The sequence below is a fragment of the Panicum virgatum genome, chromosome 6K (assembly GCF_016808335.1).
Source record: "Panicum virgatum strain AP13 chromosome 6K, P.virgatum_v5, whole genome shotgun sequence".
Lineage (NCBI taxonomy): Eukaryota > Viridiplantae > Streptophyta > Magnoliopsida > Poales > Poaceae > Panicum > Panicum virgatum.
Window position 1 is genome coordinate 4,987,646 of NC_053141.1, and position 69,440 is coordinate 5,057,085.

At 48.7% G+C, this 69,440-nt stretch overlaps 4 protein-coding genes and 1 long non-coding RNA gene across 31 annotated transcripts; 4 read left to right on the top strand and 1 right to left on the bottom strand.

Annotated features, from left to right (window-relative positions):
• Positions 1-462: 462 nt before the first annotated feature.
• LOC120711382 lies at positions 463-5,350 on the top strand. Its single transcript, XM_039996874.1, has 3 exons — positions 463-542; positions 623-1,096; positions 5,167-5,350. The coding sequence occupies exons 1-3, from the start codon at positions 496-498 to the stop codon at positions 5,174-5,176; spliced, it is 531 nt and encodes a 176-aa protein (XP_039852808.1). The 5' UTR covers positions 463-495; the 3' UTR covers positions 5,177-5,350.
• LOC120711379 lies at positions 1,119-4,123 on the top strand. 3 transcript variants are annotated; one of them, XM_039996870.1, is made up of 6 exons: positions 1,121-1,398; positions 2,440-2,551; positions 2,622-2,991; positions 3,058-3,254; positions 3,327-4,035; positions 4,091-4,123. In XM_039996870.1, the coding sequence occupies exons 1-5, from the start codon at positions 1,241-1,243 to the stop codon at positions 4,002-4,004; spliced, it is 1,515 nt and encodes a 504-aa protein (XP_039852804.1). In that variant the 5' UTR covers positions 1,121-1,240; the 3' UTR covers positions 4,005-4,035; positions 4,091-4,123. The 3 variants fall into 3 exon arrangements, with proteins under 3 accessions (XP_039852806.1, XP_039852804.1, XP_039852803.1); XM_039996872.1 differs by having other exon boundaries at positions 1,119-1,398; positions 2,676-2,991; positions 3,327-4,108; XM_039996869.1 differs by having other exon boundaries at positions 3,327-4,108.
• A 3,077-nt stretch (positions 5,351-8,427) lies between the features above and the next one.
• LOC120711380 lies at positions 8,428-12,333 on the bottom strand. Of its 21 annotated transcripts, none has more exons than XR_005690268.1 (9): positions 11,597-12,333; positions 10,963-11,561; positions 10,736-10,846; positions 10,535-10,591; positions 10,362-10,428; positions 9,571-9,922; positions 9,140-9,181; positions 8,817-8,960; positions 8,428-8,732 (listed from the first exon to the last, which is right to left on the bottom strand). XR_005690268.1 is itself a non-coding variant. In XM_039996873.1 (2 exons), exons 1-2 carry the CDS (start codon positions 11,943-11,945, stop codon positions 10,750-10,752), a joined length of 1,080 nt encoding a protein of 359 aa, XP_039852807.1. In that variant the 5' UTR covers positions 11,946-12,331; the 3' UTR covers positions 10,731-10,749. The 21 variants fall into 21 exon arrangements, 1 of the variants encoding a protein (XP_039852807.1); XR_005690259.1 differs by having other exon boundaries at positions 9,571-9,648; positions 9,752-9,847; positions 10,963-12,332; XR_005690256.1 differs by having other exon boundaries at positions 9,571-9,648; positions 9,747-9,847; positions 10,963-12,332.
• A 118-nt stretch (positions 12,334-12,451) lies between these two features.
• LOC120711383 lies at positions 12,452-16,037 on the top strand. 4 transcript variants are annotated; one of them, XR_005690272.1, is made up of 6 exons: positions 12,494-12,760; positions 13,196-13,275; positions 13,765-13,889; positions 14,536-14,708; positions 14,923-15,112; positions 15,683-16,037. It is a non-coding gene; the product is annotated as an uncharacterized LOC120711383 (long non-coding RNA). The 4 variants fall into 4 exon arrangements; XR_005690271.1 differs by having other exon boundaries at positions 12,452-12,760; positions 13,196-13,889; positions 15,698-16,037; XR_005690269.1 differs by having other exon boundaries at positions 12,488-12,760; positions 13,196-13,889.
• Positions 16,038-18,590: 2,553 nt separating this feature from the next.
• LOC120711385 (TPR repeat-containing thioredoxin TTL1-like) lies at positions 18,591-40,570 on the top strand. Of its 2 annotated transcripts, XM_039996877.1 has the most exons (9): positions 18,591-19,123; positions 19,309-19,504; positions 19,590-19,774; positions 37,313-37,646; positions 38,237-38,299; positions 38,849-38,931; positions 39,048-39,319; positions 39,401-39,527; positions 39,930-40,570. In XM_039996877.1, the coding sequence occupies exons 1-9, from the start codon at positions 18,969-18,971 to the stop codon at positions 40,291-40,293; spliced, it is 1,779 nt and encodes a 592-aa protein (XP_039852811.1). In that variant the 5' UTR covers positions 18,591-18,968; the 3' UTR covers positions 40,294-40,570. The 2 variants fall into 2 exon arrangements, with proteins under 2 accessions (XP_039852811.1, XP_039852810.1); XM_039996876.1 differs by having other exon boundaries at positions 18,593-19,123; positions 39,048-39,527.
• The last annotated feature ends 28,870 nt before the right edge of the window (positions 40,571-69,440 follow it).

Consider the following 69,440-nt stretch of genomic DNA (forward strand, 5'->3'; position numbering starts at 1 on the left):
CAGTTCTATATAGTTAATAGTAGCCTGGCTACTGAATATCCGAGCCCACCCCGCCCTAAACCCTGACCCGACTCGACAGCGCCGCCCGGTTTTTTTCCCACGCCGCGCCCGGTTTTTCTCCCACCGGCGCCCCCCACGTTCCATCGGTTTTCTCCATCTCGCAGATCCGGCGCGGCTCGCGATTCCCTGCGCCCGCGCGATTCCATTCGCTGCCCGCCCGCGCCGCGCCGGCGAGCTGTAGCTCCTGCTCCCGCGCGCCCCGCCTCGCGTAGCAGGCCCTCGTGATTCACTGCGCCGCCTGGCGAGCTCCGGCCCCCGCGACTCCGTGCGCCGCCGGCGTCCACGCCGCGCCGGCGAGCTGCAGCTTTCGGCGATGCGGTGGTGCGGAGGGCGGTTTCGGCGAGCTTTCGAGGTATCCGCGCCGGCCGCCCACCTCCCCAATCAACACCCCCCCCCCCCCCCCCCCCCCCCCCAAAAAAAACCCGCGACGAGAGGATGATTAGATGCACCCTTCAATCCCTCGACGAGAGGATGACCAGAAGGTGAGTTTCATCCTTATATGCCATTTCCCCCATTTGATTCCTCGACGACTGATTTTGCCATGTTCAATTTTGATCTTCAGGATTTTTTCCACGCGCGATACCGGAGGGAGTAGGGAGGGTGTCGCACCCACCGCCGGCGGAGGGAGCAGGAAGGGGGCGGCGGAGGGAGCAGGAAGAGAGACCCGCGGCGGTCGGGCGGAGGGAAGCAGCGGCTCGTATTCAAGCGTGCGAAGCGTCGGGGCCTCGCAGATCAGGCTAGTGGGAGGCGGAGCGTCGGGGCAGGCAGCTGGGAGGCGGCCTGGTCCTGGCCGCCAGAGCGGCGAGCGCGCGGCCGGGGCGGACTCGGCGGCCGAGAGGTGCGGCAGGGGGCGGAGGGAGGCATGGCGCAGGCCGGCCGAGACGAGCGGCGGTGGGCGGAGGGAGGCAGGGCGGCCGGCGTGCCCTGAGCTGCGCAGGTACGCAGGCAAAAGAGTAGAGGACGCGCCGGCGCAGTACCAAAAGAAAGGAGAAGAAAAAGGAAGTTTCGTGGAAGCCGCCTGGTGTGAAAGAAGAGTTAGACTAACTCCAACGCGTGGTCCAACCCGCAGTCTAAACTGATAAATGGACTACGTCGTGTACTGTAGTGTTAAAAACTATTCTCCAACGCGCGGTCCAAATAGGCCCTCCAATTTGCATCGGAGGAGAGAGGCAATCCAGAAATGGATTCCCCTCGCGGCCTCTCCAAACCCGCAGACGCCAACTGTTGTACGGGAAGGGAGCGCAAAATTGTTCGAGCGGGTACACGGCGCTACGGATTGGTTCCGCGGCGGTCGACGACGAGCACGACCAAGGCGACGACAAGCGCCACCGAAGGAAGGTTCAGTTCTCTCCCCTGTTCGCCGGTCCCCTAGTACGCAAAATTGTTCGATTTCGCTAGGTTTTGCTGTGGGGAATGGTCGCCAGCTTGTAGATCCGTCATGGCTGAGTGGTTCATGTGTGATTTTGGGGGGGGATGAGGAGGAGGATTTGTCTGCCACGGGCACCATGATTGCAATAGCAGCGGTGGATAGGGGCGGTGGAATGGTGCTGATTTGTGGCCGTATTTCGGTAGATCCGCGCAGTTGGTTGAGTGGTGGCGCTCGTAGGCGGCGGAGTGCATACTAGCGCGAAGGGATTTGGCGGATCCGCAAGCCGTCGGCAGCACCAGTGGCCATGCGCGCTTGGGTAGCAGATCCGACTATGGGCGGAGCGAGCAGGAGGCGTTCATACCCCGAGCAGCCATTGCAGCTGCCCCATCCACAGCTGTTGGCCACTGGTGCTCGGAGAACTTGTTGGCGCCCAGGCGGACGTCCTCCTCCTTCCCCTCCATGCCTGCCTGTCTGCTTCTCGCTGCAACCGGAGCCTAAAGCTAGCTAGCTGTGAAGCAAAGCTGAGATGGTCTGGTGCTCTGTGAGGTCTGCGCTGCGGCGGGAGTGAAGAGTCTTATAGCGGGCGGCAATGGTGGCGAGGAGGCGGTTCTGGAAGGAGTGGGAGCATCGGGTGAGGTGTGGTGACGAGGACGGCGGCGGTGGGGATGGTGACAGGGAGGAGGAGGAGCGGGATGGTTGTTGGTTTGCGGCATGGCTGCTGGCCTGGTGTTATCTGCAAATAGTTGAGGCTCAATTAACATTTCTGGAAATCAGAAACGCTGGGCTTGGAGATAATTCAGAAACACTGCTCAGCAGTTGCGCAGTACTAGTCGAGTCAATGGAGATCCCAATCATAACTTCGGTTGCACTCTAAAGTACTAACTGCTGTGATGATCTACTATTCTATTATTAACTACCATGGAATTGGTTGCCGCAATGATGTACTATTCTATTAATTACCATGCTGTTTGCTCCTTTTTTATTTTTTTCTTCCTTCATGCCCATGTCAGAATGGATGGGAGCAGCAACAATTTCGCTGGCAACTTGCAGGGATCACCGGGACAGATGGATAACAACCATCTTATGTTCAACATGCACTCTCCTATGAATGCTTCTGATCAGGTACTTTGTAGACCAGTTGTGTATTGTATAGAGTTGTAGTGTTCCTAATGCATTTGTTCCTATACTGCAGGCCATGCAAATGACACCACCGCTCTCAATGATCCCTGCTACTTCCCACTTCCAGGTGCCCATGCCACAAATGACTGGCGCATACCAGCAAGCAATGTTCGGGGGACAATTCCATGGCCATTTTCCTGCGAGCCCGCAGTTTGTGTCTCAAGGTTACTCAGGGGGCAATGATCAAGGACAGCAGCAGCCATCGCAGGAAGCCATCCCTGGAAATGCCAATGAAGATGAAGTGGAGGAGGTTCCGGCTAGCCAGGTACCTCAACCTCAAGGGAAGAAGAAAGGTGCATGTCATCGAGGCCCGGGATATGAGGTCGAAGAGGATCGTGTGCTAGTTTCCGGGTGGTTGAATATCTCCAAAGATGCAGCTACGGGTAAGATCCAAGCTACTGTTATAATCAATGCATATGTGCTATATCATGAACTTATTTTATATACAGGGACAAATCAAGACAAAGTTGCCTTTTACAAAAGACTTCGGCAATACTACATTGACAATTGTGCCACACAAAACCAACGGTCCCTCAACTCGATTCAGCAAAGATGGTCAACAATCCAGACAAGGGTTAGCCGGTTTTGCTCCATTCTCAGGCTAATTGAGCGCTCGAACCAGAGTGGCAAGAGTTACCAGGACATGGTATTTTTAAAACCTGCCTTTACAACAATTCTGCTGATTACCGACTATGAGTAAGACAAATTTTTTCTGCAGGTGAATGAAGCTATTAAGGAATTCCAGAAGACAGAACCATGGCACTATGGCCACTGCTGGGAAATGCTGAAAGATGAACCGAAGTGGAATGAGAAGGTTCTTGAGATTCTGCAGCAGAACAAGGGAAAGAGCAAACAAGACGCTTCGCCTACGGATACGCCTACTGAATCGGCTGAAGAGGTGTCATCTCTGCCTGCCAGGCCCGAGGGAAGGGACTCGGTCAAGAAGCGTCGAGCTACAAGGTTCGGTGACACTTCCTCCTCTAGTGTCGCTGTGGACATGTTGAAAAAAATGAATGATCGGGGACAGGAGATGGATGAGATAGATGCCAAGCACAAGGCGGAGCTCATGAGTTTGGAGCGCGCAAAGTTTGAGCTGCAGCAAAAACAGTGGCAAGCTAAGTTGGACATGATGTTTGAGTGCAGTAGGTTGGACAGGGAGGTTACTCGGGAGCAGATCAAGGTCCAGAGAGAAGGCATTGAAGCTCAAGTTAAGGTTCAGATGCAGGCTCTAGAGGTTGAGAGGATGAAGAACGACACCCAGATTATGTTCACCGATGCAACCAAGCTGGCGTCAGGACTCCGTGAGTGGGTGCTCAAGCGCCAGATGGAAATTATGATCAGGGACGGGGTGCACTCTAATGCCGGTGACTCTGGTAACAATGATTCTAGGGGCTGAACGGGGACAATGTCATGTATGTTTGAATTATGTATCTTGTAGGTTCTGTGATGAAACATTTCCTACCTTTCTTCTAAAAAAATTAGCATTCGTGTGCACTCTAATTGTGCTTCTATTTTGGTGCATGCAATCGATGCTTCCGATCATGCCTGGGAACCCACGAGCTTCGTTCTCAGCCAAGATACGGGACAACTCGGACTGTGTTGGTGCTCTCAAGTATTCCGACTCGTAAAGCTGAATGATTGTGGTAGCAAATTCCCGCACACATTCAAGGACAGTACTCTCAGCCATGGCGTATCCATCATCCAAAGCATCGCCAATGGTTCCATATGCTAGCATTCGCATTGCAACAACGCACTTGTGACAACCGTGGAACCCCATCTTGCCAACTGCATCCGGCTTGAACATGAAGTACCTTTTCGCAGCGCAAACTTCTCTGCAAATTTTGTCCCACAATGAAGGTTCCATACGAAATCTTCGCCGAAATGTAGCTGCGTCGAACAATGGGTTCTCGTCAAAGTATCGTCGTTTCAATTCATTCCAGGCACCTTCTCTGTCTCTGTGGATGACTCGATGCCCAGGAACAGAACCTCCCCACCGCCTCTGCTCGTGGCCGAGGATGCCCATAGCCGCGTTGGTTGCTACGAGACGGATTTTTCTTCTCCTGCTCGAGGTAAACAACCGGTCGTACAACAACTGGCCCTCCATCTTCGCACTGCAAAACAGAGGCAAGAACTTGGATTACGGAATGGACGGCATCGCCGAGATAGGTACCAAGCTTGCCGCGCGCGGAAGGGGCTGTACCTGTCAATGGAATGCTGTCGCTCTGCTCTCCAACTTGAGACGAAGGTGGCGCGCCGATGATAGCCGCGAGCTGCAAGGGGGCGTCGAAGAGGACCGCGGGGAGGCCAGGTTCGACGGTCCACCAGCGGCGCCGCCCCTTTCCGCGTCGCCCGCTCCTGCCCCTGCGCCCGAGCGGACAAAAAGGCGGGAGGCGCAAAGAGGATTCGGAGGGAAACTGAAATTTTCAGCTCCTGGCGCCAAACACTTGCGGTGGGCCATCTGCTCCCGGTTGGACTAGCTCTGTTGGAGATTCTCGGATTGCAACAGCCCACTCCAGTTTTCATGGGCCATCCATTTGGTCCTTTGGACTGCGCATATAGAAGATGTGAACTGAGGACGTTGGAGTCAAATGTTGCGGGTACTGCAGGAGGAGGCGTGCTCGTTTTTCCACGCTCAAACAGAGGGCTGTCGTTGCCGGACGATCGACATCGGACGGCGGACTGAAATCTGGACGACGTGGACCTTCTAGCTGGCAGCGAAGCCTACGCGCTCACATATAGAAACTAGTGGATTGCGCGCGCGTTGCGCGCGCATAATTCCTTTGTAATCTTACTGGTAATTATTATGATAGTAGTAGATGTTTTGAAGTGTAGGGAAATTAAAAATAGTATGTAAATTTTATAAGATCTGATAGGAAAATGGATAAAGGAAGGTCAGAGTTAAAGTTTTATAAAAAAAATTTCCAGGTGTAACCTAATAAGACCGTAACGGGTCAGTTCGTGCAAAACAACCCAGATAGCATATGTAGCCTAAGTATTAAAGAGGACTCACACTCAAGTAGAAAATGTAACCCAAATGTTAAGGAGTACAGAGATATGACACTGTAAGCAGTTTGGGAAGCGCAAGAAGTATTTGAAATCGTCAAAGAGTTAAATTCTTGCCATCATTTTTGTCAGACCCGGGGCAGTCCCAAGCCAAATATGACCTCTGTTTTTGTTTTAGAAAGCACAGTAACTGTATGAATAAATTTGTAGTAGAGCTATAATTGTCAAAAGATAGGCAAAACAACTAAATGATCCATACATAGAGGATTACAATAGTTCGATGATACTTTATCTTAAACAGCCAGTTCAGTCATTTTGTTAAGCTAGCAAAATGCTAAACATTTACAAAGGATACCAAGGCAGATCTACATGCAGCTCAGGTGTAAAGGTTGTTGTCTGCATGGAATTTTAATTCAACACAAACCTGCTGAATTATCACATGGAGAAGGTGCAAACACACTCAACAAAATTTGGTGGACAAATTCCAGATCCCAATTAACAATACTAACTAAAATTACTCACATTCATTAAATAAAAGTGGAATAATGTCAAGGTATTATAGGGACAATAAAGGAACTGAATTGCTTGCTCCTGTTGTTCACAATCAACTTCATGTGTAAGGACATACAATGTTGCCTGTTCCAAATTTGAGAAGAAAAACAACCCAAAAAGAATAACAGCAGGTTCTCATTAAGCTTAACACCGCAATGAGGGCATCAGAAGGCAGCAATTGTAACATAAAAAAAATAGGGGGCTCAAAACACCAAGGCGATTAAGGGCTGAGGGTGTGTTTAGTTCATTTTGCAAAATTGTGTAAAGATGTAAAGAGGGCATTTGAAGTACTAAATGAAGTCTATTTGCAAAACTTTTTGCATAGATGGGTTGTAAATCGCGAGACGAATCTAATGATATTAATTAATCCATGTTTAATCAATAATTAGCGGATGGTTACTGCTGCATCACTGTTGCAAATCATGGATTAAGTAGGCTCATTAGAATCGTCTCGCGATTTACAGCCCATCCATGCAAAAAGTTTTGTAAATAGACTTCATTTAGTACTTCAAATTAGCAAGATTCCGTTTCACTTTAATGCGTTTACGACTTTTTTGCAAAAACCTGTAAAGATCTAAACAGGGCCTGAAAAGCGAAACGTAATGTGGTGTGCGCATTTCAGGTAGGATTTGTTTCCCCTACTGCTACAGCTTAAAATTGCATGTCCATGGAGATAGCTCACATGGTTTAGGGACACATGTTGCCGTAACAGTAAGAACCAAAAAGCAACAATGAGCTTAATTCATATTATTACTGTTGCGGAAAGCAACTGAACTTGGCCATCCAAATGTGTCTGGGTACATGAATTTTTAGAATTTTTAGTCAGTATAAGTAAACGGAGAGAGGAGCTAACCAGACTTACAGTAGCTAATAAGAGACAGCCAACGCCAAAGATTGCTAGTTAGACTTATGAATTAGCCACCTATAAAGATAAGAAAACTAATCTACCACATTATCTGAGCAATTCTTGGCAGACTATGAGGTTATTTCAATCCTAAATAAATAGCTATCCCATTATAGTACAGCTAGCTCTCAAAAGAAACGGAATTATTCTGTCAACTTAATGTTTTGTGGTCTTGTTGAGCCAGGCATGCAACAGTTGTATTTTTGGATGTGGTCCTAGTTTCAGTAGAATGCAAACAATATAATCTGAGGAATATGAAATTTGGAAGAAGCTGGATGGGAGGATGCAAGTATATTTTTCAGTTCATTATCAGGCCCGGCCCTGAGTTTTCGGAGGCCCGGGGCGGGACATAAACTAGGGACCCTTAAATAATAATATAAAAATAAATAGTACGAATTTTTTTATAGACGTCTTCTCTATTAATATTTCTCCACAAGTACTTATAGTTAAAACCAAGTCATCCGAATTTCTTGAAGTGCTCATATTAGCCCTAAAAAATTTATCGAGGTCTTGTCTTTGTCACTCAGTAAACACATCCGTGCTTGTTTCCTCTTGTTCCTTTTCTTACTATACCGGATGGATAGTTTCTAGATGACATGATAGTGCTTTATGCTGAAATTAAAGATAAAAAAGTTTCTCGTGAATATCAATAATTTGGGACAAAAAAAGGAATATATACACTAATGTCTCTATGAGTATGTATCTAATAACTCCTGAAGTCCTGATTTGCTAATCACCGCACAAGAGTTTTGCTTGATTGGGTTGTTGGCTGAACCCTATCCCTCTCTCTACTCACTGATTGGTGATTGCTGCGTCATGTGGTAAATTCAAGAAAAAAAATGAGAAAGATTGATAAGTAAGTGCCAGTTGATCGGTGATGCAAGCAGCATGCGACCGTGATTCATGGGAGTGAGACAGTGATGGAATAAAAAAAACTAACTTGATCAATGGATGAACTTATGTCTTGCCTCTTGCATGCATGCGTGATGCATCCTGGCCTCCCATCGCCCGTCGGCCGGCCGTAGTCTTGCGTGTTGTGCCGTCGAACTGATGCCGATGTGCGGTGCTATGGCTGTCATCGCGGAAGGTCACTAACGGCGGCGGGCGCGCTCGATGGCGGACTCCGGCGGCGTGTGAGCGGGGGAATAGAAAAAAAGATTGGAATTCTAGAAACCACGGTCTGCGAACCCTGTGAAACGCCAACACCTATACGTACTCATACGTGTATGTAACTGCCTAAATACCATAATACCTATACTCTACGTGTACCTGAGGGTGGGGCCCCTTGGAATCTGGGGCCCGGGGCGGCCGCCCCTCTCGCCCCCCCCCCCCCCTCAGGGCCGGGGCTGTTCATTATATATGTACATATTTTTTTCCTCGCCATAGGATACATGCTTACTGGAAGACTCTGATGAGCAGCAAATGAGACCACCACAGTCCATAAGAAAATAATTTTAAAGCAACATAGAAGGCCATGATAATAATACATGCGAAATGACTTCTTGGCGCACAAACGCTTCAACCAGCCGTTCACGGGGGCAAATGTGAAAGGGAGAAGCCGAAGTAAGAATCTGCGACGCGCACGACGCAAACGAGGCAGGCGGCGAGGGACCCCCACTGCACCAACAGCACCCATTCCAACCCCTGCAGCAGTCGCCAATCCAGCTGACAGAGCAACAGAAGCAAGCTCAGCATTTTCTAGTACCCAAAGGATTGGTAGCTTCCTGTTTGAGTTTCTTGTGTTCATACCAGCCTTGATGGGAAAAGAAGACGGGGCGGTCAAAATCGGAGGCAGACAGGTACAGTTTCAGAGTTGTACGTGAAGGATGAGCAGGTCACCGTGAAGTCACCCCCAAATACAGTAGAATGGCATTCTTTTCCTATGCTTTGCTTCTGTATATGTTCACATGCATTAGCAACAAGGAAGTTTCAGTTATGCATATTATTCTGATTGTGCTGGGCAAACATGAATTAGCAAACTTTAAACATTGGTAATCTTCTGGAACGACTTACAACTAATCCTACTGCAGATTAGTTATGCATACAGAAATAAAGGGAGTTTCAGTGTGCACCTTTCATCTCTCCCTTTGGGTTCACAATCACTGCAGCATTCTCTGAAATATCACATAAACAGATCATCCGAACATGAACAATGACTTATCAGCATGATCTTATAAAAACTAAATGGTGCAAACAGCAGCATGTAAATATAAAATGTTGATGAACCTGAGGTCCAAGAGTCCAGTTCACTCAGATAATGACAAGGAAAGCAAAAAAAAAACATACAACTCAATGGTTATCTGGCTTGGCTGTTTTATGTTTGGAACCTTTTTAATTATAACTGGAATATAAAGGAGGTATGACAACAGTTTGTATTCCTAGTTTGAAAGTCGTCCCAAGACTTGTGGTATGCAAACCGAAATGCTAACGCACAAATGGACTATAGTAAAACCAGAAAAAAAAGGATGCCGCCATGATAGATCGATTGACTATTGTCACTGACCAGCAGCTCCCAGGGTGAGCAAATAAATGTAACACCAGCTGCAGGGGTGCTTTCACCTTCTTCTCCGAGGTACTTGACCTACATGAGCAACATATAAGAAAAAAGTCAAAATAACCTTAGGATGTTAAATACAGCAGCAGCAAAATTTCCACTGGAAGGGGGATGGGGGCACAAACTCAACCCAGCATAATACTGGCACCCATCCAGCATTATAGAAGCGATCTGATACTGAAACAAAAATCAAATCCCCATATGCAGCTAGGCAGAGATCTTCTATCTGCATGCCGCGGGAAATTCGGGTTGAAATAAAATCATGCCGCAGGATCTTCTATCTGATAAAGGTATTCATGCTCTAAAAAGGGGGAAACAGAATCAGTTTAAGTAGTTACAATAATGTGTATCAGTAGTTTAAGGGGAAATTTGATGTTGCTAGGGAGGTCAAGACTGAAGACTATGAACCCACAAGCAGTATTGCCATGGAAAATAGCTTTGTAATTCTGAAGTCTGAGGCTCAGAAAAAAAGCTTTAACCTAGTAGGGTATTCAGAATTTAAATAACAATGAGGAAAAGGGAAATACAAACCACAATAAGTTTAGCTGAAGAAGGGACTTTCTAATTTTAATTTAGGACCATAATTAATATCTCCCTGGGCATGAAAAAGGACTAAGAAAGGAGATGTAGGTAAGCAAGTCAAAATCAGAGTTGATAGTTATAATCAAATGTGTAATTAGCATGATATGCGCTAAATCATTTTATTGCAAAGCTGAAGAATGTGAATGATTTTGCGTCACCTTCCCATGACCATGTTGACGATGAGCTTCAGAAGCAGCACCATCGCCTACATCTCCGAGATAAAATCTTGATTGGTTTCGGAGAAACGAAAAAAGAAATGAGCACACTTATGTCGGCCAAACATGTGATAACTGATAAGGGAAATGCTTCTTCTCGGATAGGAGATACTAACCTTCCCCATGTTGCAATGTTTCTCTTTCATATTGCAATGTTCACCCAACTTATTATCCTGACAAAGAAAAATAGACCCAAAAAAATAGAGAGTAAAGGGAAGAAATAAAGAAGACATGTCACACCTTACAGAGATTTAGCCAACTAAACGAAATAATCATCTAACTGTCTGTGGGCAGAAAAGGACGAGGCTAACGCATACCACAGGGAAACAGATTAGGCTAATCGCCTGCTGCTTGGAGAAGTCAGTTCTGTAGATTCATTCTTAGCCACAGGGATTGCAACCTTAGTAGGGAGGAGGAAAGGTTCAGATCTGAAAAAACAAAACAACTAACACGGTGTTATCTTCCTCCGCATTTATAGTGAAATGATTTGAGTCCAAAGCATCCTAGCTGATCTACTGGTAGCTGCAATTGAAAGGTTTGTTACCTCGCTGGGGGTTTGATGCAGCAGGATCGATTCCTCAGCAACTGCATGCAAGTTGCTGCTTCCAACGAAATGCAGGGGTGGGGGCGGTATGGGAGGGCAGAGGAGATCGGTACTGGTGGCAGCTCCCAAATTTCCAAGCGCGGACGAATCGGCAGTACCTGCGGCCGCCGCTCGCCGGCCACCGCGGCGCCATGCCGCTGCCCCAAAACCTGCACGGACTGACCGAGGGAGCAGAGACGCGGAGCGTTTTGGATTCGGAGAGACTCCGAGAGACAGTCCGAGACGGAGAGACGTCGAGACGCGCGGCGGACGACGAAACGCGAGACCCGATCCACCATTTGGAGCCGCCCCTGCCTAAATAGGAGAGCTCGAAGCGCTCCTGGCCATGGATGCCGGCGGCACTGGCCGCCCGGCTGGCCGGCGTTCTGGGGTGCGGGGTACTGCAGGTAGTGGGTACTGCAGGTGCGGGGTACCACCGCCGCTGGACGCCGCCACGAGCTCTGCCATGGTGACCGCGTGCGGATCCGGCCGGCGGAGCTCGAGGCGGCCCGCCATGGCACGCTGCGGAGGCCGTCGCGGTCCGCCATGGCGCGCGGCGGAGGTCGACGCAGCCCACCTCTGCCGCCGACGCCGGCATCTGGAGGAGGGAGAGGGACGAGGGGGTGCGCCGGGAAGAAAGACAGCCTCGCGCGGCTGAGGTCGAGGAGGTCCGGCCCGGCCGAAGTCGCGCGGTGGACCTCGAGGAGACCCGCCATGGCGTGCGGCAGGTGAGGGGGCAGAGGAGGAGAACGGCCGCCGCTAGCCCCGCGCGCAGCAGCCATGGCTCGGATCCGGCCGCTGCCACCGCCATGGCGCCGCGCGGGCACCCGCCATTGCTGCCATGGATCCGCAAGCCATGGAGGGCAGATCCGCAAGCAATGGAGGGCGCCGTCGACGTGCCCTCTCGAACCGACCATGGACGCCGTCTCCGCCGCGCCGGCCATGCAAGCCGCCGCAGGATGGAGGAGGGAGGCTATGGACCCGCGTCGCCGAGGGAGGAGGGAAAGGGAGGAGGGCCGCGCCGGCCATGGACGCCATCTGTGCTGCGCTCGAGGTCCGCTCCGGCCGGATCCGGAGGCCGCCGCCGGAGCTCGAGGAGACCGGGGAGACGCCTCCACAGTCCACAGTCGCCCGCCGGGCCGGGGACGGCCGCTGTGCCCCGCCCTGTTCGCCAACCGCAGCTCCGCTCGGAGGCGAGCGTCCACGGCGGTGGCGCGCGCGGCATGCGTGCACGGCGTCGGCGAGCGGCAGTGGCGGGCCGGAGGTAGCAGATGAGGAGGCAGCAGATGAGTAGGGACGCGGAGGAGGACCGTCTGAAGGCACGCGGCTGGGTAAGAGGACGAGCCGCCGGGCACTCATATATAGAAACGCGGTTGACGGCGCTATAGTTTCAACTGTGCAGAACAATTTTTACCGTCCGATAGGCATCCAATGAGCAGTTAAATTTTCGATGACGTGGACTGGCCGAGCGCCCACGGAGCCGCGGGGGACTAATATATAGAAATACGGCGACGACGGCGACGGCGACGCTGCGGGCTACGAGCGGCGCTACGGTTCGGCGGTCCCTCCCTCTCCCCCGAATCCCCGCGCCTAGCCCGCGCCCTTCGTTGCGGCTGCGATTCGGAGCAGCGCCGGGCCGAGCAGGGGCTGGCAGTGCTGCAGCTGCGATTCGGAGCGGAGGCGTCCTGCGGTGGCATCCAGCGGCGTCCAACGGCGGCTGTCGTGGTCGATTGAAGAGCGTCCCCCCGCGTCTCCTCCGGTGAGCAGTCATCCATCCATTTGCGATTGATGTTCTAGGGCTTCTAGGGTTTTGATTTTGGAGCATTCCATCCATTCATTGATTCAGTCCATCCGTTTTGCGATTGATATTATAGGGTTTCGATTGAGCAGTCCATCCACCATCTTCAGTAATCCCTGTTCACTTGGTGCAAAGTTCCTGGGTTCCTAATCGAGATCATATTTATATTTTGTTTGTATTTTAGATGATTTAATCATGGGGATTAACCAATGCTTTATTCAGTCTGTACACCGATTCACTATCAGTAATGAACTCACGATCTAATCTGAAACCATATTTTGTTACCGTAATGCTACTTAATGATATACTATAATTAGGATTGTTCAGTAGGTTTTTCAGTAATCCATGTTTGGTTAAGCGAGCATTATTAGTTGAATGGCTTTTCTTTTGTTTCAGTATGCAGATCTTGATGATTATTTTTTCCTGTTGTGGCCGTGAAGCAGCAGCGACGCTGAGGAATTGCGGTGACATGACACGTGCACACACATCCTCTCTCCCATACTGATTTTTCCGCAAAATTCTCCTCCTATGTTTTTTCCCGTGTTGTACAACATGCAGATCATAGATTGTGGAAGTTATATTTTTGTGTGCACATATGGGGTCTCTCTAAGTTTACGGATTCCATGTAGTTTTACAAGCAGGTGCCGGCGTGGTGGTGCTAAATCCAAAAATACTGGACACACGGTTTACTAACCTCTTAGTTCAGTAATTGTTTTGGGAATTCTATGAAATTTCTATAGGGTGGATCATATTAGCCCGCTTACATGCTTTTCAGTAATCTGCCATGTTGTCTTTGTTGTTTTGGTCCAGTAATTTTGAACTACTGGAATGTGGCAGGAGGGTACCATCAGATTTTATTTTTAGTAGTCCACCCATTGCGTTCAGTAATTTTAATCCCTTTTTAGTAATCCATGTTTTGTTGGGTAGAGCATTATTAGTTATAGATTTTTCTTTTTTTGGTGTAGTTTGATCTACTGGAATGATGCAGGAAGGTTTCATCGGATTTGATTCAGCAGTCCATCCATTGAGTCTATCAATAGCCCAGCAAAATTACTGACAAGTTTGAGTAGTAAATTTATTTTGTACACAGGTAACACAGCCACAACGACAGTAGCACTCATCTGCATACATAGTTTCAGTGCTTTCATTTCCACGATTTAGAAACTGTGCTGCTTTTTGTTTCTTGTCCTGGAACCACAGTATTTCAATTAGTTCAGTAAATCACATGGTACATTGACACTAATTAAGCAAGTGCATGCACATCGCCATTGAGTTTAGTAGTCAATCCTCTCTATGCTTAGTATACCTTGGGTTCAATAGTCCATTCACACTATTAACTTTTTCAGTACTCCATTCGACCAGTAGTGCATCTCATGAGAAATATAAAAAAAATGATAGAAACATTCTCTTCAGTAAGCGTTTCTTATCAGCATTTTGATTGGTTCACCTCGGTGTAATTCCTGTACCAGTACCTTTTCAGTAAATCCTGAACCGGTACTATTTCAGTAATTCCATGCCCGGTGTGCTTCGGTATTTACTAATCAGGCTGGCCATAATCTTCTCAACAATAACATTGTTTACTTTAGTTGGATGTTCCCAGGTAGTGTACGAGCACTTTTCATGTATTGATCGTTTTTTTTGCTTATCCACATATCCACATTGGGCAATTTTGAGAGCATCAACTTGTATTTTAGTAATGAACGAGTCGAACTAATGCTTTGTGTTTCTCTGTACAGAGGGGTTTCAAACTTATGCCGAGGGCGAACCTTAGTGTTGTTATTCTTGAAGGCTTCAAAGTTATATCAATCAGGGACAGCGAAGGCCGTCAGTTTCGGATGGATCTCACGCAAACCCCACCTTTCAGATGATGCGCAGGATGGAGCGGGCACAGAAGAATGATAATCCACCAGTAAGTTTCTTTCTTATAGTAATTTAGTATTACTGAATGCTCGATGCATTATGCTAAGTAGTTAGTTCAATAATTTTTTTGAGTTTTGTTTGGCAGAGCACTAGTAGTTCAATATCTTTTTTTGTTCAGTGTGGAAATTGTTCTCCGTTTTGGTAGTAGCACCCAGATGTCTTTTTTTTTTGTAAAGTAACCTATTTTTCCTTCAACTTTTCAGATGTTGTGTTGGTGTCTTGTACCCCGGGGAAGGAGGGTGATTGTGTTGGTAATTTTTGGTGTCAATATCCCATCCCGATTTTGGTGTTCATGGATGCGCAGTTTTTGATTGGTGCAGTTGTTCTAGGGTTTCTTCGATCTAAATCGCGCTCGTGCTAGTTGTGAAGGAACGACGACGATGAGAAATCGAGGTTAGACTCTCACATCCCCTACCCCCGCGCACCCTGCCCCCTCCTTGCTACTAATGCTCCAGAAATTACTGGACAGTGGCCTCAGATGCGTTTTACAGACGTCTTGGTTCGGTAATTGGTTTGAGTTGTGTTGTAATTACTAAGGTTGCGCGTATATTCCTGGCTCACACACACTTTTTTCATGAATTGCTAGTTAATTTTATTGGGCAGAAAAAAGATAGTGTTATATGGATGCATGAAAAGCTGAGGAATATTACCTTACATATATTATTGTATCTATGTAAAACTGCAATTATCGATCTCATTATTTTCAGTATTCCGGATCCATTGCGGTTAGTAGTAGTGGATCTCATCGTGTTCATTTTTCCAAGATTATAGTGTCTGGCAGTCCTATTCAATGTTCTCCTTGTTGTCGATCTGTTGGGTTCAGTAGTACATTCATTGTGTTAAGTATTCTGATTCCGTTGTGCTCAGTAATCGATCCCTTTTTTTGTCGGCATTTTGATGGGTTCACCTTAGCGGGGACATACTGCTGCTTTTTTGCTAATTCTTTTGCCTCTCATGCACAAGATGCTGCAAGTACAGAGCTTCAGGAGATGGCTCCAGCAAGTCCATAATAAAGACACAAGCTTCAACTCATGGATATGCCTCTACCTCTAACAAGTCAATGACAAACCATAAGAAGGATGTGATGATGCAGAATGGCACGTATAAATTAGGATCTATTTTTTTCGTGTAGCATAGGATGTGTGCCTGGGTGGAGAATGGCAATTGAAACAAATATGTATACATTATAAATTCTTTTTGAAACTCTGTGATTTCGGCAATTCAGTAATTCTGAACTACGTATGACCTGCGTCTGGATAAATGTGTGGATCATTTTTTATATCCCAAACCCCAATGTATACCTTGCCTGTATCAGTAATTCTTTTGCAAGCTCAGTAATCTAGTTCCTTAACTACGGACACAAGCTGATCTCCCTGTTAAAAACTTTTTTGCTAGCTTAGTGTTCGCTTGTGGTTGTTGCAGTAGCGCTGCGGCGGCGGCCGCTGCTGCAGCTGCTCAGGACGTGCCACTGTTTTTTTGGTCCCGTAGGTGGAGCTTTTAGCTGCTTTGCAGCTCTGGAGCTTTTAGCTACTTTGCAGCTAAAGAGCTGCAAACGCTGCAGCCAATAACTATGTATTTAATAAATAGTGAATCCAAGCTCCCATGCATTCAGTAATTTGACTTATTATTAGCATTTAACAGTACTTGTTAGTGGTGATCAGTATTTTTTTCTTTCTATAAGGTTCCATGTCAGTAATCTCACAACAAAAGTGACTGCCTTTTGTGAACAAGTAAACTTTCCTTCTTTCTTTTTAGCAATCCGAAGCAATAAAGAAAAAAAATCAGTGCACTTCATTAACAAAATAACTTTGGGGAAGAACAGTGGAATCGAAGCTCTATGCATCTAGTAGTTCAACATCCGTTGAGACACCCACACAACATGATTTTATCGCCAAATGAAAGAAAATCCCCTTTTCTGTGTTTTTCTATTTTTTTTCCTCCCAACCTCATCTTCTTCTACGATGCAGTGCAAGTTCTCCAAGCTGCTCTTCCTGCTGCCTACAGCCTAGCTCCTTCCTTGTGTGCTGCCCCAAGCAGATGCTCCACAGATGGCCTTGCTCATGGGCTCACCCGTCGTGCTGCCCTCGAAGGTGGGATCCGTCGCGCGGCGGAGCTTGAACTCGAGCTTGCCCATGGTGTCCCATAGGCCGTGGCTGTGGCCATTCATACTTAGAGCAAAATGTAATGCAAAAAAAAAGAAGGAAAAAAGATAGTGTATCAGCCAAAAACCAGCCCGCCTAAAAAAGAATACATTGGTGCATATCTCAAACCAGAATTTCTCTTCAGTATTTTTGCATATCCCAGATCAGAATTTCTCTTCAGTATTTTTTAGGATTCTCAACATCAAATAATTTAGTGCCAAAGCTCCTTCAGTATTTCTAGCAGAAATTATCAGTTGACTACAAGGCTCAGTAATTCAGGAATCCACTACTTTTTTTCATGTGTGATTCAGCACAAGCATATCTATAATGATTTTAAGTTCATTACCGTAAAAGTGCAGAAACCTTTTTTGTGTGCATAAACAGAACTTGTTTTTTTCATTGCTTTTTCAGGTGATTATAGGATTCAGAGATCAATGGTTTTTCAATAGTATTTTTCCTTTGCTGTACAATGTTTCAATCAAATATGTTACTTTTTTTCATGTGTGATTCAACACAAGCATATCTATAATGATTTTAAGTTCATTACCGTAAAAGTACAGAAACCTTTTTTGTGTGCATAAACAGAACTTGTTTTTTTTTCATTGCTTTTTCAGGTGATTATAGGATTCAGAGATCAATGTTTTTTCAATAGTATTTTTCCTATGCTGTACAATGTTTCAAACAAATATGTCTATCGCAGCACCGCTAGCAGCAGTGAGAGGGCAGGGGTGGAAGAGAGGGAAAATATAGAAGACCGTGCAGGGCTGAGCAACATCTTCAGCTACTTCATCTGCTGATGTTGTTCAGTTGTCATTTTGAGCTCCTTATGCATTCAGCTAATGGCTATACTAAAATTAAGCTTCTTATAATCATGCAAAAGCATATGTGTACAAGGAAAAAACTAATCCACCTCACTGCGCTGGTACTGTCCTTATATTAGGAATCAGAGAAAACAATTGCGAGCTGTAGGATAGAATGAATGCAAAGGCATTCATGTTTAGTACTCCCTCCGTTCCAAATTATAAGACATTCCAATAATTTTGGAAAGTCAAAGTTTTTTATATTTGACTAAATTTATATAATAGAATAATGATATTTATTATATAAACTAAGTACCAACAGATTCTTTATTAATTATATTTTCATAGTACATCAATTTGATATCATAAATCTTTATATTTCTCGATATAATCTTGATTAAACTTGAGATTGCCTTGACTCTTCAAAATTCTTGTGATGTCCTATAATTTGGAACGGAGAGAGTAGCAATTGGGGGTTGACCATGGGACGCAAAAATCGTAAAAAGAAAGTAGGATAGCATTTCTCTGTAGCAGCTTAACTAGCATGTGCCCAATAAAGGCATGATCGGACTGCTTCGGGTAGCTGGATAGAATGATACATCATCCAGAAAAGCATATTGGGACTGCTTTCAAAAAGCTTTTCCAGCTAGTGCATTTTCTAATAATTCGTTCATTTGATGCAAAAGCTTCAACATGAAAACATCCAAAGTTATCCAAACACCGGGCATAGGGACAACGACCGTGTTCCGTGGGCGAGAAATTTGAGAATTGAATTTAAAATGCAACATATTTTTTAATATAAAAAAGGAAAACGTATTTTGGTCGGGTCAGCTCAAGTCAAGCGCTCGAGCTTCGGCCCTCTTGCCCCTCTTAATGAAATACGTACGGTCGCGAAAAAAAGCTTCTGCCTTTGCCACTGTTGGCCGTAGGAGCAAAGTCAAGCACTCAAGTCAAGTCTCCTTTACTTCTTGGCTTCCGGTTGGTCGATCGGGGTCATCACAACTTTCTTTCCCCCTTCCCTTGAGCTCAACATTTTTCTTTAGCTTGGTGCCAGACTATCAGTAGCACAGAGTAACCAGAGAAGGGAAGAGTGTCAGTAATTAGGGGAGCGGCAAACTGGCGATCGTCCATGAGAAACATCCCGAGGCGCTTCTTCAAGAAGACCATGCCGACGGCCTCCCAATCTCCAGCTCTGACACCTCGCCGGCCACCAAGGCGGACGCGGAGGAGGTCAAGAGGGCCGGCAACGAAGAGTACAAGAAGGGCCGCTTCGAGGAGGCGCTCAGGCTCTACGACCGCGCGCTGGTCATGTGGCCGGACAACGCCGCTTGTCGGGGCAACCGCGCCGCCGCGCTCACTGGCCTCCGCCACTTCGGTGAGGCCGTCAAGGACTGCGAGGTGGCGCTCCGGATCGATCCGTCGTACGGCCGCGCGCACCAGCGCCTCACGTCCTTGCATATCAGGTCCCCCCCCTTTCTTCCTTTTTTTTTTAGGGCCGTGACGGTGTCTTTTGCAGCACGGACGCTGATTTACTCCGACGATCATGTTAAATTCATCATTGGTTCATTTGTTCTCACGGGTTCGCTTACCGGATTAACTGAAGCTCTTCATTCATACAAATTATTCATCTGATCTTACTGAACTGCAGGCTAGGACACATCGAGGATGCTCTGAAGCACCTCTCCCTCGCGTCGCCTCAGCCCGATCCCCTAGAGTTGGATAAACTGCAAACAGTGCAGAAGCACTTGGGGAAGTGTCTGGATGCACGGAAAGCTAGGGACTGGAAGACCGTACTAAGGGAAGCTGACGCTGCTATTGCTTCTGGAGCTGACTCCTCTGCTCTGGTTAGATTTCATCCTTCAATCTTCACCAAACTTGATATTGATTAACCATCTTTTTTTTATTAAACATTCTTCTTCACATTTGTAGCTCTTGGCCACTAAAGCAGAAGCCCTTCTTCCGCTCAATCTGCTCGATGAAGCTGATTCGGCTATCTCAAGTGCCTCCAAGTTGGACTATCCATTTTCGGGCTCCTCAGACACCAAGTACTGTGGGTTACTTGCCAATGCATACATCTTGTATGTACATGCCCAAGTTGACGTGGCATTGGGACGGTAATTTGCGCTCCCTCGCTGTAGCAAACTCTAGTCAGGAAAAAAAAACCTCCACAACCCTACTCAAGGTAATCAATTTTACATATGTAGCAGGTACATGAAGGTTACCTGCTGTAGCTTGATATTTATACTAGACGCTCGCAAGCATACCTGAGCCTGCGAGGCAGGAGTCCTGTCGAAGTGAGAGGAGAGAGGCGACTCCCGTCGCCAGAGCACCGCCGCCGCCGGATCTCCTTGCTCTGGCCTCCTCCGCCCCTTCCAACCACAGATCTGTGCTCCCCTCGGCTCACCCTCTCCATCCATCCCCCACATGGCCTCCCTAGCGGCGCGTGTAGGGAGATCGGGGAGGATGACCTAGCCGCCCACACCACCACCCGCCGCCGCTACCGCCGGTGACCACTCCGGTCCTGGTGGCCACAGCCCCTGCCGGCGGCCACAGTTCCACCCCTCCCCCGGCCGTCCCCGGTCCGCCCTCGCCTCCGAGCCGCCGTACGCCGTCGTCCGCCCTCCCCTGCGCGTTGCCACCTTCCCCATGCCTGTCTTGGTGCTCGACGACAACAACGACGACGACCTCCTCGACGACATGGCTCGGCCTTCTGACCCCGACCCCCCACCCGCCGCCTGCGGCTCGCCGGAACACCTCTGCTTCGATTCGCCGCCGCCATCCACTCCGGCACCGGCGGCCACCACATCCTCAACTGCTCTGGCGCCGGGTGCCTTCTCCCCCACCACACCCTCGATGGCTCGCCCACGCTGACGGCCACCGTGGCCCTAGCGACCTCCTCCTCGCCAACGGGCACTCCTCTCCCCTTCCCCGGGCACAGTGCTCTCTCCCTGGACGCGGCTCCGTTTTTCCCTAGCGGCCACTCCGACGGCCGGGGGAAGCAGCTCCGATGGAGAGACGACACCCCACCCCTCTCCGACGACGACGGCTCCCCGTCCTACCACGATATCCTACTGCAGCAACCGAGGGCGACCACCCCTGCCTCAACACCGGCGGCGGTGTAGGTCGACCCGCCGGCTCCAATGCCCACTCTCCGCTCCATCGTGGTGCTGCCTCCACATGGCGAGGGTGGGCACCGCAAGCGTCCTCATCGGCGGGGCCGCCGGCTACTGTCGGTGTCCTGACCCGGCGGTTCGGACCCAACTAGTGATGATGCCGCGTGTTTCCTCGTCCCAGATGTTGATGCAAGAAGCAACACAGTAACACACGAGTTTATCCTGGTTCTGGCCGCGGTGCCGTACGTCCAGCAAGGGGGTGTGCGAGGGCACTGTATTATCTTGCACCGGAGGTGCCTGTAGTAGGGGGTACAGGCGAGGCGAGAGAGGGAGGGAAGCTCCCAAGTCTCTGCTAGAGGAGAAGTTGATTGAGGCGAGTGCCAATATCGGGTGCTCAGTGGTGCTGAGTGTTGCGTTCTATCGGGTGGGTCTGATTGCGCGACCCCCTTAAAGGAAGCCCGCCTCCTCCTTTTATAGACACAAGGAGGGATGTTGTACATGCGCAGGGGATCGTGGAAGTCGCCATATTTCCCCCGAATCGCGGGGGTACAGTGGTCGAGCACTGTGGGAATTACACTGTGGGGCATGGCGTCGGGCGTGGCAGTCGTCCTGGGTATCATCCTTGGTCTTGCGGAGATTGCGCCGGCGTCCTGCCAGCCCCAGCAGTCGGCGTGGTCGTCACTGTAGGGTGTACCGTCTTCCAGATGTGGCGTGGCGGCGTTCCGTGGGCCCTACAGGCCAGGGTCTTGCATATATATGTGCGCCAGCGGTAGTGGGGCACGTGGCGGTCCCGGACCCCCCCTGGGCGGAGTTCTAGCACGTGCACTAAGGGGTCCGGGAGTCACGTGGAGGTCCCGGACCCCTCAAGGGGGAGGTCCGGGCCTCCGGCTGCTAGTGCTGAGCGTCCCTCCTCGGGGAGCACGTGGCGACGCCGGACCCCTTTCCTAGCAGGGGACGGGTTCGGGGTCGTTGGTGTGGTGAGGTGGAGTCCGTACAACAGGAGTTGGCAGAATAGTAACGGGAACTATGCCGATCACGTCTCGTACCGCGTCGCAGGTTCCCACAGTGTTGCCACAGCGTCCGCGATGGTGGAGCAGTGACCGGAGTTGGCGGACGGGACTCCGGTCACAACTACTGTGGCGAATGGCGGCCTGACGCCGTCTGTCCTGGGCGCTGTGGGGGAATGGTTGGCCTTTAATGCTTCTGTACGACGGGCGGGTGAGCGGAAGGGTTGTTTGTCATTTTCATCGAGGGGTGGCCTCGAGCGAGATGGAGATGATTCGCCCTGCTCGAGGGTAGGTTCGCTACCCTCGAGCGAGGCGGAGATGATTTGCCTCCTCGAGGGTAGGCTTGCTACCCTCAAGCGAGGCAGAGACGCAGGGTGCGGTCGAGGGTCTCGATGGGAGCCCTCGAGCGAGACGGAGATCACCCCGCGAGTCCAAGGGGGGTGCGGATGGGCCGCATGCTGGGCTTCTTTGATTCCTTTCCCTTCTTCCAGATTGGAAGGAGACCATAGGCCTTCGTGGTCTCAGTCGCCTAATATGTGTTTGCGTTTTTAGGGTGATTTTAGTACCCCGATTAGGGTGCCCCTAATCGTGGTCCCCGACAGTAGCCCCCGAGGCTTTGGTCGAGTCAAGGGATTCGGCCAAAGGGTATTTCGGCGATTTTACCCCTTGACGTGATCGATCGGTGCTGCGCCCCCGCTAGGCGCACCTGGGTGCCGGCCCAGCAGAGGTGACAACTCGTCGGTCAGGGTAGTGCGCCTGCAGAGAGAGTACTCCGAGGCGCGCACCCCTTTTTGTATTGCTCCGGGGACAAGACGCGTCAGCATGCTGAGCGGGCCAGGGCCACGATGGCGCCTGCTGCTCTGTAGCCGGTGCTTTTGCCACGCTGTCCCGCGCTCAGGGTCTCGGCCCTGCTTTCCCTGGTCGCCTTGCGACGCACCGTTCGAGGGCAGTCAACCAGCGCCGATGCTGCGCCGCTCAGCGTCCAAGGGCTCAGCTTTACTTTGTCCCGTCATGTCTCAGCACGATAGCCGAGGGTATCTTTCGCTCGTGGGGGGCCGCGTCGTCACGGGCGGTCCAAGCCTTCGCCCTTCGACAGGCTTGAAGATTGGCACCCGACGCAGCTATAAATAGGGGTCGTGGGACTCCCTTTCCTCTCCAACTTCCCTGCTTTTACTTCTAGTATCGTCTAAGTCTCATAATGTTTTCCTTTGCATTTCACGACCGGCCCCCAGACGGGGTGGCCTGATTTTTTTAGGCTTTGATGTTAGAAGAATGCTTGCGAGCGGCGGGGGAAAGCCGGAGAGGGCGTGCGCACCATCCCTTAGCTTCAGTGGGATCGGCAGAAGAGCATTGGGCCCGTGGGGTCCTACTTCGGTGGAGGAGATGCTACAAGAAAGCTTGCGAGGAGGGCATCCCGCTAGACCCGTGCGGTCTGGGGGCTGTTCCTCGCAATCCCTAGCAGCCTGGCCGTCGCGTCGGCCAAGGGCTCGGCGCTTTTCATCGTCGCTCACTCCTCCCCAAGATAGGGAAAATTGCCATGCAAGTGGCAATGCGTTTGTACTTTTCGACGGCTTTAAGCCGGTAACCCTTTGTAATCTTTGTTCGCAAAGATCAATGAAGTCTCATTCTCCTTCGCAAAGAGGACGACCGAAAGTGTATGGGTGGGTGTCACCCCTGCAGGAGATTTTGGTCCTCGAATGTGTGAAGTTTCCTCCGTGGGGGCGCATCAGCGCACCCGCGGGTGTAGCCCTCGAGGCCTTGGAGGAGTGTTTGCACTCGTCAAAGGGCTATAAACTTCGCCTCGCTTGGTTGCTTCACTGGGATGGCCGTCCATCGTCTTTTTCAGCCGGCATCGGCACTCCTTTCAGCCGGTCTCGGCATTTTTCGTGCTAGCACAGCGACCCAGTGTCCAGCTTAACCGTCTGACAGGCGTGTGTCAAGAGTGGGAGTTTTGGTTAAACACACGAAACTTCATAATCGACGGTCGTCGATCCATTCGAGGGTGCGGCCTGAGCCGCGGTGTGCGAGGAGCCCCCGAGCCCCGCCCTACGTAAAGGCGTTCGGGGAACCCTCGACTTTGGTTACGGCCCTCGTCGCCCTTCCGCAGGGAGGAGGGGTGAAGCGCACCATGCTACACATGCCGGGGCCGCGAGCTATGGCTGCTTCGGTGAGCTGTTATCGGGCAGTTCAAGCGGACGTCCATGCCCCGTTCGATAAGGGTCGGCTCGTGGTCCGTGGACACGTCACATAAAGCACTCGCAAAGGTTCGCTAGGCGGGGCTCGGACCCATTCAATAGGGTCCGAGGGCTCGATGCTCTCCCTCGATGGGATCACCCTGCTAGGCACCCTCGACTGGCCTTGAACACTGCGTAGGACGTCTCGAACTCCGCGTTCGAGGGTAGCTTGTACGGCACATCCATGCAGTCCCTGACTCTGGCGATCTGGGGCGCCTGTCGAACCCTCGACAGGCCAGGCTTCGAACCCCTGATCAGTAAGGCCTCGGAATAAGGTTCCCTTGAGGGTGAAGAGCCCCCGAAAGGAATATTCCGTCACGGTCCGCGAGTGGCGCGGAGTCGCTGGTCGTGTGCGCGGGTCTTCCGCTGGTCGTGGGCGACGTGGCCCGGTTCGTCCGGTGCAGTACGGGCGCGCCTTTTCAGGCGGCTACCTCGGGTAGACGAAGCGGTGTGGGCGGCGGCTGACGGATGGAACAACACAACAGTCGCGCCGCACCCCGAGCCGGGGTACCTTTCGGTGGTGAGTCTCGATTTCGAACCGTTGTCGATTTGTGTTATTCCTTTCCCCGCTCCCTGACTCTGATTTGATTGCGTTTTGCAGGGGGTGAGCCGCAGGTGCCACCCCTCGAGGCCTCCGATCCCGGAGGAACGCGAAGTCAACCGCCTGCACGCAGAGGCGGTGAAGAAGCAGAAAGAAGCAGCGGAGGCGGCTGCTGATAGGAAGAGAAAAAGGAAAGAGAAGCACGACAAGGCGTGCAAAATCGCACGCGCGGAGGGGAAGCCACGGCCCGCTACACCCGAGTCCACGGATGAGGAGGAGGACACCTCGGATGCCGAGGCCAACCTTCCGGGTGATGACGAGGCGGCAACAGGCGCGGATTCCCCGCCGATCTATCAAGAGGCTGGCGACGAGGACGCACCAGTGACGCTGCGTGAAGCGAGGCCCACGCCGCGGTTCTTGGTGGACCCGCCCCTCGTGGGGGCAGAGCGGAGGTCGCCCACGCCAGCGGCGGGACGAAGGTCGCCAACGCCGGCGGCGGGTGGAAGATCATCTACGCCCGCGACAGAGCGGAGGTCGCCCCTGCCGGCGACGGGTGAGGGAATCCCCGCGCCCGCGATGTCGTCGGGCGGCGACGGGTCCGCACAAACGGCCTCGAGGCTTCAGGCTGGTCCGAGGACAGCACCCTCGGATCAGTCGTCGAGGGGCGTGAGTGTGCCGCGGGCCCGAAGGAGTGGCACGGGCGAACGCGGTATGAGCGCCCGGTCCGGGTAAGTGTTTTTGGTTTTATTCTTTGCGTTCATTTAATCGATCCCCCAATCCTGCTAACCTCAGCCTTTCTTCCCCAATTTCCAGCTCCGGGGCCGTTGCCAAGGATGCAGCCCCGTTTGCGCCGGCCAAAGCCCTCAAGACCGGGGCGCGCGCCACGCCACACTCGGCGCCGCAGCCCCCGCCCGTCGTAGATATTGTGGCGGAGGCCGCGAAGCTGCGGGAGGCCATGGCTCGAGGGGCCCTAGCGGCCCAACAGGCTCGAGTGCCGGGGAATGGGGTCGATGCCGTGGGGGAGGCCGGCCGGGGCGGCGCAGATGGCGCCGCCCGGCCGGACGTCGAAGTCGAGGCTGGTCGGAGCGACGCGGATAGCGCCGCCCGGCCGGTCGCAGAGGAAGGAGCTGGTGGGGATGCGCAGGAGCGCCCCGCCAGCCAAACGGAGACGGAGTCCCTCATCCCCGAGCCCCCGAGGGCTGGGGTCGAGGGCGTCGCGGAGGAGTCGGCGCCGAGGGCGCCGGTGGCAGAGGAAACCCGCGTCTCGGTGCCTGCAGAGGCCCAGGACGAGGGTGTCGTTGCGGCGACAACGGCGCAGGCGGCGCCGGAAAGCGTGGTGCCGGCGGTGCAGCTGCCGGATAGCAGCGAGGAATTCGGGGATTCGAGGGACATCGACCCCGCTGCTGCGGCAAGCGCCGCCGACAAGATCGCCGAGTTTACGTCGGCCTGCGAGGAGGTGCTCGACGAGGGGACATCCGAGGGGCCCCATCACGGGGCAATCATACAGTCCGGGGTCCCCCCGGAGTTTCTCCACTACGAGCTGGAGGAGGAGGCCGTCTGGCAGGCGCAGATCGAGGCAGGCTCTCAGATCCTGAACCACCTCGACCGCGCCCTGGAGCTCCATAGGACGACAGATTACCAGATCAGCCAGGTAAGCAGCTCCCTCCCGGGAATCGTTCGTATTTGGCCTTGATTTCATTTGTTTTACCCATGCCTTTTTTCTTGCAGCGGCTGAGGGACATCTCGCGCAAAAAGAGCGCCGAGATGACCCGGCTGCACTCTCAGGTGCGCTGGCTGGGGCAGCACAATGCTAGCTTGGTGTTCCAGAACATCAACGCCAACACCAAGATGACGGATCTGGGGGTGCGTCAGCAGGCGCTGGAGAAGGAGCTGGCGCGGACCACCGGCCTGCGTGACGTCCAGAGGGCCGCAGCGGAGCAGAAGGCTCAGGAAGCCGAGGCGCAAACCGCCGAGCTGCAGCGCACTAGGACGGCGCTCGAGCAGAAGGAAGCCGAGCTCCAGCGCAAGGAGTCCGAACTCCAGCGCGAGAAGACAACCGTCGCCACGCTCACCGGGACCCTCGAGGAGAAGGGCAAAGCCCTCGAGAGAAAGGAGGTGGCCCTTCGGAATGCGGAGGCCGCCCTCAAGGAGAAGGAGAACTCCTTGTCTTTACTTGAGGAGGCCGCCCGAGTCCAGCAGGAGGAGGCGCAGAAGAACATTGCAGGTGGGTGCTCGAAATTTCGCTGTTGTTGGATTCTAGTTTTTCGCAGCTTATCTTGGTTCCTTTGATCAGAGCCGAGGCAGAGAGTGGCAGACGAGATTGCGGCGAAGGAGGCGGTCAACACCACGCTCATGGCGGCGCAGGCGGAGTACGCTGACCTGGAGCGGACCGCTGTGAGCATGTGCCAGGAGCTCGAGGGAGAGGGCGCCGTGTCTGGTAGCTCGGTGATCAGCCGCCTGCGAGCGCTAGGTGGCCGGATCGCCGAGCACGCCAAGAGCACCTTCCGCCTCGGTGTCCTGTGAGCCCTCGCCGTGGCCTCGACGCACTATATCATGGACCTCCAGAGGGTGTCGTCGGGGTACGTCGTTCCCAACGACGCTGATGCAGACGCCGCGTCGGCCATCATGGACGACGCCGACGCAGCCGCCGAGGAGTTCACCACAGTCCTGGCCGAGAAGCTCGAAGCTGACATCCCCCGATAGCCGAATTCGACGATGTTGCAGACCCGCAAAGGGGGGATGATAACCTGTAGGGAGACTGGGCCTCGGAGCCCATGTAATGAATTAGTACTTGTCATGATTGTACTTGTAAATTAAGAAATTCGTTATCGTTAAATCGACAGTGTGGCCCATCGAGGCCTTGTGCATTCGAGCCCTCGTTTTCTTTACTCTACTTCCGTGTTCTCGTATGCGACTTTCGTAAACTTCTGTGAGGAATTTCGCGTTCATTAGGGACTTAGGCGTGAGGTGGTGAGGGGGGTGCCGTATCCCGGTGGCGTTGGCGGCCCCACGACTCGGCCGGCCCTGTACTGTAGTTGCTTATGCCTCGCGTCCGTTTTTTTCCCAAGTGTACGAGAAGCTTAGAGACGGAAATTTTTGGAAAAAACGTTGGCGATTTTTGGGGACGTTCGGGGGTTCCCCCCGTAGTTGCCCCCGAGGGAGGCTTGGCTTTGCCGAGGGTAAAGCCAGGCGTACCTCAGTGTTCGTGTGCATCCGAACCCCCGAGGGTCCGGAAGGTTCCTAAAAAATAAATAAGTAAAGCATACTCCTTTATTGTTTCGGGAAATCGAAAATGCGAGTACAAACGATGTACAAATAGCTCGGAACTCTAAGGATAGAAGCGACGTAGCTGCGGTATGTTCCAAGCATTGGTGAAGATTTCGCCATTTTCGTTCGCCAGTTTGTATGTGCCGGGCTTGAGCACTTCGGCGATGATGTATGGGCCTTCCCACGGTGGTGAAAGCTTGTGGTGGTCCCTGTTGTCCTGTCGAAGCCTCAGCACCAAGTCCCCTTTGTTGAGGTCTCAGCGCCGGACTCTCTGCGCTTGATATCTTCGCAAAGACTGCTGGTAGCGCGCAGAGTGTAGGAACGCCACGTATCGAGCCTCGTCCACTTGATCCAGCGAGTCTTCGCGAGCTCGCTGGTTCTGCTGCTCTTGATAGGCCTTGAGCCTTGGTGACCCGTACTCCAGGTCCGTGGGGAGTATGGCCTCGGCGCCATAGACGAGGAAGAACGGGGTAAAGCCCGTGGCTCTGCTTGGGTCGTCCTCAGGCTCCAAATAACTGAGGGTAGCTCTGTGAGCCACCTCCGGCCAAACTTGTTCAGCTTGTTGAAAATCCTTGGTTTCGATCCTTGGAGGATCATGCCATTAGCACGCTCCACTTGCCCGTTCGTCTGTGGGTGCGCCACAGCCAACCAGTCCACACGTATGTGGAAGCTGTCGCAGAACGCCAAGAACTTCTTGCCTGTGAACTGGGTGCCGTTGTCGGTGATGATCGAGTTCGGGCCCCCGAACCTGAAGACGATGTCAGTAAAGAACAGAACGGCTTGCTCGGATTTAATCTTGCCAATGGGTCGAGCCTCGATCCACTTGGAGAATTTGTCGACTGCCACCAACAAGTGGGTGAAGCCCTCGGGTGCCTTCTGCAGCGGCCCGACGAGGTCCAGTCCCCACACGGCAAACGGCCACGTGATGGGGATGGTCTGCAGAGCGTGGGCTGGGAGGTGCGTCTTTCGAGCATAGAACTGGCAACCCTCGCAGGTCCGTATGACGTCGGTGGCGTCGGCGACCGCGATCGGCCAGTAAAAACCTTGTCGAAACGCGTTACCCACAAGGGTTCGTGGCGCGGCGTGATGAGCGCAGGTGCCAGCGTGGATGTCACGGATCAGCTCCTTGCCCTCGGGGATGGGGATGCATCGCTGCAAGACACCCGAGGGATTGCGTTTGTATAGCTCGTCGTCGATTAGGGCGAAGGACTTGGCCCGCCTAGCGAGGCGCCGTGCCTGAGCGCGGTCCGAGGGTAGGATCCCTCGAATCATCCAGTCGAGGTACTGGGCGCGCCAATCTTGCAAAGTGGGGGCCTCGTCGATCTCCATTGCTTCGGCCTCGTCCGTGGAGGAGGTCTCGAAGTCAATGTCCATGGGCTCGGCCTCGTCCGCCGGGGGGTTCCTGCCGGAGGGCCCGGTGGTCGAGGGGCCTGGCTCCGCTGGATCCTTGAATTCGACGGAGGGCTTGGTGATGTCGCGAGCGAAGATGTTCGGGGGGACGGTGGTCTGCCCTGACGTGATCTTGGCTAGTTTGTCGGCATCCTCATTGTACTTGCGCGGGACATAATTGAGTTCTACGCCATCGAACTTGTCTTCGAGGCGGCGTACTGCTTTGCAGTATGCCTCCATCTTCCGGTTTTGGCAGCTAGACTCCTTCATCACTTGGTCGATGACGAGTTGAGAGTCACCGCGCACGTCGAGGCGATTGACGCCAAGCTCAATGGCGATGCGGAGGCCACTGAGGAGGGCCTCGTACTCCGCCATATTGTTAGACGCAGGGAAGTGCAAGCCTATCACGTATCGCATGTGATCTCCGAGGGGTGAGATGAAGAGGAGGCCGGCGCCGGTTTTCATCACGGACCCGTCGAAGTACACAGTCCAGCATTCAGCCTGGATTTGTGGTGGGGGTAGCTGAGTGTCCGTCCACTCAGCCACGAAGTCAGCCAAGACTTGGGACTTGATCGCTTTGCGGGGGGCGTAGGTGAGAGTTTCTCCCATCAGCTCCACGAACCATTTGACAATTCTACCCTTGGCTTCCCTGTTGCGGACTATCTCTCCCAGAGGGAAAGACGAGACCACGGTGACGGGATGGGTCTCGAAGTAGTGGCTCAACTTGCGCCGTGCCAAAACCACTACGTATAGCAGCTTCTGAATCTGCGGATAGCGTGTCTTGGTTTCAGACAACACCTCGCTGATTTAATACACCGGCCGTTGGATAGGCAGAGCATGGCCCTCCTCTTGTCTTTCGACAACGACCACTGCGCTGACCACTTGGGTCGTCGCGGCTACGTACAGATAGAGGGGCTCGCCATCCGCGGGTGGCATGAGAATGGGGGCGTGAGTGAGCGATGCCTTCAGCCTGTCGAGGGCTTCTTGAGCTTCGGGGGTCCACGTGAAGCGCTCGGTTTTCCTCAGGAGTCGATACAGGGGTAAGCCTTTCTCGCCAAGACGCGAGATGAATCGGCTGAGGGACGCTAGGCATCCCATGACCCTCTGTACCCCCTTTAGGTCTCGGATCGGTCCCATCCGAGTGATGGCCGAGACTTTGTCAGGGTTGGGTTCGATGCCCCGCTGGGAGACAATGAAGCCCAAAAGCATGCCTCGAGGGACTCCAAACACGCACTTCTCGGGGTTAAGTTTTACCCCTTTGGCCCCTAGGCAGTCGAATGCGATCCTGAGATCAGCAACCAGGTCGTTCGCCTTCCTGGATTTTACAACGATGTCGTCGACATATGCCTCTATGTTCCGCCCGAGATGGTCCCCGAAAACGTGGAGCATACACCGCTGATATGTAGCTCCGGCGTTTCTGAGGCCAAAGGGCATCGTGACGTAGCAGTACATGCCGAAAGGTGTAATAAAAGAAGTCGCGAGCTGGTCGGACTCTTTCATCTTAATTTGGTGGTAACCGGAGTAAGCATCAAGAAATGATAAAAGTTCACATCCCGCAGTTGAATCTACGATTTGATCGATGCGTGGCAAAGGAAAGGGAACCTTCGGACATACTTTATTTAAACTAGTGTAGTCTACGCACATCCGCCAACTCCCATTCTTTTTCTTCACTAATACAGGATTAGCTAGCCACTTGGGATGGAATACTTCCTTGATGAATCCGGCTGCCAGAAGTTTCTGCAGCTCCTCGTTGATCGACCGGCGCTTGAGCTCGTCGAAGCGTCGCAGGCGCTGCTTCACCGGCTTGGAGTTGGGTCGGATATCAAGGGAGTGCTCGGCGACCTCCCTCGGTATGCCAGGCATGTCCGAGGGGCTCCACGCAAAGATGTCTGTGTTGGCACGGAGAAAGTCGACGAGCACCACTTCCTATTTGCTGTCGAGGGTGGTGCTGACCTGCAACGCCTTGTCGTCGGAGTGATTCGGGTCGAGGGGCACCTTCTTGATACCCTCGGCGGGTTCGAAGCTTCCCGCGTGTCGGTGCGTGGAGTCCAAGGCCTCGCTTGCCATTTTGTCGAGGGTGGCTGCGAGGGCCTCGTCCTCCACTTGAGCCTCCGCGTGCTCAACGCACTCGACATCGCACTCATAGGCGTGCTCGAACAAAGAGCCGACGGTGATGACACCCTTCGGACCCGGCATCTTTAGCTTGAGGTAGGTGTAGTTGGGGATGGCCATGAACTTGGCGTAACAGGGACGACCAAGAATGGCATGATGGGAACCCCGAAACACCACCACCTCAAAGGTGAGTACTTCCTTGCGGAAGTTGGCTGCCGTGCCGAAGCAGACGGGTAGATCGATCTGGCCGAGGGGTTGGACTCGCCTTCCCGGCGCAACGCCATTAAATGGCGACTTGCTGGGGCAAAGCTTGTTCAATCCAATCCCCATGAGCTCCAAGGTGTGGGCGTACATGATGTTGAGGCTGCTGCCTCTGTCCATGAGCACCTTGGAGAAGCGGGTGTTGCCGATGATGGGGTCGACAACAAGCGGGTACCGTCCCGAGTGCGGGACGTAGTCGGGGTGGTCTTCGCGGCCAAAGGAAATGGTATCCTTCGACCAGTCGAGGTACGATGGCGTGGCCTTGGTGACGGAGAAGACTTCTCGGCGCTCACGCTTGCGCTGCCAAGAGGTCATGTTCGTCGTTGGTCCTCCAAAGATGAAGAAGGCGTTCTCCACCGGGGGGAACTCGCCATCTCCACCTTTGTCGACAGCATCCTTCTTCTTGTCCTCGTCGCGATGCGCGACGCGGTTGTTGTACTTCTTGAGCATTTCGCACTGCTCAAGGGTGTGGTTGACCGAGCCCTTGTGGTAAGGCATGGCTTCTTGAGCATGTCATCGAATAGGCCGCCTCCATCTCGAGGGGGGCCTCGAGGTCCTTTGCGGTCCGGGGCGGCGATGAAGGCCGCGTCGGAGTCTTCCGCCTGCCCCGGTCCACACTGGATTGGTGGGGCCTGCTTCTTTCCTTTCCTCCCCCGCTTTTGTTTCTTGGCGGGGGTGTTGATCTTGGTGTTGCCGCCCTCTGCGGGCGTATCTTCCTTGCGCTTGTTCGGCTTGTCGTCGAAAATGGCACCAACTGCCTCCTCGCCGGCGGCATAGTTGGTGGCAGCGTCGAACAACTCATTGGTGTTGGTGGGACGGCTTCGCGCAAGCTCGTGCACCAGGTTCCTGCACGTCGTGCCCTCGAGGAAGGCGTTGATGACCTCGACGTGGGTGACGCTGGGGAGCTCGGTGCATTGCTTGGAGAAGCGCCGCACATAGTCACGCAGGGACTCATTGGGCTTCTGGCGATACCCTTTGAGGTCCCAGGAGTTCCCAAAGTGCACGTACGTGCCCTGGAAGTTGCCCACGAAGATCTGGACCAAGTCGGCCCAGTTGTGGATCTGGTCTGCGTGCAAGTGCTCGAGCCACGTTCATGTGGTGTCAGCAAGGTGAAGGGGAAGGTTGCGGATGATAACCGCGTCTTCCGTCGCATCACCCAGCTGGCATGCCAGGTGGTAGTCGTTGAGCCAGACTGCAGGATCGGTCTCGCCCGAGTACTTGACAAGGGTGGTGGGTTGTCGAAAGTGTGGGGGAAAAGGAGCGGTTCGGATCTCCCGGCTGAACACCCGGGCGCCCGGAGGCTCTGGTGACTCGCCCCTGTCGTGCTCGGGGTCGAAGCATCCACCCCGTCGAGGGGTGTACTTCCTGCCGTTGATGATGTAGCGGGCATCGCCATCGCCAGCATGCCCGCGCATGTCATGGAGTCGCTCCTTTGCGGGAGCCTTTCCGATGCGGTCGCGCACCGAGGGTGCCTTCGCGTCATGTGCGACAGCTGCCTTTCCCTTCCCCCCTGGTGGAGGATGCACCGAAACCTCGCAGTCCTGGCGTGCAGTCCCACCGTGCCGCTTCGGGACCATCGAACGCATGCGAGACGCAGAGCTCTCGGCCTGCTGCACAGCAGCTTGCTCGATGAGCGCCTGTGCCTCGCGGCGCAGGTTGCGACCCGAAGTCGTCGACGGCTCGGGCATCGCTTGGAGTAGGTAGGCCGCAGCGACGAGTTTTTCGCCGGCCGTTTTCAGTTTCGGAGGTTTGTCGACGTTATCATCGGCTAGGATCCGCTCCCGGGCAACGCGCGCCGCCGGCTGGGCATGTGCGCCACGCGCGGTGCGCTGTTGCTCGAGTGCGGTGCACAGCTCCTGAGTCTGTCGACGTTGTTCGTCGAGCTTGGCTTGAAGCTCCTTGAGCTGCGCTAGCTGTGCCTGCCGCGCCGCCGAGCTTGACGAAGAAGAAGGGGCCGCAGCCGGCACAACCGGTTGGTTTGCCTGTGAGTCTGCCCCGCCGTTCCCATCATCACCCGGAGCGTTGTCCTCCTGCCCGTCCGCGAGCTAGACCATGAAGCACTCCCGGGCGGGATCGTAATCCCCCTCGCTGGAGTCCTCGGAGGAGGTGAGGCAGTAAGCCGCCGCGAGCTGGAACGAGCGGAAAGCGTCGGGGTCGCGGACCCCGGAGTAGTCCTCGGCCTCCTCGGCCGTGAAGTTGTCCATGAAAAAGCTAATGTCGTCGGCGATCGAGCTCGCCGTCTCGGGGTAGGAGTCGTTAGGAGACGATGTGATGAGGTTGCGGATCAACAGGAAGTGATGACCCGGCAGATCCTCATACTCGGCGAAGTTGGTGCTGGACGAAGAAGCGTAGGAGGCAGCGTTGCGCATCCCGATGGGGAAGGGCGACGCCGCAGTCGCGCCCCCTGGGAGGCACTAGGGCTGCAGTCGATGATGGTGCCGGCGTAGCTGGCGCCGAAGCACGTGATGACGAAGCGGTGGCCCCGTCGGCCGCGACGCTGAGCCGTGACATGGCAACCTCAACCCACGTGGGGGAGCTGAGGCGTGCCGCCCGGCGCCGCTCTACGCGCGCTTGTCGCGAGTGCTGGCCCGAGCGCCTGTTGCGCTGGGCTGGTGAAGTTGGAGTGTCCGGGTTGCGTCTGGGCGAGAGGAGCTCCATGAGGTAACCGTTGCCGGTTGCTCTGAACTCGAGACTCCCGAACCAGATCACGTATCCTGCTGGGAGCGGATCCGAGCCGCCCGTGGGGAATGGGTTGTATCTGCTCGCCATTCCTGGAGATCAAATGGGAACAAAAGAGAATGTCATGCAGCGCCCCTTACCTGGCGCGCCAACTGTCGGTGTCCTGACCCGGCGATCCGGACCCAACTAGTGATGATGCCGCGTGTTTCCTCGTCCCAGATGTTGATGCAAGAGGCAACACAGTAACGCACGAGTTTGTCCTGGTTCCGACCGCGGGGTCGTACGTCGAGCAAGGGGGTGTGCGAGGGCACTATATTATCTTGCACCGGAGGTGCCTATAGTAGGGGGTACATGCGAGGCGAGAGATGGAGGGAAGCTCCCAAGTCTCTGCTAGAGGAGAAGTTGATTGAGGCGAGTGCCAATATCGGGTGCTCAGTGGTGCTGAGTGTTGCGTTCTATCGGGTGGGTCTGATTGCGCGACCCCCTTAAAGGAAGCCCGCCTCCTCCTTTTATAGACACAAGGAGGGACGGTGTACATGCGCAGGGGATCGTGAAAGTCGTCGTATTTCCCCCGAATCGCAGGGGTGCAGTGGTCGAGCACTATGGGAATTACACTGTGGGGCATGGCGTCGGGTGTGGCAGTCGTCCTAGGTATCGTCCTTGGTCTTGCGGAGATCGTGCCGGCGTCCTGCCAGCCCCAGCAGTCGGCGTGGTCATCGCTGTAGGGTGTGCCGTCTTCCAGATGTGGCATGGCGGCGTTCCGTGGGCCCTGCAGGCCAGGGTCTTGCATATATATGTGCGCTAGCGGTAGTGGGGCACGTGGCGGTCCCGGACCCCCCTTGGGCGGAGTGCTAGCGCGTGCACTAAGGGGGTCCAGGAGTCACATGGAGGTCCCAAACCCCTCAAGGGGGAGGTCCGGGCCTCCGGCTGCTAGTGCTTCGCGTCCCTCCTCGGGGGGCACGGCGACGCCGGACCCCTTTCCGAGCAGAGTACAGGTCCGGGGTCGTTGGTGTGGTGAGGTGGAGTCTGGATAGCAGGAGTTGGCAGAATAATAACGGGAACTATGCCGAGCACGTCTCGTACCGCGTCGCAGGTTCCCACAGTGTTGCCACAGCGTCCGGGATGGCGGAGCAGTGACCGGAGTTGGCGGACGGGACTCCGGTCACAGCAACTGTGGGGAGCGGAAGGGTCGTTTGTCCTTTTCGTCGAGGGGTGGCCTCGAGCGAGACGGAGATGATTCGCCCTGCTCGAGGGTAGGTTCGCTACCCTCGAGCGAGGCGGAGATGATTTGCCTCCTCGAGGGTAGGCTTGCTACCCTCGAGCGAGGCAGAGACGTGGGGCGCGGTCGAGGGTCTCGATGGGAGCCCTCGAGCGAGACGGAGATCACCCCGCGAGTCCAAGGGGGGTGCGGATGGACCGCATGCTGGGCTTCTTTGAGTTCTTTCCCTTCTTTCAGATTGGAAGGAGACCGTAGGCCTTCGTGGGCTCAGTCGCCTAATATGTGTTTACGTTTTTAGGGTGACTTTAGTACCCCGATTAGGGTGCCCCTAATCGTGGTCCCCGACAGCTACCCTCTCCGCCACCCTGGATGGACAAGCGTTCCCAGTCCAGCAACCGCGGCGCGGAACGACAGAGCTGGTCGTCGGTCTCCAGCGGCACGACCACCGCCACAAGGCTGGTCGGGCTCCCCCAAGCCGTGTCCGGGGTCAAGCTGTGCATCGCCCTCCTCGCGTCGACCCTGATGGCTGGCAACGAGTTGAGAAGCGGCGCGCGCATCCTCGGGACCATCGAGAGCGGCCTCCTCGGCCGGAAGCGCCGCCGTGGCGATGCTTCCCCAAGGTGCTCGATGGACGATGCTTGAACTGCCTTTCCTTCAAGCATCGGGTTGCTTCGTGTCATCAGCCATCGCGGTGCCTGCGCTGCCACAGCCTTCGGCACCGTGCCAAGGGTTGCTTTGCGGCCTTGTAGCCCGCCACTTTGCTCGGGCCAGCCTTGGCTGGACGGTCATGTCGCTCGTGCTAGGCTTGGGCATGGTCGTGATCGCCCTCCGGTCTCGGACGATCGGCCGTTGCCGACGACTGCTGCTGACGGTGGCCTCGACCTCACCCTCTCCACCACCAATGCCTTGGCCGTGGTTGCTTTGGCTGCGGCCAAGTCAGCGATCATGGCTGTGCTCCGCATCGAGGAGGACGACTTCACCCTCGGGCCCGCCTTCCCCGAGCTGTTCATGGCCACCTTCCGGTCTCAGGAGCTCCGAGATCGGGCTTCGGCGGTGAGTGTTTCCCAGGAGAGGCCATCGCTCTCCGGTGGTCTGCTGGGGCACTCTGGGGCTGCCATACCCGTGCCGCCTGTGGAGGTGCGACCATCAGCCGAGATTGTGGTGCCGGCTTCTGAGGAGGCAACCGGCACGGTCGGGGCGTCGGAGGACGGCAATTCCGCGGTCTTGGAGGACTTCATCAGCAAAGTTACGAAGAATATTCCGCTGCCTCTTGTGGACAAGCCGCCTCGTTGCCGTCGAGTTGACCCTGTGCTCGTCGATGCGCCTCCTCAGCTACCTTCGTCTGAGGCATATGGCCCCAGGCGAAGCCATCGCCACTTGGACCCTCTCTCGGCCGTCAAGCTGGCAAAGCGAGGGGCGGTGCTCCTGATGCGCCGACTCGGTGAGGTTGGCGCGCCTCTGCCCTTGGCGGCTTCGGCAGAGCAAGCGGTGGAGAAATTCTTTCGCGAACCTCCGCCGCACCACGTGGACGCGTTGCAGAACATATTTCTGATGTTGAAGAACAAGAGCAAGAGCTCTTCCTCCGTGGAATGGAGCGTTGACTGAGGGCTACACTTAAAGCCAGTCGTTTAGGTTATGCGGGATGTGAGTAGTTCATATTGGAGTTTATCTTTCGGGTTATGTTCAACTGGCTTGCTGGCTTGTGTCCATCTGGAGTCCGTTTCATTTGGGTTGTAACCGAACACTATACCAATTTCTTTTTTGTCTTAATACAATGATACGCTGCGCGCATATTCGAGAAAAAAAAAGACGCTCACAAGCATTTTGCAGGTTCGACCATGCTGTCTCCGCCATAGATAAGGCCAGGATAAAAGATCCGGGAAACACTCAAGTGGTAAGTATGCATAACAGAGTGAAAGCTGTGGCAAGAGCACGATCCCTAGGGAATGAGCTCTACAACTCCGGAAAATTTCAAGAAGCTTGCCTAGCTTATGGTGAAGGCCTCAAGCAAAATCCTACAAATAAAGTCCTGTACTGCAATAGGGCAGCTTGCTGGTTCAAGCTAGGGCAGTGGGAGAAGTCTATTGAGGATTGCAATGAAGCTCTCAAGATACACCCTAACTATACCAAAGCTTCGCTCAGGCGTGCAGCTTCCTATGACAAGGTGGCATATATAAAGTTCGATTTACATCCTCCAACTATCACAAAAGTCTGGTTTTCAACCTTAAACTACAAAACTGAATACAAAAGGCCATCCAACAGTCGAAACTTGACAAATTTGGCTCTTTGGTGGTTTTGAAGGTGATAATTTAATCTAAAAAATCATAACTAATTCGTTTTAGATAAAAAAATATGAAACTTGTTCCAAAATTTTTATAAAAATGTCATCTATCTATTGATGCACTATTTGGAGTTATTTGGATATTATATGTTTCAAGTTACTATTTTTATTGCTTTTTCTAAAAATACTAGGAATGTGAATATGCATTTTTAAGATAAAACCATTTGTCTTTAATTTTCACAAAATAGAAAACCACCTCCGAAACCACCCAAAGTGCCAAATTTGCCCGATTTTGACAGTTAGATGACCTTTTTTTATCCGATTTTATAGTTTAAGGTTGAAAACCAGACTTTTGTGATAGTTGGAGGGTGAAAATTGGATTTTTCCCCCTTTTTTAGTCTCTTTTTTTCTTCCTTAACATAGAGCTTGCAAAGCTTACAAGTTGTTGCATTTATTGCGCTTTTGCTGGCTAGATGGTGCGATGGGCAGAAGGTCCCCATGGCGTCACCGCGCTGGCCCAAGACCCCGTTAACTTGGTAAGACTTTTTCTTCCCCTCGTTATCTCTACTGTATATGTTTAGACTGCAGCTGGTATTCTTACTTCCAAGTGTCGCCATTTATAATTTATTAAAATGTTAAATCCTTGGTGACGTATTTAATTTAGGGAACCAAAAGCTATATTTACAGTAACATTATACCTGTGATCTCAAGATCAGAAGGAAAAAGTAGTAGAACCCGTGCATGCTACAGTAATAACAAGGGAAATGTACAAGATCGTCATCATATCCTTTGACGATTTGTATATAGGTCGCCTGACGTGCGCATGTGCCAATTCAATATAGGTTGCAAATATCATGAATCTCACAGCCTTTTGACCTTCACATGATTCTTTCTTTCTTTCGACGTTCCCAATGAAAAGGGAGATTCCATATCGAAAAGAAACTCATGAATTGTTCCGTGATAAAATTTGGTTGGATACTCTTTCAAACCTCTCGGACCATTGCGTTTTTACTGAGATTAATCTTGTACAATTATTTTGCTTGAATGTGTTCGGTTTCATGTGCATGACCTGATATCTTCGGTAGGCTGGTGGTCCAAATGTCGGAAACCCGGAAAGGAGCAGTGAAGCATGTGCGAACGAAGCGCTGGCTCATCTGTGTAGATGCAAGTGAGCTGCTGATCCTTTTTGCTTTGTCAGATTAGTTGCTAAGAAATTTTTCTCTGCTCCATCTCGATTTAGTTCTGTTTTCTCTTTGGTGACTCATTTTGTTATTGTGTTGGTAGCATCAAGGACATCGATGAATCATCTGCCCAGGGTCTCTGTGGCTCGGTGAGCTACGCGAAGGCCAATGCAATGCTGATCGAGGTCCCAGTGTTAGGAACAACGAAAAAGTTCTGGCGATTATCTGATAAAGCAACCAGGATCAGCAGAAAACTTGTATTGATACTGAATAGCCACCATGCAGTTTGCAAGTACCTTACTGCTCCTTTGCAGGTGTCTAATGTTTGGATCAGCAGTACTGGGATTGTCAAGCTAAGGGGCGTCAGTTTCACCAGTAAACACTTTAGCATCGAGCGTGTGCGTGATGATTACAAGCACCTCTCTACGGTCTTACTTGTGTTGATTAGTATCTCAGGTGGGGATATCACCAAATTGCCTCCCGACTATGAGGAATTCATCATGCTCTTGAGGAGGAACACTCTAACAGTGCAAGATGAATTCTTAATTGTAAACAATTCTGCACTACTGCCCATGAAAAACCGGTAATCTTTTATTCAGATTAATTGTCTCTATGACCACAAGCTAATTTATTATGAGTAAATTTCATAAAAGTAACCTTATATCTGAAAACTACAAATTTGGTACTAATAATTTAAAAACAAACTACAACAATTTAGACACATTATAACAAAGAACTACAGCTTTTACGCTCGGTCCCCAATGTTAGCCACACAGTATGAGAAAGAATTTGATTTTGAGGCTGACAGGTAGGATAGGATATAAAAGTTGTAGTTTCCTAAAATAGAAGGCTAATGTCAGTTATATTTTTCTGAAATGCACAGAAAATTTTATAGTTTTATGACGTCGCAAATAGTATAGTTTTCTGAAATTTACATTTTTATTAGTTGTGTTCTCTAGACTGATTCTATTATTTGTGTTAACAGAACCGAGGTCTTCCTCATGCTATGCGACAAAATAAACAAATGCCTTGGTCGTACGGAAGCCGGCCAAGCTAAGAGGAAGAGGATACTTTCTAAGCTCCCCTACGAAAACGACTGGTTGGATACTGCCATTGCAAATGAACGAATCAATCAGTGGGTTGTCAATGTCCAGAACCCATACGAGAGGACTCAATACGACCAGCTGCGGCTCAATAGAAACGTGAGAAGCCACATGCATGACTATAACGACAATGACGTCGAGGAAATCTTGTACTGTGAATGGCCAAAGCTGCTCATGGAAATGGTGAGGTTGTTACACGGGGAAGGAGAGCTCCAAGGCACTGACATTCAAAACAAGTTCGGTTAGCTCTCCTGCTGCAACATCCCGCATTTCCTGTCCTCAGTGCGTTCGTTTTGGGGTCATGGAGTCGTGTGTCTGTCACCTACTATTATATAATAGGTTACAAAACTATCCTGTAAGTAAAACACATCTCCTCTCGGTTGTTATGCGAATTGAGCAGGGCTAAAAACTCTAAACCTCTCCATTTCTCCATGTCAGAAACTTTGGTTACCCAACCCCAATGTAAGTTTTAAAATTTTTATCAAGGTTGCTACCAATAGACTCATGGGAGTGGCAAGCAAAATAGTACGACCTTCTCAATCAGCTTTTATGCCTGGTCGGAATATTATGGAAGGAGTTGTGATATTACACGAGACCATCCATGAATTGCACACAAAAAATCTTAATGGGTCATTCTTAAAATAGATTTTGAAAAGACCTATGATAAAGTAAAATGGTCTTTTCTTCAGCAAACTCTTAGGATGAAGGGGTTCTCCGGTAGATGGTGCACATGGATTGAAAATTTTGTTACTGGAGGTAGTGTGGGCATCAAAATTAATGATGATATTGGACACTATTTTCAAACAAAAAAGGGCCTTAGACAAGGAGATCCAATATCACCCATCCTCTTCAATATTGTGGCAGATACGCTCTCAATATTAATTAAGAGAGCAAAGGATGATGGTCAAATTAGAGGAGTCATACCTCACCTTGTGGATGACGGATTGTCAATTTTGCAATATGCAGATGACACAATTCTATTCATGGACCATAATTTAGAGCAATCCAAAAATATGAAACTTTTGCTCTGCGTCTTTGAACAACTATCAGGTCTAAAAATTAATTTTCATAAAAGTGAGATCTTTTGCTATGGAGAAGCAAAACATCACGAACAGGAATACACAGAATTATTTGGCTGTGGTCTAGGGCCATACCCTTTTAGATATTTGGGAATCCTGATGCACCATCGTAAGCTCCGTAATGCGGATTGAGTGTTATCGAGGAAAGATTCAAACGCAAGCTAAGTACATGGAAAGCCAAACATTTATCTTATGGGGGTAGATTGGTGTTGCTAAATTCAGTTCTAAGTAGCCTGCCCATATTTATGATGTCTTTCTTCGAAATCCCAAAAGGTATCCTTAAAAGGTTAGACTTTTATAGGTCTAGATTCTTTTGGCTAGGTAATAATGATAAAAGAAAGTATCGCCTAGCTAAGTGGGATATCATCTATCGTCTTAAAGATCAAGGAGGTTTGGGAATAACAAATCTCTGGATTCAAAACAAATGCCTTCTTAGTAAATGGTTATTCAAATTATTAAATGAGGAAGGTACCTGGCAGACTTTACTTAGAAATAAATATCTGAGTTCAAAATGTTTGTCTCAGGTTCATATTAGACCTGGTGACTCACATTTTTTGAAAGGTCTATTAAAGGTCAGGGAAGATTTTCTGGGATGTGGGACCTTCAAGATAAAAGATGGGTCACAAACTAGATTTTGGGAGGACACTTGGGTTGATACTAAACCCCTAAAGGATCAATTCCCCAACCTATATAATATTGCTCATTATCCACATGATACAGTGGCGAATGTGATACATCAAATGCCATTGAATGTCTCTTTTCGAAGAGCTCTAGTTGGGGATAAATTGATTGCTTGGCACAACCTAGTAGCTAAAATCTCTGGTCAACAGCTTTCGAATGGAAGGGATACCTTTACCAGGAACTTACATAGACATGATCATTTCACAGTTCGGTCTATGTATGAATTCCTAATAAACCAAGGTAACCCATTTCGAAATAAATTTATTTGGAAGCTCAAGATTCCGCTAAAAATAAAAATTTTCATTTGGTACCTCCAGCGAGGTGTTATTTTAACCAAAGATAATTTAGCGAAAAGGAATTGGACCGGGAGTACAAAATGTTGCTTCTGCAATTGCAATGAAACAATTAAGCACCTATTTTTTTATTGTCAACATGCTAAAATTATTTGGCGTGTTGTTCATATAGCTACTGGGTTAACCCCACCTAAATCAATATCTCATATGCTTGGATATTGGTTAACTGGCGTAAACAATAAAGATAGATTATTGATTTTTGTAAGGGCTACTGCTCTTATTTGGGCTATTTAGTGTACACATAATGACTTGATTTTTGAGAAAAAATAGGTTACCTCTTTTATGCAGGTTATTTTCAGAGGAGCATATTGGCTGTGATTTTGGTCCCTACTGCAGCATGAGGAATCAAGGGAGACTGTCCGTTTGGCAAGCAAAGGGTTCGAGATCATCGCTTTGGATATCTTCGCCAAAAATGGATGGAGAAGCAATAAGAGAATTTGCTTTTGATTACTTCCTTTAGTTGGTGTACACTTTTACTTATTATTTATGATCAGCTTCAGAGCTGAGATTGATGTAAGAATTGGCTGTGTGCGGTTGCAGAGGTCGGAAACTTTCCTTTTTCTAAAGAAAAAGTTTACATCAGCATTTTCAGCACCCAAAAGATCGGCACCTACCGGACAATTCACTGCACCAGAGTTTCAGCCATTTGTGATCAGCAGAGGCAGCAGAGGTGCTTGGATCGCCTTCTCCAGAATTTTGTCCATAGCTTCAGCTTTGCTGCAACCGACTCACATCTACATGGGCAGCCGACGAATGCTCTGCCACGGAGCAGAGCAGTGAGGGACGCCGGCGAACGGCGGCGCCACGGGTGCAGGCGGAGAGGCGCTCGCACTATGTGTTGACGCTCACTAACGATCATTTTCAAGCGTTAACTTGATCAGAAAATCATGAGAGTTTGTATTTCTTACACGCATACTTATGCAATAAAGTCCCTAAACCACACTTTACCTTTTAGAAAATGCAAGTTGTATTTTGGAGCTAATATGCAGGTTATAAGCACACTTTGGCCCGACATAAAATCACAAAAAATATCAGAGCGGCGATTCAGTCTCAAATGGACCAAGTGTAGCCCAAGAACCAACCCAAATGAAGTCAACACAGGCCAACCCCAATGTGGATCGGACAAGGAGGCCCAGGACAACCTGCTAGAAGAAGTTGGGGGCGGTTAGTGGCCCGGGCCTGGTTGGCCGACCTGGCCCGTGGGCTCCACCGCCTCAACCAGGTGTAGCGAAAATGGCCTCTCATGCCATATTTCAATATAATGTTTTGGCGATTGATGACGCACACAACACTTGGACTAATGTGATTGTTAAGATGACTATTCTCAGGCTTTTAGGTTCAAGTGATGACAAAGAGAAGAGAGGCGTTTTGCTATCATCGGTTAAACCGACGTAGGGCAAAATGAACTCACCGGTGCAAACACAGAGAAGGTCTGCGGGCTAGGGTTTTACACCGGATTAACCGACGCTAAAGAAATTGCATACGTCGGTGCATTGACAGATGAAGACAGAGGAAATTCTATACACCGGTTAAACCGACGATTACATATTGGTGAACGTCGGTGCAGTTGTCTAGAGAGTTAGTTTTTCAGTAACTACACTCACCGGTTAAACCGACACTGCATCGGTTGATTACGTCGGTCGATTGAGGTAGCCGTTGAAGTATAACGGCTAGTTGGAAAATGCACTCACCGGTTAAAACCGGTGATGACAAAAAGATGAGCGTCGGATCAACCGACGTTAAGGGTTTTTGTCAGCCTTTTTCCAACGGCTAGTTTGGGGTGTGTGGGCTATATATATGCCACCCCACGGCTCATTTTTGGGTGCTGGAGACCAAGGAAGGATACAAGAGCCAAAGATCATCTCCAACCACCATAGAGCTTCATTGTACATCATATAGGCTTAAGCACACTTGTTAGAGTGCTTAGTGCTTGTTTAGGGATTAGTTCTTGCGAGAGGTCCCTTGAGAGAAGTCTTGCTGCGGCAAGCAAACACTTGTACTCATCGTGTGACCCTCCTACTTGGTGTGGAGAGGCAACAACACTTTGTGCGGGGAAGGAGACCCCTCTTGGTGAGAAGCTCCGATAGTGAAGACGGTGCCGTGGTGGCGCTTCGAGATAGACGGTGGCAGTGACCTCGTCTTGGTGACTTGGTGACACTTAGTCTTTGCTTGCCGGGTGCCTTGGTGGCCGACGCAAGACGGTGATCAAGCAAAGAGACTCGGCATCACACTTGTTCGTGTTAGACAAGTGGCCGTGGACGTAGGGAGGGACTTTGGTGTCCTAACCGAACCACGTTAAATCGTGTGTCTTGGTGTCTTCACAGGAGTTTGCATATCCTCTCCCTTACCGCTTTACTTACCGCATTACGTTTCCACATTTACTCTTTCTTGCTTACCTTTACTTTCCTAGTTAGTTTGATTAGGATTGGCTATAGGTTGCAAGTCTTTTGGGGTAAGTAGAGGGTAGCATAGATAAACCTTAGTCATAACTAGCATGTGTAGGACGTGTTAGGTTTATCTTATGCGATTAGATTGAGCCCTAGGTTAAAAAGCGATTAGCGACCCTATTCACCCCCTCCCCCTCTAGGGTCGGACACCCCGGTGATCCTTACACCAGGGCACGTGGCGCCTCCCCATTGGTCCCTTACGTCGGTTGTGAAGGTTCTCACCCGTGGCTCATTGCTATAAATACAAGGGGGGTAGAGAATGAGAACACACACCACACTTCCTCTCCTCTCTTGCTCATCTTGCATAGTCTTTAGGATTAGTGGAGTTTAGGAGAAGTCTAGGAGTCATCGAGTCGCCGGAGTTGCTCGAGAGTTCTGGTATGGGTTCATCTTTAGCTCTCTCTTGTAATATTTGGTTGTTTGTAATAGAATTAGACTATAGTTACCGATATCTGCTTGAAGTATGTTCTGAGTTATCGGATATATGCTTCTTGATATGGTTGTGTTATTATTCAATGCTTGTATTGCATGATCGCCCTGTGCTGGAGATGGTTAGTCTTTTGTTCTTAGAACTCTATCAACTGCTCCAGTATTCGTATGATTGCTCTAGTGTGATGTCTGTCCATCCGGAGGGTGGGGGCTCCGCGTGGGACACTAGAGTATCCCTTACTAGTGTAGATATGGTGTCTAGATTAGCTAAGAGTTGCTGGATGTCAACTATACCCACGGTTTGTAGAGGTAGTCGGCAGGTGGTGACAGTCATGTCCGAGCCCGAGTAATCCTCCACGTTCGGTATGGGGGTAGGAGGTACATAAAGTCACCGGGGTGTACGGGCTCCTCCCGTTGCTTCGATAGCGATCTTCCTATTGTGTAGTTTAATCTCTGACGAGCTAACTAATGAGAAAGTATAGATATAGCTAGCCTAGCACAGTTGACTCGAGCTCTAACTTCTGTCTTGCTCCCGGCCTAGAGCATCTTTTATCTTTCTTTTATTTATTTATCCAAGAGAGTAGTTTGTGTGTGTGTCACACTACCTCCTACCATGTTATCATCTTACCTCTGTTTATGTATGAGAATATCCATTCTAGATAAAGTTCATCAATTAGTCTATATCTCTTCACTCACCGCCTTCCCTGCGGAAATATAAATGACACCCCGGTATACTCCCGGGTAAAATGCTACAGCGGTATTCCGTGCGCTTGCGGATTTATTCGTGGTTCATGAAATATCTGCCACCCCAATTGGCGTCTGCGAGCGTCATCGCTGTTTCCCGGTGGTGACATTGGTATGCGCCAACACTATGATTCTCGTGTCTGGGAACTCGTAGAGCGGTACTAGAAAGGCTCGCGGCTTTGCCGCGTGGAGCCCTTATTCCGCGTTGTAGTATTTTAGTATTTGTTGTATACATATAAATTTGCAACTTTTTTAAGCAACGTAGTTAAGATAAATCCATCAATTTGTTATTTTTGCGTAGATGTTATGGTCTGTACCCGGCTGTTGCACTTGGTATATATTTTGGGCATTGTAGTGTGGTGACGCTATTATTTGAGTAGTCTTTTTTTTGGGTATCAAAATGGAGGTATGGCATTTGTTGCTGTATTTATTGTGGTGAATGAACACATAAAATAATTTATTAGGAAGGGCGGAGCACAATTAGTCGGATACTTAATGTATTTGTGAAATCATGAGGCAATTAATAGGCGTGATGTCTTTGTTAAGTAAGTAGTGGTTATATTGAAATATGCCGCGTTATTGTGGAGGTCACATGGCTAGCCATGGAAGAACGCTAGCACAAAATATTATATTTTTGCAAAATAAGATGTTATGTTGAACGAATTAAAACAATGTTTTGAATTTACAATTTTGTTATGGAGCAAAGCTTTAGGTTTTGAAGTTTTGAGCAATTTTTGTATTTGATTTTTTTTGTAGAAACATTCCAAATTTGAAATTTGACTATGTCATAAATATGTAGATTTTGAAATTCTAAGTAACTTTTGTATTGATCATTTTTTTATTTGAACAAGTTTTCGTGTCCAAATTTGAGGCACAACGGGCTGTATGTAAGTATTTATGCAAACAAATTATGAAAATATTTTGAATTTTAAAATTTATCTAATAATAAAGTTGTAGTTTTTGAATTTTAGATCAAGTTTTATATTGAACAAGTTTTGATTCTAATGGGTTTTGGCGTTTAAATTGTACGTATAATGTTGTTTGTGTAGAAATAACGAATGGAACGGGCTGTGGTGTGATTTAATTGAAATGCGAGGGTTTTTCTAAAAAATTTACTGAGAGAGGACCAGGACGGCAGGTTGCTTCAACGAAAACTAAAGATTTTATTTGCATTGGACCGCTGGTTTATTTTAGGAAAAGTTGAGGGCTTTTTCGCAATAATACTTGAGAGGGGGAAACGGACTGCGGGTTGATTTCGCAAAAGGTTGAGAATTTTTTTTTTTGCAAAATGCTTGGGATTCGCATCTTTATGGCCGATCAGATGGCCGGGAACGGCTGGTGACATGGCCACGCTGGCTGCCCGCGGTTAGGTGCGTGAATCGTAGGGAAAGATTGACTCGGTGTCTCAGCTCGCCAATAGTTGAATCCTGGCTCGCCTACACACTTTGAAGTTTGACGAACTGATATGGTAGTAGAAGAGACGAAAAAGAGCGGAAAATCAAAGTAGCCGCGGGCGTCGGGTCCGCCGGGTATACGGACGACCCTGGGTGACACTCTCGCGAGCAGTAGTGTCTTCGGGATTTGTGAACCGACAGTTGCTTTTTCATTTTTTAATTTCGTATACTCTCCATCAAAATATGAAATACCAAGACATACATGCCCACAGACCGGTGCCGTGCTTATCTTCTCGTCCAGCATCCTTGTCCAGTTCATCTTCTCCTCATCTTCTCCTCGGTGCAGATGGCAGCCTTGATTGTTACAAGGCTCGTTTGGTTCTCTGGGATTCACTCAACGTCCTGGTATTGACTATAATGAGACCTTCAGTCCAGTCGTGAAGCCAGCTACTGTGCGGACAGTTCTATCTCTGGAGCTATCTCGGGATTGGCTTATCCATCAGCTTGACGTCTAGAATGCTTTTCTCCATGGGATTCTGTCAGATACGGTTTACTGCTCTCAGCCTTCCGGGTTTGTTGATCGAGCTCACCCCACTACTAGAAAATAGGCCAAAGATTCAGGCCAAAAGTACCAGTTGTTGTTGCAACCAGTACTGACGTGAGGCATCAGCACCGACTGCAACAGCAGCCGGTACTCTTGGCATGTGCCGAGCCCAGTATGGGACATTGCGTACCGGGTCGTGGCATGACTCAGTTCCAATGCTGCAAATTAGGCACCGGGTCGTTGTTGACGCTCACTAACGATCATTTCCAGGTGTCAACTTGATCAGAAAATCATGAGAGTTTGCATTTCTTACACGCATCCTTATCCAATAAAGTCCCTAAACCACACTTTACCATTTAGAATATGCAAGTTGTGTTTTCAAGCTAATATGCAGATTACAAGCACACTTTGTCCCGACATAAAATCACAGAAATTATCGGAGCACCGATTCAGGCTCAGATGGACCAAAAGTGATGCAAGAACCTAATCCAAACAAGTCAAGACAGGCCAACCCCAATGTAGATCAGACAAGGAGGCCCAAGACAGCCTGCCAGAAGAAGTTGGGGGCAGTTGGTGGCCCGGGCAGGCCGACCGACCTACCTGGTCGGCCGACCTGGCACGTGGGCCCCACCGCCTCAACCCGGGCACGTGGCGTCTCCCCATTGGTCCCCTACGTCGGTTGTGATGGGTTCACCCCGTGGCTCCCTGCTATAAATACAAAGGGGGTAGAGATTAGAACACACACACCTCACATCTCTCCTCTCTTGCATTCCTTGCATAGTCTTTAGACTTAGTGGAGTTTATGAGAAGTCTAGGAGTCATCGAGTCGCCGGAGTTGCTCGAGAGTTCTGGTATTGGTTCATCTCTAGCTCTTTCTTGTAATATTTGGTCGTTTGTAATAGAATTAGACTATGGTTACCGATATCTGCTTGAAGTATGTTCTGAGTTATCGGATATATACTTCTTGATATGGTTGCGTTATCATTCTATGCTTGTATTGTATGATCGCCCTATGCTGGAGATGGTTAGTCTTTTGTTCTTAGAACTCTATCAACTGCTCCAGTATTCGTACGATTGCTCTAGTGTGATGTCTGTCCATCCGGAGGATGGGGGCTCCGCGCGGGACACTAGAGTATCCCTTACTAGTGTAGACATGGTGTCTAGATTAGCTAAGTGTTGCTGGATGTCAACTATACCCACGGTTTTTAGAGGTAGCCGGCAGGTGGTGACAGCCCTGTCCGAGCCCGAGTAATCCTCCACGTTCGGTATGGGGGGTAGCAGGTGCATAAAGTCGCCGGAGTATACGGGCTCCTCCCGTTACTTCGATAGCGATCTCCCTGTTGTGTAGTTTAATCTCTGACGAGTTAACCAATGAGAAAGTGTAGATATAGCTAGCCTAGCACAACTAACTTGAGCTCTGACTTCTACCTTGCTCCCGGCCTAAAGCATCTTTTATCTTTCTTTTATCTCTTATTTATCCAAGAGGGTAGTTTGTGTGTATCACACTACCTCCTACTATGTTATTATTTTACCCCTGTTTATGCATGAGAATATCCAATCTAGATAGAGTTCACCAACTAATCTATATATCTTCTCACTCACTGCCTTCCCTGCGAAAATATAAATGACACCCCGGTATACTCCCGTGTAAAATGCTACAGCGGTATTCCGTGCGCTTGCGGATTTATTCATGGTTCATGAAATACTGCCACCCCAAATTGGCGTCTGCGGGTGTCATCGCTGGTGACGTTGGTAGGCGCAACAGTTGTGCCACAAACCGGTACCAAATTGACACGGGGACAAAGACACCAGTTTGTGCCATTCACCGGTGCCCATTTTGCATGCAAAGGCACCGGCTTGTGCCTATGACCGGTGCCGGCTGGTGCCCATGGAAAAGGCACACGTTGGTGCGATGACCCGGTGCCGATGCACAACTTTTAGCACCGGGTCAGTGGCACCAACCGGTGCCTTTGGCCTGCCACTATAAATACCCCAGCCCCTCCCCGCCCTCTCCAAGCTGTCGTGAACTCACTGTTCATGGCAGCCGACTGAGGGGAGGGGGCGAATTTTTCCAATTTTTTTCTTAAAAAGTTAGTATTTTTTTCTGCATACTTGAGCAAATTAATTTTATAGATGTAGTTAGCACTTGATTTAGTTTATACATATGATAATTATTTTTGGATGTAGTTAGCACCTGATTTAGTTTGTAGTTGTTATATTAATTGCTATAAATGTGATAATTATTTTTAGATGTAGTTAGCACAAAATTTAATTGATATTGTTATATAAATTATTTGGCATAAGAGAATTATTTATTTAGATGTAGTTAGCATTTTGGTAACTACATGTTGTATATAAATTAATTATTTACATGTTATAAATTATTATTTGACACTCTATGATGTATTGCTATGAAATATGAACCCAGATGAGTCGGCAATGGATGTACAATGCCGACCGAAGTTCAGTGGAGTTCATTGATGGCGTGCATGAATTCATAGAAGCGACCAATAAACACAAGTACTGTGGTTTCGTTCGTTGCCCGTGCAAATTCTGTCAAAATGAGAAGGATTACTCATCATCAAGAACCATCCACAATCATTGTTCAATAGTGGTTTCATGCCCAACTACTATATTTGGACCAAGCATGGAGAAAGAGGGATTATGCTGGATAATAATGAAGAAGAAAAGGATAAGATTCCCGACTTTGCAGCCAATTACAGCGCTTTCTTTGAAGATACTGCAATGGGTGAGCCTGAAGAAGATGCTGAAGAACATGTTGTGGAAGATGATCTTGGTCAGATGTTGCGTGAAGCAGAGAAAGTTTGCGAAACAGAAAAGGAATTGAGAGATTTGAAGCATATGTTGGAGGACTATATAACGTTGTTGTACCCAGATTGCAAACAAGGCCACAAAAAGTTGGCTACCACATTGGAATTGTTGCAATAGAAGGCATCAAATGGTTTGTCTGACAAGGGATTCGAAGAGTTGCTGAAACTAATAAAAAACCGACTCCCTGAGGGTAACACCTTGCCAGAAACAACGTACGAGGCAAGAAAGGTTGTTTGTCCTCTAGGGAAGCACAGAAGATACATGCATGTCATAATGACTGCATCCTCTATCGTGGTGAGGAGTATGAAAATTTGGATGCGTGTCCGGTGTGCAAATATTGATGTGTATCTGAAACCACTAGTTGACGATCTTCTATTGTTGTGGAAAGAGGAGGGTGTTCGTGTGTGAGATGCGCACGCAAAGGAACATTTTGACCTACGTGCATTACTTTTTGTAACCACCAATGATTGGCCTGCACAGAGCAACCTATTTGGACAGTCCAATAAGGGCTATAGGGCATGCACCCATTGTTTAGATGAAGCTGACAGCATGTATCTGAAGCACTGTAGGAAGATCGTGTACATGGGTCATTGTCAATTTCTTCCTATCAAGCACCCATTAAGGAGGAAGCATGATCACTACGGTGGAAAGGCAGATCGTCGTACCAAACCAAGGCACCGTTGTGGGAAAATAGTATTTGAAATGTTTAAAGATATAAAAGTAGTATTCGGAAAAGACCTGGCAGTAGATCGGTGCAGAGTGATGACGGACGTGCACCTATGTGGAAGAAAAAGAAGAGTATATTTTGGGATTTACCTTATTGGGAAGTCTTAGAGGTCCGCCACATAATTGATGTGATGCACCTCACAAAGAATCTTTGTATTAACCTGCTAGGCTTCCTTGGTGTCTACAGTAAGCCAAAGGACACACTGGAAACATGGCAAGACCTTCAACGTATGAAACAACAGGCCGCCCTATATCCAGAAAAAAGGGATAAAGGACGTCATTACCTATGTCCTGCCTGCTACACTCTAAGCAAGGAAGAGAAGCAAAGTATGTTTGAATATTTGAACAGTATCAAGGTCCCATCAGGCTACTCTTCGAATATAAAGAGGCTACTAAACATGAAAGAGAAGAAATTCGCACACGTCAAGTCCCATGACTGTCACGTGTTGATGACACAATTACTGCCAGTTGCACTTAGAGGTATTCTACCATCTAATGTTAGAGCAACAATCATAAAGCTATGCACATTTCTCAATGCAATTTCTCAAAAGACAATCGATCCAACGAGTCTAATCAGGCTACAAGAGGATGTTGTCCAAAGTATCATTAGTCTTGAGATGATATTTCCTCCATCATTTTTCAATATTATGACGCATCTTTTGGTTCACATGGTCAAAGATATTGGTATTCTCGGTCCTGTATTCCTTCATAATATGTTCCCTTTTGAACAATTCTTCGTAGTCCTAAAGAAATACATTCGTAATTGGGATCGTATGGAAGGAACATTGCGAAGGTTTATGTGACAGAGGAGGTCATTGAGTTTTGTGTTGACTTTATGGATGAACTTTGCCCGATTGGGGTTCCAGTATCACAACATGAGGGCGGCAGATTGGAAAGGGCACACTTGGAAGGAAATCAATAAATGCCAGGGACCATGCTACGTTGAGCAAAGCGCATCTCACAGTTCTGCAATAGTTAGCCTTAGTGGCTTCATACATGGAGGAGCACAAGCAAATGGTGCGAAGTAGGTACCCTTGAAGTCTGAAACATGAATTACAAACCATCATAACGATACATTCGCCACCTGGTTGCAGAAGGAACTCATGGGCAATGATGAAATTCATGAGCAGCTAGCCTGGCTGGCCAGGGGTCCAGCTAATTCAATCTTGACGTACCAAGAATATGAAATTAATGGATACACATTTTACACAAGAGCCCAAGATAACAAGAGCACCAATCAAAATAGCGGTGTCCGTATAGATGACACAGACTCTAGTGGCCAAACAAACTCATATTTTGGTTACATTGAGGAGATTTGGGAACTCGACTATGGGTCGCTGAAGATTCCTCTATTTCGTTGCCAATGGGTGAAGCTGACTGGAAAAGGTGTCGATATCAATGAGTATGGAATGACAACCGTAGACCTCAAAGAGCTTGGCTTTCGAGACGAACCATTCGTCCTAGCTAAGGATGTCACTCAAGTTTTCTATATGCAGGACATGTCTAGCAAACCCAAAAAGGACAAGTCTAGAAATAAATCAGCAAAGGACAAGTCAGATGGAGATGAGCCAAAGCGTCATATAGTTTTAGCAGGTAAAAGAAAAATTGTGGGAGTTAACGATGTAACAGATGAAGAAGAATACAACAAGGTTGAAGACATGACTCCGTTTGCTGTGGAGGTCGACACAAGTATCCTTTTAGCCCAAGAGGAGGCTCCCTACGCACGCCATGATCACAATGAAGGGACGATTATAAATCAAACCATCGTTAATATTCCATTAGTTCAATGATTATCTCTTGTAATATTTCTCATCAACATTTACTATTTGTACTCATCATTTGAAATATTTGTAATATTATTTGTGAGGACCATATAGAGTATTATTGTAACCTAGATATAAAAAATAGTCTCACCGAATATTTTTTGGGAAAAGATAAGAAAACACACACTCAGTCACAGTCACAGTCACAGAATTATTAGTCTCACAACTAATTAACATGAACAATATATAATATTTTCCCACTAATATAAGGTCAATACAATTTTTACCTACTTACATATAAACATTTGTGAATTTTCTGAAATTATATTTGATTTTTTGCAAATATTTTTGAGCAATATTTGATTTATTAGCCAATTAATAGATTTATAATAGAACAAGAAAGGGAAAACAAAACAAAAAGAAAACGGTACCTTATGGTATCCTTTGGTACCGGGTGCTAACAATAACTGGTACCATAGAAGTACCTTTGGTACCCGGTAGTAGTTTCACCCGGTACTAAAGGGAAATTCTATACTCCGGGTGTACGTCCGGAGTGTCCGGGAATGTTCGGATGTCCGAACTTATGCATGGATACTCCGGACAGAAGAACGGATACTCCGGAGGGTCTCGGATACTCCGGACATTTGTCCGGATACTCCGTACGTGTGTACGGACATCCGTACAAACCATCGGATACTCCGGAATTTTGTCCGGATACTCCGGGTACTCCGAGTTGTAAAAATATTTAAAATTATCAAATGTATTAAAATAAATTGAACCAAATTAGTACACACCATAACGCATGTTAGAAAAAATACATCATAATTTGTATCATTATTTTGATAGGTTAGAATATTAATAATAAACCCCTTAAACTATCGTTTGGTTCATTTTACCCCTCAAACTATGCTCTTTGGTTCAGATTAACCACTAATAAAAATTTTCTTTTTTATTTCTCCATGTATAGGTGGAGTTTTAAGTTGAAATTTTACAAAATATTAGTTGAGGGGAGTAAATTGAACTTTTTCTTAAAAATAACCCAAAATTTAACAAGAAACAGTACATCATGTCGGTTGCGTACACAAAAACTTTTGAAGTGAAATCCCTACACTCACAAACACATACACACATACTCACTCACACACACATACACTCACTCACACTCTCTCTTACTCTCTCTTACTCCCAGGCACATACTCACACTCTCTCTTACTCCCAGGCACATACGAATTAAAAATAAATTGATTTATTTGGTACAAGAATTTTTTTCGAATATTTTCAAGCAACATTTGATTTATTAGGCAATTAACAGAGTTATTAGGCAATTAAATCATTTATTAGAGAACCAGAAAGGGGAAAAGAAAAGATAACAAAAATAAAATGCTATCTTATGGTACCAAAGGATCTCCTTTTGTACCAGGTGGGAACTACACCCAGTACCAAAGGTCCCTTTTCGGCCAAAAAAAGGGGTGGCGCGCGGGATTCGAACTGTGGCCGCGGCACCCAAATTTCCTTGCTTTACCAATGAGCTACTGACGGATTTCAGGCAACTCATGCCCAACAAGCGGGAAAAACAAATCTCCCCCATCTTTAGGCACCGGTTGGGTTTCTTCACCTGGTACTAAAGGGGATTTCATTTCCCGCCTGTTGGGGACCTAAGGCACTGGCTGGATCTAAAATCGGTTCCTAAGGTTGTCTTAGGTACCGGGTGATGTTTTCACCCGGTATCAAAAGCCCTGGATATATATATCCCTTCTTCCTCAGTCCCCTCCCCTGCTCCAACACTTAGTCGCGATTGCCGCCGCCTCCACACCCGCCGCGCCTGGTCATCACGCGCTGCAGCATCGTCGTGCCGCCGCCGCCGCTCGTGTCTTCTCCGTGCCCATGGGGCCTCCTCCGCTTGTGCACCTTCCTTTTCCTCGCTGGGCCCCTACCGGCCGACGCCGCGCCCTCACCAACCGGCCACGCCGTCACTACGTCTTCGCATCCCCTTGCCGCTCTTTTGCGGCCTGGACGCCGCTCGCCCCGGCCGCTTCGATGCCACCGCCGCACGCCACCACTCCGCCATGACTGGACCACCGCCGCACGCCACCCCCTCCGCCGCGACTGCACCACCACCGTGCGCCCTCTCCTTCGGCTCCCCCTCGGTGCGTCGCTGCCATCCCTGACGCCCCTGCTCGGCCATCCCGCACCGCGTCGTCGTCTCCCCAACATAAGGCATGGCCATCGACCCTTTTGTCGACCCTTTTTTCTTTTTTCTTTTATTGTTTTATTATTTAGCTTACTTCTTTTTGCATTATCATGTATTTCTTAATTATTCACATGTACTTAACTAAAATATCAATTTAGATGTTTCAAAGATATTTACATGTCTTTGAAATTTTGGATAACTTTATATTTCAGTTTAGTATTTCTTTAGTATACTATTTGATATTAGTTGTTTTAGTGATAACTAGATAGTTTAATTTTCATTGTGAATTTCATGTACATGTATTATTTGAATGATGCAATTAGGTTTAGCTCAAATTAAATTGAATTCAAACCACTACAATTATTAGGGTTAGTTTGAGTTAAGGATGAACCCCTATGATGAAGAGACCGCCACAAGATACATGATGGATGTAATAAACGAAGATACTAGGGCCAACGCCGCCGAACAATTTGGTGCAGAAGAGGCCCGGACAGCTGATTCGTTACTGAATATGTCCGGAGATGCCAGTGAAGAAGATGATGACTTTGCCCCGACGACCGCTCAGCAGCCCGTTCCGACGTCGTCTGGATCGAAGATGAGCCAGTCAAAAGGGAAATGCCGGCCGACAAAAAAAATGGAGGGAAGACAGGTCATCACAGGAGTGGATGCAGAGAGTTGTCCATGTGCTCCAGAGGTTGCTAGCACCAAGTTTGTCACCCAATGTGGGGTTGTTGTTCGGCGAGAATTCCGACCATCACAAGACTCTGGAAATCGAGCAGTCCAGGAGAACAACAACACGCCGTGCCTCCACACCAGAAGGAAATGCTATGGAGAGAACTGAAGGATATGTTCATTTTTCCTAAAAGTGTAGATGAAGAACTTGTGAAGCAATGTGCCTTAAAAAAGATGGCCCTTGCATTTGCAACATTCAAGAAGAAGTTGTTTGCCAATTACATCAAGAAGGATAAGGAACCGAACTAGGACGATTTTCCTCAGGTTAAACCTTACTGGGAGGAGTTCAAACTGTGCAATCTATCAGAGGATGCACAAGAAAAATCTGAAGCGGCCAAGAAGAATGCGGCACAAAATAAGTACAGTCACCACCTTGGGGCGAGTTGGTATAAGAAGGCAATTAAGAAATGGCAGAAGATAGAGCAGGACCTTATGGTTAGAGGCATCCGGCCGGCGACTTGTGACTGGACGGATAGATCGAAGTGATGGTTATTTGCTAATGGTGTGACACTGAATCAAACGGATGGAACTTTGGTCGTGCCGGAGCAAATGCAAGAAGTGGCCCGCGATCTGATCACAGCAGTAGATGAGGCCAAATAAGGAATATTCCAGCCTCAATGGGAGAATGATGAGCTGACCAGGGCGTTAAAGAATCCCGAACACCCTGGACGAGCCCGTGGCATCGGCATGGCCCCATGGAAAGTTGCTTGGGCTGGAGATAGCTCATACAAGACTCATCAAAAGAGCAAGGCAGAACAGGATGAGAAAATCCGTGCCATACAAGAATAGATGAACAAAGGAGTTACATCGCTGGAATCTCAGATGGACGCAAGGGTCAATGAGGCAGTGCAGCCAGCTCTGAGCCGGTCCATTCTTGGGCCGCAGCCGCCAGATGTTGTGATAAGCCCGGCCTCTCAGCGACGCAGCGGCTGTGCTTCCACGGCGGCGCCTGACGTACTAGCTCAGCACCACCCGATTGAGGCAGCACCGGTGGAGAGGTATCCCGTGGATGATATCACCATTCCAACAGAATGCGAGCTACATATGCGAGCTAAGAATATATCCATTCATGTAGCATACGGGTCAGTCCTTCCAGTGAATCCTAATAGTACAATTCATGGAAAGCCGATGCCCTTTGGCTACACCTCCATCACAGTCGAGCAGATAGTTGGAACGAGCGGAGACAATGACAATCTCGAGCTTGATTTTGTTGGAGGCGATGGAGAAAAGACATTGGGAGACGCACTCCACGGGATCGTTCTATGGCGCATGGCCGACATCAAACTTATTGGGAACACAGCGGCTCCCGTGGATCCCCCTTCTCCTCCCCACTATGATAATGATGATCGTGATTCCTCTCCGCAACCTCCCTCACCACCGTCTCCACCTGGGCAAAGGGCCAGTAGTACTCCAACTCCACCAGCACAAAAAAGAGAGAAAGATATCATCCCTCCCACCAGCTGGACCCACAAACAAGAAGTAGAAAAGAGTCAAAAAGAAGATAGGCCCTAAGAAGAAATTAGTTTATGAGATGACCGTCGAGGAAACGATGTCGGATGAAGTGGAACGCCATGTGAAAGAACATTTCAAACCTAAAGTCTCATAGAAGAGGGTACCAGCAGATCCACAAATAGCAGCAAAGGTTTACAAATGCCTGAACAACCCACCAGGACCAATCAAACTACCCTCAGACTTCGACCGGACGTTGATAAAGGCACAACAGAGAAATAAGAAATGTGGAAAGACCGTTCCGCAACTAGGGATAGTACAAAAGGAACTCGAGTCCCTCGTGGTGACGAGGGAGCCAGACCAACATGCGGCAAAATTTCTTCGCGAAACAAGATTCACGCTTGAGCAGGCACGGGGGAGAATGGAAGATCTTTCAATTGCTAAAGTGGTTGTTGTTCCATACAAGCTGGACAACCTTTTGTCACTGAGGAGGAGGAGATGAATCTAGGCACACAGATGTACAATTTACATAAATGGTACATGCGCATGTCGAGTGATGAAACAAATATGTTTGGAGTTAAGTATCGCGACCACGATTTCTTCCGTGGGGAGGATGACTTCTGGGTGGACTTCAAACTTCTACATCACATATACCGTCGACAAGCCCTAGACATCTCTATCATCACCATTTGGGCTCCGTAAGTATCAATAATATCTAGATTACCATCGACTTAAGTATCTTCGTGCACTATATAATTTGTATTTTATCGTTCAATATGGAGATTCAAAGATGCCGAAAAGAAGGATGGCATCATCAGGTGGGCTTCATGATGCCGTTACTAGTCAACCAGAAAGTTCTTAACGATAATTACGAGACGTGTCAAAACATGTACCATTTCCTGATGCGGCAACATTACAAATCCTATATAATGATACCCTACAACTTTGGGTAAGACTTGGTCGACTCATACCTCTTTTATATTCCTAAATAAATACTAAGTCAAATTTGGATGTATATATGCTTATGTATTTATATCTGCAGTTATCATTGGATTTTGCTCGTAATTTGCATGGACAGTAGTAATCTTATAGTGTTTGACTCCATGAGGTGCCCACAGGCCGCAATCCAACACTTTATAGACCTAGTGAACAGGTAAGTACAATGTGCATAATCAAATTCTTTTCATTTTTAGATTAATTATTGAACATCAAACTTTTTTTTGCGCAGGGTGTGGAAACAGTTTGTAAAAAAGAACAAAGGAGCCGGTCAAGGGAAGAAGGAACTAAACGTTAGAATGGATTTTCCGGTATGTTGGGTCGCGACCATTTTTTTAATTAATATCAATTGTTCTGCATAGGTGTACACAAATAATGAATAACTATTTTATTTCTCCTACAATGTGCGAGACAAAGCCAAGGAACTGATTGGTGTGGGTACTACGTATACGACTACATACATGGTCCAGTTCAATGCGGGAAGGATACTATGGAGGATCTAAGAGTATGTACAAATAGTTCACAACTACATTTTCCTAATTATACTAACATGATGAATTAATATATCAATCTTTCCGAAAATGATAGATGTCACAAATCTACAACGCCACTTCTGATGTCGATCGGATTAACGCCGTGTGCGAGCAGCTCGCAGGATTCATTATGAGGGAGATCCTAGATCCTAGAGGCGAGTTCTACCACGACGGTCACATCAATAGAGTGTCCGCTTCGACGTCGTGAGAGGCCTATTACTTGCACTATAAACATTTCTTGTATATTTGTAAATATTTCTAAACGTGATGTCGTGTTATTTGTATATTTGTAACATATTGTTATTGCTAATTAACTTAATTATATGTTTGTCTTTGACTTTTAGTTAATTTCGAATATTATTTTGACATGAACACGATCAATGGACGTGTTATGGTGTAGAGCTCGGGTACGCGTAGCAGTTTTGAAAGAATAAATAGTAATAAACAAATAAATAAAATTAGAATTGGGATAAATGAGGAAAACACTATGGTACCGGTTGGAAATACCAACCGATACCAAAGGGGCTGCCTGCTTGCATCAGCGTGGCAGCCCCTTTGGTACCGGTTGGTATTTCCAACTGGTACCAAAGGCCACCTTATTCACCGGTTAAAATACCCGGTGTCCTAGACCAATGCCTTTGGTCTCGGTTTCGTGGTACCAGTTCAAAATCCATTACCTAAGGCCGTTTTTAACCAGTGCCCACGGCCTGTTTTCTAGTAGTGCCCAGACTTTGTTTGCCGCCTCAACAAGTCTCTTTACGGATTGAAGCAGGCGCCAAGGGCTTGGTACAGCCGGTTTGCTTCTCATCTGCTCAAGTTGGGTTTCGTTGAAGCTAAATCAGACACGTCCTTGTTCATCACAGGCAAGGTCAAGACACTATCTACTTGTTACTCTACGTCGATGACATTGTGCTTACAGCCTCCAGCAGTGCGCTCCTTCGTCACACCATTGTGGCTCTGCAAAAAGAGTTCTCTATGAAGGATTTGGGTCCCCTGCATCACTTCCTGGGAATCTCTGTTCACCGGCAGTATATTCTGGATATTCTTGAGCGAGCTGTGATGACAGACTGCAAGCCTTGTAATACCCAGTTGATACTCACGCCAAGGTCTCTGCTGAGGACGGTCCTCCTGTTAGTGATGCTACCAATTATAGGAGCCTCACTGGTGCCTTATAGTATCTTACCTTCACCCGGCCTGACATCACCTATGTTGTTCAGCAAGTCTGCTTGCACATGCATGATCCGAGCGAGCCTCACTTTTCTGCAGTTAAGCGCATCTTGCACTACCTGCGTGGCACGCTTGAGTATGGCCTTCTCCTTCGGCGCGGCGCTGCTTCGGAGTTGACTGTCTACACTGACACTGATTGGGCCGGCTGTCCAGATACTCGTAAGTCCACCTCCGGGTATGCTGTCTTCCTTGGGGGCAATCTGGTTTCATGGTCCTCCAAGAGCCAGAACACGGTGTCGCGGTCCAGTGCTGAGGCTGAGTACAAGGCGGTTGCTAATAGCGTTGCTGAGGCCTGCTGGTTGCGCCAACTGCTTCATGAGCTACATCATCCTCTGCAGAAGAGCACTCTAGTTTACTGTGACAATGTGAGTGTTGTTTATTTATCTTCCAATCCGGTTCAGCATCAACGCACGAAGCATGTTTAGATTGATCTCCAGTTCGTGCGCGAGCGGGTGTCTACTGGTGATGTTTGAGTTCTTCATGTTCTGACGACATCGCAATTCGCCGACATCTTCACCAAGGGTCTCCCGACTTCAGTGTTTGCTGAATTTCGCTCCAGTTTGAATGTCGTGTCTTCCGACGCTCCAACTGCGGGAGGGGGGGTGTTAGCAAATAGGATTACTTCCTGGTTTTAGCTTCTTGTGGGCCTCATGGATCTGGTCATTGGGCTGACCATGATCCTCTCTAGGATCTGATCTGGCGCACCTTCCTGGTTGCTGCCGTGATCTCCGAGGCCCCTCACGCAAGGCAAGTCTCCCCGTGATTATCTCCAGGGTGTTGTTTCTATAAACCTGGACAATAACGTGGCTGCCTATATTTGTACTGTATACCCCTCCATGAAATACAAGCCACATATTAGGCATGATATCTTTGCTATCATTATTAAAAGCTTAACAAGCTTAACGCGACGCACGTTTTCAGAGGCCGCGCGCTGTCGTCAATGGACTCGCTCGTGACCTTGGGGGTGTCGATGGGCTCTCCAAGTCAAGTGCGTTCATGTGGATGGATTGCTCCTAGATTACTGTGACAAGTAAGTCATAAACAAAAGAGTAATTTGTCTGCATTATGAGCGTGTGTGTGAGAGAGAGATTCACACCTTTTGCCTATGCATGTGACATAACGATGCAGAGTCTTTGTTTTTGACTCGACTTGGTACAGCTGCTGGACGATTATTTTTTTTCCAACCTGGGCATAAGCCCGAATTTCATTACCAAAGCAACGAATTTACAAATTTTTGTTCATCCAGAATTACTAGTTCAGCATCTGAAAAATGAAAAAAACGAATAGGAAAAAAAGCTTGTCAAAACTCCACTGGCTACACCCAGAAAAAAAAACGACTAGACAAAAGGCCAGACTAGCTCCACAGGCAGCGGCCACACGCTCATCTTAACTAAGCAAGACTCTCCATTCCTCGGATCCTCAGTGGAGTAGTACCACACCCGCATTGTTGGTCGATTCTTCACGACGTATCCTTCAGCACCCCAGCGCCAGCTCCGAGCAACGCCTGATCGTCACTTCTGTAAACCTGCCCAATAAGAGATAAAAGAAGAAGCCGAACACACAACTTCAGTGGGAGTTTTTACTCTTTTCTGTTCAAAACACCCCAAATTTCTTGATTTCCAAAGGGCCCAGCATATCGCTGACAAACCTACCGTATGAAACTATTATGTGAGGGCATATATATATGTGCGCCCAGTGCCAGAACTGCTCAAAAGAGCAGGGTCTGCAGCGCCACAGTCAAAAAAGAGGTGCGCCACAGTTTCCGTTTCTTGGTAGAAACTACACTGTTGGTCCCCTTTGCCAGTTTCTTTTAGCCATGTTGTCTTTAGTTAAGATCGCCTCCTGCTGGCTTAACCACATAAACACCTTGATTTTGAGGGGAACTCTAGCTTTCCAGATGTGTTTGTTAGGCATTGTAGTTTGGTCTCTGCAGAGGGAATAATAGAACGATTTAACTGAAAAATTTCCTGATTTCTCCCAAGTCCGCACAGGGGAATCACTATCATTGGAAAGAGCTACGGTAGCCAGCATATCCCTCAATCTGCGGAATTGAGATTGTAAATTTTCATCAAGCCACCTCCGAAAGGTCAGCCTCCACCCCCTGCCTGCAAACTCAGCCACTGAACCCACCTTCTCATTGCATATGTCATACAAGTCAGGGAACTTCCCTTTCAGAGAGACAGAGCCACACCATTGATCCTCCCAAAAGTCAGCCATTCTCCATCCCCCACTTTGATCAGTCTTCCTTGTACGTAAATATCTTTCACTTTGAACAAATCATTCCAAACCGAAGAACTTGAATTCTTGTATTTCAACTGAGAGATACTATGGTGTTTGACATACTTCTCTACTACTTTTTGCCACATCCCTTCATTTTTCTCCAGTTTCCACCACCATCTACAGAGCAAACTTTGATTAATTTTTCTGATATATTGTACTCCCAAGTCACCTTTCTTCTTAGGGCTGATAATCTTCTCCCACTTAACTAAGTGGTATTTTTTCTTCACCCCACTCCCCTGCCAAAAGAACCTTCTTGTTTTGTCTATTCTTTTACAGATTGTTTTTGGTCAGAAGGTACATCGACATGCATGCTATAAATGGGGCTCAAGCAGGAGTTGATAAGGGTGAGCCTCCCCACTATAGATAGGGAGCTACCTGCCAACCATCTAATCTTCTCATATATCTTTTCATCCAGTTTTAACCAGTCCATCACATGTAGTCTAGCCCCAGAAACTGGGACTCCCAAATATTTGATCGGCCAAACCCCTGTGGCACAGTTGAAGATCTCAGAGGAAGAAAGTGATTTGTGATCATCCTGGGAGGCCATTAACACCTCGCTTTTTTCAAAGTTTATTTTTAAACCTTACATCTGTTCATACAAATAAAGCAACAACTTCATATTTCTTGCACTTTCCTCATCATTTTGTAAACAAAGAATCGTATCATCAGCATATTGAAGGATAGCAAAGCCATTTTCAATATATTCAGGCACCAGCCCTTGGACTAAACTATGTCTTTGAGCCATCTCGATCATCTTATCTAAGGTATCTGCCGCCACATTAAATAAAAGTGGGGACAGAGGGTCCCCCTGCCTGACCCCCTTCCCACTTTTAAAGTAGTGCCCGGTTATATTGTTAGCTTTCACACTCAAGGTCCCACTTGTGACTTATCCAAGTACACCACTGTTCACAAAATCCCCTTTGTTTCAAACAATCAAAGAGAAACTCCCAGCTTATCTTGTCATAGGCGTTTTCAAAGTCAAGCTTAAGTATATGATTCCGTCTTTCTTTCTGGCCTTAATGTCATGCAAGACTTCGTGTAGACACAACACCCCATCCATGATATTTCTTTTTTTCAAGAAGGCTGTTTGACAAGGGTCAATAATTCTCCCCAAACATTTCTCTACTTTCAGTATCAAAGCTTTGGTAATGATCTTAAAGCTGACATTCAAAAGGCAAATCAGCCTATATTGCTTTATCATAGTTGCTTCTTTCAATTTAGGGATCGAGGTAATTACACCATAGCTTAGTCTCCCAATGTCCAGCTTATTTTCTGTTAAATCAGAGAACAAATTGCAAACTGACCCAAGGCACAGGGATGTCCATGCTCACCGATGACCCCTCTCCCATGGCATGGCGGGAGACCGAGGACGGTGATGGTGCCCGGCGACGGCGGTGGATGGCTCTGCTTGCAGATGGCACAAATGGGTTGCTAGGTTGTTGATGATCATGTGGGTGCGAGGAATTGACGAGAAACGGCCAGGCGATGGCCTCAGGGCGGCGGATTGGGAACGGATATGGAATGGGTCCGAGATTACCATGTCGGTGATATGGAAGGGGTCCAAGATTATCTTTTGCAACTAATTGGCAGCGGAGGGCGGTGGGATTCAAATGCTGGTCGTGGATGCAATGCAAATTCAAAAGGACACTCCATGTTTCCCCGAGAGGCGGACCGATTGGTATGGAATTTTAGCAAGCCAATGTGCGGGCGATCGACGGTCATTAATTCGAATTACCAAGCCTACCGCGCGACGGATGGCGATTATTTACGGACCGCAGACCGATGGTGCGTCATGCGGATGGATCGCACGATGGACTGAGTCGCCAGTTCATTCTTTTTAGTAGTGAGAGATTGAAGAGTGAACTGGTTTATTGCTTGATCAACAAATTGGAAGAGTTAGTTAAGGGGTAACTTGCATTTTCCTGCCCTGCAACTTGCTACCTTGTTTTTTTTAGGGCAAAATTATGGGGGAGTTCCCCACAGCGAAACAGATAAATAAAATAAACAAGGAAAGTTTGAGACTTACAGAGCTATGAACAATAGAAGAGAAGGAGAAATGCAGAAATAGACAAAAGAGACTGGAAGATTAATTTACAGAACACTATCTAGACATTGACAAATAAGCATTCTATGGTCTTCTCTCTAACGAAGGAGCTGAAGGAGAATCCGCTCTTTAAACCTCACGGTCCAAAGTTGAACACTAGGCAAGGCTCCGTCGAAAATATTAACATTGTGCATCTTCCATAATGTTGTGAATTTAGAGAAATAAGCAACACGCTTCTACCAGAAATAAGATTAATTAAATCGATTCTATAGACAACACGCATTCTACTCAGATTACAGCCATGTTTAAAAAACACATACATGAACAGGAGCATTTCGTCTGAATACTGAGAACAAAGCTACTCAAGATCATGTACCCATTAAACATAGCAAGTAGATGAAGCAGGCAGATTAAGAACAAAAACATGATTGTTTTTCTATATTTGCTCTCAAATTTGCGGGTTACTGCTCTAGGCAACCTTCCAGCACCCAAAAGTGACAGTCCTACTTAAACAGGGTTCAGAACAATTCTTTCTTTTCAACCCAAGAACAAGTTATATTACCAACGAGAAGGTGCTTCAACCCAGAACAGTAAACACCAGAAGTAGCAGTGGAAATATGCTCACAGAAATAACACTAGAGTTCTAGGCAAAAGAATCAGCAACTGCAATAGATGAAAAAGGAGTACTAAACCCTGAGACTGTCACGTTCTTGTCTCACTACACCGCTTATCATCACGGAGCAATTTAATCCGCCAAAAAAGTGCAATCACACCCTAGCCAAAACTAGCAGATTGCACAAAATGTATACTGTAAACCGAAAAGGGGCAACGGGTAACTCACAGCACGTAGATTGTCTATGTGGGAAGACAAGCTCAGCGAACACAAGGTTCTGTCCCAGAAAACCAATTCCGCCACTCACGTCCGAGCCTGAACCAGCGGGAGGTTGACGGAGATCCTGGAGCCGACGTTGATGCCGAGGGGAACGTCCACAGCAACAACCCGAGAAGCAGAGGAACACCGCGTAGCAAGGGGTCCAAGAACCAGGCCACGATCGACAGCAATCTGAACAGGGCTGCACTGCACCACACAGGCGCAAGAATAGCAGCAGCCAGACACAGAAGCACCCTCCAACTGCACACGCATGTGTGTGCGTCGCAGAATCACCACCACCAGGCACCGGCGAACCACACCGGAACCAGGCGGAACTTCGCCGGAGATGTGGAGAACAGAGAGGAGGGGAGTCTGTGTTGCCTGCGATGATCGATTCGAGAGAGTGAGGGATCTCGATCCGATTTATAGGCCGAGAGAGGGAGCTGCGGCGCCGCGCGAATCGCACGTCCAATGGCCACACGTGCCGCCTAGGGCGAGCGGGCAGTTGGCCGCCACCGCCAGGAGCGTCGTCCGCTCCGCCTCTCTTCTCTGCCTCTGATTGACCGAGCAACGTAAATGGATAAGGACAGAGAGGCCACGCTGGGCTGCTGGGTTACTTGGTCCTGTTGGACCTCTCGCAATGGCCCAGCAAGCCATCTGCCCTTTATCTCTTTCCATTTTTCTGTTGTGTTTCCATTCTTTTATTTATCCAATTAGGAAATAAAGGGAAAAACCCCCATAATGGACAACACATAATTCCCATGCAGCCATGATGCAAATATCCATGAAGAAGATATGACCAAGGGAGTTTCTGGCACTACGAATTCTGTCATGAATGTCTACAGACATATCCCATTGAATGTGCAGTTTACTCCAGCAATCTCTACAGAACCGACAGTCAAAAAATAGGTGATCTATATCCTCTTCAATGTCTCACTGCATAGCACACATGTTGGGCCTGACTGGACATGAAAGTTTCTTCTTCTCATAATGTCCCTTGTGTTGAGGCGGTCAACAATCAGCAGCCAAGCAAAGAATTTTAGACGAGGAGTACACTTTGTTTTCCAAAGCCAAGAGAAGGTCTGCTCTGCCTGGAGACCAGAGAAAACAAACTTGTAAAATCTACTGGAGGTATAAGAGGAATTGCCCCAGATGAAAGTCCATTGATCTTTACTGTCGATGTTGTAAGGGATTCCTTCCAAATAGTGTTGTAGCTGTTGTAATTCTGAAAATGCTTCTTGTGAGAGTCGTAGATAGAAAAGACTATCCACTTGCTGCCTTCTTATTCAGTTCTCTCAGTGTCGATGCATTGCATACATAAAGATGTTATAATTCTACCAACTGATGATCTATAAGTTACATCTAGGTGTATCTATCATCTGTTATGGTTCTAGCCAATACAGAGGTTAGTCTTGTCATCTACCTTAAAACTGCTTAAGGACGATGAATCTAGAGGGCCTCACTAATTTAGTTCAACTATAAGGTCGGACAAGCAGTTAGATCATGCGAACCAGATCAGAATCAGGTTAAAGAAATTTTAGAAACGAAAGAACCGTGTTAAAACCGGCGATTTCTGCGATTCCACTGGAGTTGCTACAAAATGTAAAAACAAAGAAAAGTTAATGTGCTAAGTCCACCAAAGCCCACAGAAAAACCATGTAGACCAAACTATACTATTGTGATGATTCCTTAGATATTATTGATGGACTATGGATAAAAGTCCCCACCCCTCTCACTATAACACCTGGATTTTATGGTCGGGTTGGCTAGGTGGGGCGCGCTAACATGGTACCAGAGCCGAGGTCCCGGGTTCGAACCCACCCGGCCACGCATTTCCGCTGCGCGATTTCCCCTGCGCCTCTCGTGTGCTGAGACCTGCTGCGGGCTACGCCGGGCACTAGAACCTGCTGCGGGCTACGCCGGGCTCGCACGCCGTAGGGGGAATGATGGACTATGGATAAAAGCCCTCACCCCTCCCACTATAACACCTGGGTTTTATGGTCGGGTTGGCTAGATGGGGCGCGCTAACAATTATTATGCATTTATTTTTAATGAACTGGTGGTTGAACTCATCAATTGGTGAACTGGTTTAATTTTCTGACCAGTACATGATCCAATGAACTGGTAAGCGTACCGGTTGCATCACCGACCAGGTATCTTTTTCCCTTGTCCCCAATTACACCCCCAGTCTCCAAGATCCCCCATGCATATCAATCACCGCATTTTTCACCTCAGATCGTGTCCCTGTTAAGCTAAAAGTCCGCTGAATGTTCACTAACGATTCGTCATCCTGTGTCTGTGTGATCGGTGAAGTGCCTTGTCAGAGAGAGAGAGAGAGATGGTTGAACTGTTCTTGCACTTCGCATCAGGGATGACAAGAAGAATCCTCAAACAATCTTATCATGACACCAACTCCATCAGTAACTGCATCATATCTTTGGATTGTACTAAAAAGTCTTATCATAGTTGTTTTTTTCTTGAAATAAAAAAGGCAACGATGACTTGGACACTTGTGTCTGGTGGCTGATGTCATCATCGCCTAAATTCTTCTTTGCGGAATTTATATTTTGTACCAACAACATAAAAATAAGCAAAACAAGAGAGAGAATTCCCCAGGGCTGCGAAATGATGGCCCGCAAGAGAAACATGTCTATACATAACGGCCCATCTGCGGCCCAGGCCATTGGCTTGCCATTTTGCCAAGGCAGACAGCGCCAAACTCCTCTTCGGCTCTTCCTCTTAGGCCATATTCAGTTCTAAAAAATTTCCTACAGTACCAGATCTTTGGACATATATATGAAGTATTAAATGTAGTTAAAAATAACTAATTATACAGTATAACTGTTTCATACGAGATAAATTTTTTAAGTCTAATTAATCCATAATTAGATATTAATTGTCAAATAACAACGACATGTGTTACGATACTAAAATCTAAACTTTTTCGCAAACTAAACACAGCGCAGGTCGCCGCCTCCGGTGCCGTAACGTGTTTTCCGGTATCCGAGTCCCGGGCCACGGTGGCCGGAGCTCCAGCCCCATCCACCATGAGCAGCGGGGAGCCGGTGCACATGCCCTTTTCTCCTTGTACTACTTCTTAAATATTCTGTTGCGATGCTAACCAGTTTCTTATATAACATAGATCAGGCAACGATTAGGTTAATTAGGCTTCTCTTTTGGTGTATGTCGTCATGGCCATGAGATCCCTTTTGCTCTGAATCTCCTAGGGGCAGTGCTCTCTTTTGAACCCCCTCCTTCGAAATTCAGTTTGTAGAGTCGATCCATCTGGCAGGACCCCAGTAGTACTGAAAGTGCTCTTGAAAAATTTTGCGGGTAGTCCCAACTTTGTTCCGACATGTGATGTGCCTATTTCTCGAATATAACTTTGATCTGTCTAAGCCTAACATGCAGTAAATTTACTTATAAAATTTTGGGCTGCACCAAGAGGTTCTTGTTCAATAAAAATATCTGTATTTGGAAAATTTTATGTTAGACATACAGTATTTTTTCCTTTATAGGATATCCAACCGATTCTTGAGGATTAGTTGAATGAATGAGCATCAGCATAGAGCTGAAGGATGTGCAAATGATGCAATTAGCATCCTGCAATTCATCTACACTAGCCACTCCTTCGAAGCCCGAAAAGTCATAATCCAACTTGCCATCACTTGACCATGAGTCAGAAGAATTGTAGTGTGTAGTTATTTACATTCAGGTAGTATCAGATATTCAGAATGCTCCTGGAAACACTTGGTCCCTGCAAAAGCATGATTAGTCAGACCTATACAGACAAAGGGGGCTTTCTTATTGATAAGATTTACTACATTCCTTAAAATTTCTTACCTGTTTGTAACTACAGCTTAATTGCAACATGAGCCCCCGGTTCCAGCTACAGAACCCAGAGGGGTTGCCACCATATAGATCCAAATCTGATTGCATCTCCCAGTGGCAATTGCTGAACCAATTGTGCGTGCAGGACTCATTGATGCTCCTGTTGATGGCCTTCTCATAAGATTAAAAAATAGGAATAATTTAGAAAAAAAATCTGAAAGTTTAATTCCACAAGACAGCTTCTTAC

Coding starts and splice junctions, on each gene's coding strand:
- LOC120711382 (XM_039996874.1), top strand. CDS start 496: ATGATTAGATGCACCCTTCAATCCCTCGACGAGAGGATGACCAGAAG. Junction 543..622: donor GACGAGAGGATGACCAGAAG/GTGAGTTTCATC, acceptor TTTGATCTTCAG/GATTTTTTCCACGCGCGATA.
- LOC120711379 (XM_039996870.1), top strand. CDS start 1,241: ATGGATTCCCCTCGCGGCCTCTCCAAACCCGCAGACGCCAACTGTTGT. Junction 1,399..2,439: donor ACAAGCGCCACCGAAGGAAG/GTTCAGTTCTCT, acceptor TGCCCATGTCAG/AATGGATGGGAGCAGCAACA. Junction 2,992..3,057: donor CTCCAAAGATGCAGCTACGG/GTAAGATCCAAG, acceptor TTTTATATACAG/GGACAAATCAAGACAAAGTT.
- LOC120711380 (XM_039996873.1), bottom strand. CDS start 11,945: ATGGCCGGCGCGGCGGAGACGGCGTCCATGGTCGGTTCGAGAGGGCAC. Junction 10,847..10,962: donor TGCATCAAACCCCCAGCGAG/GTAACAAACCTT, acceptor TTGTTTTTTCAG/ATCTGAACCTTTCCTCCTCC.
- LOC120711385 (XM_039996876.1), top strand. CDS start 18,969: ATGTGGCCGGACAACGCCGCTTGTCGGGGCAACCGCGCCGCCGCGCTC. Junction 19,505..19,589: donor GAGCTGACTCCTCTGCTCTG/GTTAGATTTCAT, acceptor TCACATTTGTAG/CTCTTGGCCACTAAAGCAGA. Junction 38,300..38,848: donor CCCAAGACCCCGTTAACTTG/GTAAGACTTTTT, acceptor TATCTTCGGTAG/GCTGGTGGTCCAAATGTCGG.